At 43.7% G+C, this 72089-nt stretch overlaps 3 long non-coding RNA genes across 3 annotated transcripts; all 3 read left to right on the top strand.

The window, feature by feature from the left end:
* The first annotated feature begins 40015 nt into the window (after positions 1–40015).
* On the top strand, positions 40016–42990 carry LOC127326262 (uncharacterized). The gene is made up of 4 exons (XR_011748685.1): positions 40016–40422; positions 40511–40781; positions 41435–41520; positions 42779–42990. It is a non-coding gene; the product is annotated as an uncharacterized lncRNA (long non-coding RNA).
* An 8277-nt stretch (positions 42991–51267) lies between these two features.
* On the top strand, positions 51268–54711 carry LOC139833295 (uncharacterized). Its single transcript, XR_011748736.1, has 2 exons — positions 51268–51806; positions 53121–54711. It is a non-coding gene; the product is annotated as an uncharacterized lncRNA (long non-coding RNA).
* A 1248-nt stretch (positions 54712–55959) lies between these two features.
* On the top strand, positions 55960–59403 carry LOC127326260 (uncharacterized). Its single transcript, XR_011748686.1, has 2 exons — positions 55960–56498; positions 57813–59403. It is a non-coding gene; the product is annotated as an uncharacterized lncRNA (long non-coding RNA).
* The last annotated feature ends 12686 nt before the right edge of the window (positions 59404–72089 follow it).

Genomic DNA, 72089 nt, shown 5'->3' with positions numbered 1-72089 from the left:
TCATCACCAGCATTGCACCAAGGTCCATGGCGCCGCTTCATGGTTGTCCATCACTTATAGCTACTATAACAACTACTTGAAATAAAGCTATTACATGATGAATAGACACGCAGGTCTTAACAAATTTAAAGACAACCATTAGGCTCCTGTCGGTTTCCATAATACAATAATGAACATCTCATACATAAAATATAATCATCATCACATCATGGCCATATCACATCACCAAACCCTGCAAAAACAAGTTAGACGCCTCTAATTTGGTTTGCATATTTTACGTGGTTTAGGGTTTTCGAGTAAGATCCAATCTACCTACGAACATGAACCACAACGGTGATACTAGTGTTGACAATAGAAAGTGCAAACTGGAATATTCACTATGGTGGGAGAGACAGACACCCGCAAAGCCACTTATGCAATACAAGTTGCATGTCAAGCGTGGAGCAACTCTCATGAGACACGGTCATGTAAAGTTATCCCGTGCCGCTTCATCCCACCATCCCGCAAGATGCAAAGTACACAAACTAAAGCAACAAAAGCATCAACGCCCACAAAACCATTGTGTTCTACTCGTGCAACAGATCTATGCATAGACATGGCTCTGATACCACTGATGGGGTTCGTTGCATAGAAAACAAAAAATTTCCTACCGCAAAGACGAATAAATCCAAGATCTAATCTATGGAACACCCAAGATCTAATCTACAAGATCGAAGCAACGAGATTGATATGAGACTAACCCTCGAAGATTTCCAAAGCCTACGAGATTAGATCTCGTTGTTGGTGTAGACGATCGTCCCCGGTGCTGCAATCTGGCAGCACTTCCGTACTCGGTCACGCGTACGGTGTCGACGAAGCCCCTTCCTCTCCCCGTTCCAGCGGGCAGCGGAGGTGTGGTAGATCTCCACGGAATCCCAGCAGCACGACGGCGTGGTGGTGGTGGTGGAGAAGAATTGATGCAGGGCTTCGCCTAAGCCTGCACAGTGTATGGAGGAGGAAGAGAGGGGGCCGGCTAGGGTTGGATGAGGGGTGCCTTGGCCGGCCACCCCCTCCCCTCTTTATATAGGTGGGGGGTCGGCCTAGGGTTTCCCCTAGGGCCCACCCTTCCCCTTGGCCAGCGCATGGAGGGGGGCAAACCCCTCCCCCAAGTGTTCCCCCTTATCTCCTAATTTAAACCATTTATTTTAGGGGATAGATCTTATCTCTAAGTTTAAACCATTTAAACTAGAGATAGATCTTATCTCTAAGGGGGGCCGGCCTGGGCCCACATGTCATGGTGGGCAGGACCCACTATGCCATGTGGCGCCTATGTGGCCTCTCCCAGGGTGGTGGGGCCACTGGTGACCCTTCTAGAACATTCTAGAAGCTCCGGTCAAAACACCAGAACTTTCCCGAACCCCGGAAAATGACTTCCCATATATGAATCTTATTCTCCGGACTATTCCGGACCTCCTCGTGATGTCCTGGATCCCATCCGAGACTCCGAACAAAAACTTCAGACTCCATCTCATATTCCGAATCTACTTATGCGACATCGAACCTTAAGCGCGTCACCCTACGGTTTGCGAATTTTGCAGACATGGTCGAGACTTCTCTCCGAGCAATAACCAATAGCGGGATCTGGAGATCCATAATGGCTCCCACATATTCAACGATGACTTAGTGATCGATTGAACCATTTACATACGATGTCGATTCCCTTTGTCACACGATATTTTACTTGTCCAAGGTTCGATCATCAGTATCTCCATACCTTGTTCAACCTCGTTACCGACAAGTACTCTTTACTCGTACCGTGGTATGTCATCTCTTATGATCCAATCATATGCTTGCAAGCTAATCAGACGACATTCCACCGAGAGGGCCCAGAGTATATCTATCCGTCATTAGGATGGACAAATCCCACTATTGATCCATATGCTTGAACTCGCACTTTCCGAATACTTAATCCCATTTTTATAACCACCCATTTACGCAATGGCGTTTGATGTAATCAAAGTACCCTTCCGGTGTAAGTGATTTACATCATCTCATGGTCGAAGGACTTAGGCAACTATGTATCGAAAGCTTATAGCAAATTGAACTTAATGACTTGATCTTATGCTATGCTTATTTGGGTGTGTGTCCATTATATCATTCACCTAATGACATAACCTTGTTATTAATAACATCCAATGTTTATGATCACGAAATCATGATCATCCATTAATCAACAAGCTAGTTATACAAGAGGCTTACTAGGGACTCCTTGTTATTTACATAACACACATGTATCAATGTTTCGGTTAATACAATTATAGCATAGGATGTAAACATTTATCATGAACAGTAAGATATAACAATAACTAATTTATTATTGCCTCTTGGGCATATCTCCAACACCCCCCCTCTAAACTTTTTTCTATTTAGACGGCTAGGATCTGCTGATACCCCTTCGTGGGTTGACTTAACATGTGTGTTTGGTTCATGAGCAAACATGTACGGGATGGGATGGGATAAAATATGTTTAATTAACGATTAATAGAAAAATATAAATATGCCATTAACACACCGGTTAATATGTAATTAACGGGTCCTTTTCCCTTTGTGGTGGAGGCCGGACCTAGCGGGCGGCCGCCTACCCTTGCCTAGCAAGGTCACTACCCGCACATACTTAGCGAGGCCGTTTCTTCGACCGGGTGTGGCGCAGACGTAGCAAGCTCGTTGCTCGCCACGCCATGGAGGCCGCCGACGCCGAGCTAGGGAGCCACGTTGAAAATCAAGCCCGCCGCTTACCGCGCCCTGGAGGCCGCCGATGTCGAGCTGGGGAGCCACGCGGAAAAGCAAGCCCACCGCTCGCCGTGACATGGTGGCCGCCGCTGAGCTGGGGAGCCACACATACGACGGTGGCAGGTGTTGGAGTCGCGTCGACGGTCAAGGATTCTCAGGCGGCTAGTGAGATTAGTCATGAAATTCACGGATCATATGGTCCAGCCTTTCTCAGAAATATTCGGCTTTTGGCATGGGATCATCCATATTTTCTGGTCACGAACCAAACGCACGTTTACCACCTGAACGTCGTTCGCCAGGGGGGACACCGGAGCACAGCCCTATGACTAAAACCTCTAGTGGCATAGGTATGCAAAATGTGGGCGATGCAAGGATGACGGAGGCGACCGTTGGTGGCGTGCTGGCGCCGGCCGCCGGCGAGGAGGTGGTGGCTGGGCGTGGCCGCCGTAAGACCCTCGCCCCGGTTGCCCTCGCGAGGATCTCGCCCGCCTCCTTCTCGGAAAGCTCCACATCAGGCCCGTTTGAAGTGCTGGTACAGGATGTGTTGGATTCCTCGTCGGAGTCGTGTGCCTCGGACGTTCCTACGAGTCGGCGATGGAGGTAGTGGGCTTGCCGCTTGCCTACCGCTCTCGGATGGTCTACTGTGCTACGTAGGGGGAGATGGACGGATGAAGAACTCGCGGCAGATTTTTGGTCGGACATCGGCGCCCCTACGACAGCTCAAGCGGTGGTGCTGCGAGCGGTGGCCAGGTCGTGATCACATGCGAAGCAGGTTGTGGTGGTGGCGGCATGCATGGCAGGCGGACCCAATCCGAGCCGTTGGTCGGGCGGGTCACCGTCGGTGTAGCTGCTACTACTGCTTCGACGGCTACTACTGCTTCGAGTGCGAGCTTCGTCAACAATTCTTCCGTGTAGTGTAGGTCCACACTGCCGTGTCTTTGGTTGAACACACAGGCAGGAATTCCGTTCCTTCCAGATCATCCACGTTAGGAGGTATGATATTGTTATCCAGGTTTGCTGCTGGTGTGGTGCCTGGTGGTGTAGTAGGAGTTGAAGCTGCATCTCTAGCCTGTTGCGCAAGGAAAACTCTGGGGCATGGGGAAGGCCGTCAGACATCTCCCTTGGAAGGCAAGCCAAGCAAATGTTTTAGCCTGAGGCGTTGCTTTGGAAGACCAGATCAGGATCTTGTTCTTGTCACCTCGAGCGCAAATTTGCTTCAAACTGGATGCGGTATGTGGATGTCGCTGAGTATGTGCCGTCTGATATCCACTTCCAAGTCACTCTGTCATGGGTGTCGTCGTTTTTTTTTTATTGCGGGTATAGGTGTCGTTGTTGAAGTTCAGGCGTCGTGTGCAGTCCCATGGCTCACACATTTCTCTCAGTACTGATTTGTACATTTAGCGTTTGACATGTAGGCATTGGGGCCCATGCTCCAATGATCCTGAAAGAATCGTAAGATGTGTGCGTCCCGCTGTGCCTCGTCGGGTAGGGTTCTTCTCATTATATATTGGTATACAGTACGATTACAAAGTGTTCTATACGTTATCTATTCTAACACCCTTCCTCAATCTAAACTAATGAAAGATTGAGATTGCGTTTACAATGTTCATAAGGGTAAAGGGAGCGGTTTAGTAAAGATATCAACAACTTGATCTTTCGAAGAGATAAACCGAATCTGAAGTTGCTTTTAAGACACACGCTCAGGAACAAAGTGAAACTCCACTTCAATATGCTTGGTCCTCGCATGAAAAACTAGATTTGATGACAAGTAAGTTACACCGATATTGTCACACCACAAGACTGGAGGTCGATGTTGAGTCACACCAAGCTCACGCAACAAGGACTGGACCCAAACAAGCTCAGCTGTAGCATCAGCAAGAGCTTTATACTCAGACTCCGTACTCGATCTCGAGACAGTAGACTGTTTTCGTGCACTCCGGGCGATCAAGTTTCCTCCATAAAATGATAAGGGGGATCCCAGCAGATCCTCCTAGGTGTTGCCCGATCTTTCACAGCGAGAACCCGGGTAGATAGAATCTCCCAACAACGCGATGAACGCAGCCTGAAGAAGAGGGAACGAATCCAGCAAGCAACGGATCGATGAACGATACGCCTCAAACCTTGAGCTAGATAATCCTTGATGAACACAAGAACCTTCGCAGCGGATATAATAGATAAACGGCAGCGCCGTATCCCCGGAGGGATAATACACGTGAACACGCGCAATGGGGTAAACCCTAAACTTTAGTCTAAACTTGTCTCTCTAAACCTTACCCGTCCCTCCACCTTATATGAGGGGGTGGTGACCGGCCAGCCCCTAGTGGGCCTCTCAACCTTGGTTTGGACAGGCCCAAACCAATAGTAACTCGATCTATTAAAATCCTTAATTGGCCCACATAGGATCATTACATAAACTAACATAATTAAGCTGGTGGAGTCCTGAATTTGGGCTCCACATAGGCCTCCATGCCCGTATCATCCTCCCCCCTTCAAGAAGCGTTGTCCCCAACGCGTGAGGGTCTTCTGGAAAAGGTGACGTGATATGAACACGACACGTCCTCTCCGTCCTCAAGTCTTGCTTGCCTTCCACATCACATCCTCCCTCGCGGCCTGCTTGACTCGATACAGCACTTGGCGCCTCCTTTTTTTTTCTCCACGTGAACTTGGACTTTGGCACCCATACCTTCCTCTTGCGAGGTTTTGATGAACCCTTGTGTCGTTGCACATGACCCTGCACAAGATGTGTAATTCCTGGGCCACATAAATGTCTCACACGTCCATCCTTGCCTCGATGCATCCGCGGTGTCGCGGAAAACTGGACTGTAGTACTCCTAGCACGGTAGTGCCGCTGCCCACTGTCTCCACTGACGCGCTCACCTCCCACTCCTCCCACGCGCATCTGTGCCATATGTACTGACACACCATCAGCACAAACATCATCAGTTTGTATACTGACATCAACACAAACTGGAACTGTAGCACATGCTGCAACATCCACATCAACAACAAGTGTAGCTTCATCCGGCTTGTCACCAACAAGAACTGGCTTGTCATTTACAGGCATGGCTAAAACATCACCAACATCAATGCTCGGAACATCAAGCACCTCTTGCTGCACTTTAGACTTGTGCAACTTCTTCTTACGCACCACTAACTCCACATCGGACTTGATATGATCATCACCCCTAGGCTTCAAAGTCCGCTGTTTGCCACCATGCATAAAAGAATATGTATTTGCTCTCCCAGCATGTGTCACATTACGATCATACTGCCATGGACGCCTAAGTAGCAATCCACACACTTCCAATGGCAGCACATCGCACTCTATCTCAGCAACATAGTCATCAACTGTAAATGGCACACGCACCTTATGAGTAATCTTCAGCATACCACAACTATTCAACCACTCAAGACGCTTAGGTTCAGGAAGACGCCATGTAGACAACCCCAATGCTGCCACCATCGCCTTGCTTATGCCATTAGTACAACTACCACCATCAATCATAAACTTGCAAGCCTTGCCCTTTATATTGCACCGAGTCTGAAACAAACTCCACCGCTGACCCTTGTCAACTGTCTTGCAAGCATCATCTTGTACCTTCTTGAGTTGGACACTACTAGGAAAAAGCTATTCAGTGGCGCACCACTATCCCCCATCAGTGGCGCACTGCTGGTGCGCCACTACTATCACGCCACTGCTAAGTTTTAGTAGTGGCGCACTAGTGGTGCGCCACAACTACCCTAAGTAACAGTGGCGCACTGCGCCGTGCGCCATTGATAGGTACACTGGTGCGCCACTACTACTCCAAAGGGGTGCGCCACTGTTGTTCAGCAGCAGTGCGCCACTACTGTCTGCTGTCGGTGCGCCACTGCTGCCTCCTTGGGTGTGCCACTGTTACGGCGAGCTGGTGCACCATTGCTGCTTGTTTAGGTGCGCCACTGTGGCATCTCAGACGTGCGCCACTGCTGGCAGCTTTGGTGCGCCACTGGTAGTTTCGAAGGTGATCAGAGGGTTGTGCGCCACTGGGTCCAGGCTGGTGCGCCACTGTTACTTGGTGGTCGTGCGCCACTCATGATCCAGTAGTGCGCCACTACTAGTAGTTCGTTTTCATTTTTTGTATTTCTGGCATGTATTTGTACAGGTTGTATAGCACAGTATAACAGCACAGATATAGAATATATAACACATATATACAACAGCACAGTATACCAATACATAGTCCTTCACATTAGCCTCCATGATTCACAAGATTTCAAATATTAGACAAGTGTTACGGTGTTACAAGTCAAATGAGCTAGTGGTTACACAAGGTCGATCATCTAAACTAGCATCACATAGAAGAGAGCTAGAGTCACTACTAGCACCGTCCCGATGAAAGTGGTCTTCATCCGGTTCCTCCTCCGCTCCGTCCTCTCTCCCGCCAGATAGCATGCGTATCTGTCTTCGGCCTCCGCTCTAGTGGTGTACCCTTTGTAGCTGTTACCGCTAAAACGGTGAACCTGTCTCCGACACTCCTCCCAGTCGTTGTAGACTCCGGGAACCTTGCCCTTGTACACGACATACCACGTCATATCTGCGTACATATGCACAAGCCAAAGAAACATTAGTGCACGCTCATAGATGTTTGCAACGAATAAGAGCAAACTCAAAAACGATCCAAGTAGTATGAACTAAAAGGCATGCCTCATACATTGTTGGTCGGAACAAATATGAACATCCCAGGATGGCGTCAGTGAGGCCAGGTAGGATGCACAAGAGATTGATATTTGTGCCATCACACCAGGCTCACTGGCGTCACCCCGGAGTGTACAGTTGACCAAACATTCTAATCATTGGCACTAAAATGGAAGAAAGGCCAATGCAATTAAGAAGTGCCAACTCAAATAAGAGACAAGTAGCTATTATGAACTAAATGGAATGCCTCATATTTTGTTGGTCGGAACAAATATTAACATTTAGAGAAGGGGTAAGTGAAACCAAGTAGGATGCACAAGAGATTGATACTTGTGTCATCGCACCAGGTTCACTAGCCCCTCCCCCAAGTGTACAAGTGACCAAACATTCTAATCATCGGCATTTTAAAATACGAAAGCAAATGGAAGAATGACAAGGGCCTCATACTTTGTCGATCGAAACAAATATGAACATCCCAGGATGGCGTTAGTGAGGCCAGGTAGGATGCACAAGAGATTGGTACTTGTGCCATCACACCAGGCTCACTTGCGTCACCCCGGGGTCCTCTGTTGACCGAACATTCTAATCATCGGCACTAAAATGGAAGAAAGGGCTATGCAATTAAGAAGTGCCAACTCAAATAAGAGACAAGTAGCTATTATGAACTAAATGGAATGCCTCATATTTTGTTGGTCGGAACAAATATGAACATTTAGAGAAGGCGTCAGTGAAACCAAGTAGGATGCACAAGAGATTGATATTTGTGTCATCGCACCAGGTTCACTGGCCCCTCCTCCAAGTGTATAGGTGACCAAACATTCTAATCATCGGCATTCTGAAAAACCAAAGCAAATGGAATGACGATGGCCTCATACATTGTTGGTCGAAACAAATATGAACATCCCGGGATGGCGTCAGTGAGGCCAGGTAGGATGCACAAGAGATTGATATTTGTGCCATCACACCAGGCTCATCAAGGCGTCACCCCGGAGTGTACAGTTGACCAAACATTCTAATCATCGGCATTTTGAGATACCAAAGCAAATGGAATGACAAGGGCCTCATACATTGTTGGTCCAAACAAATATGAACATCCCGGGATGGTGTCAGCGAGGCAAGGTAGGATGCACAAGAGATTGATATTTGGACATAACATCATCATACCTAACATCGTAGCTTTATACAATTTAATATAGAATTCAAACAACACGAAGCAACGAAGATAGAGTTGACAACACTCTAAGTTCTAACTATCGGTGTCCGAGCCGGATTCGCCGGTGTGGGGGTAGTGCACACGGCAGGCGGTGTCGTCGAACACCTTGACGATCATCTCGCCGTCCCCCTCGTACAGGAAGGTGAGCTGGCAGCCGGGCTCGAGGTGGAGGTCACGGGCGAACTTGTCCCACCCCGTGTGCAGGTACATATTGCCCTGCCCGTCGAACAGGACCTCCACGGACCAGCGGCAGAAGTTGCAGCTAGCCTCCCGTAGCTGCAAGTACGCCGGCTCGACGCTGTCGACGAACTCGGCGAACTTGTCCGGTAGCCTCTTGATGCCGAGTGGGTCGTCGTCGATGCGGAGGAGGAACTCGAAGCAGCGTTCCTCATGCGAAGACGAGGAGGATGCAGGTGACGGTGACCGTGGGGCCCTTGCTGCTCCACCGCGGCGGCCCCTTCCCCGGCCCCGGGGGCGCCCAGGACCGCGGCCTCGACCGCCTCGCCGGCCACCGGGACCGGCCATCCTACATGTTTACATTTTTGAACCATATTACGATCCATTCCACTAACAAAATTGGGCATGACCTATGCTAATTTATGTACATATGAGTGCCCCATTTTCGCCGAAACGGAAATGAATCAACATTTCGGCGATAATGGGCAACTCTGTCGATCCCTGCACAAGAATATGTCACCATATACACCAGCTGAGCACCATGGCACATGTACAATTGTTCCTCATATACACCAGCTGAGCACCATGGCACATGCACAAGAATATGACACCATATACACCAGCAGCATCAACAGCAAGCAGCAGCAGCTAGCAGCAGCAGCAACAACAACAGCTAGTAGCAGCTAGTAGCAGCAGCAGCTAGCAGCATGCATCAACAGCAAGCAGCAGCAAGCTAGCAGCAGCTAGCAGCATGCATCAACAGCTAGCAGCAGCAACTAGCTAGCAGCATGCATCAACAACAAGCAGCAGCTAGCATCTAGCAGCATGCTCACCGTGAGTCGCGTGGAGTCACTGAGAGGCGAGGTGTTGCTCCGGGTCGAGGAAGATATGGCAGCGACGGTCAGGTGCTGAAGTTCCAGGGCTGTGAAAGAATGACAATATGGTAAGAAAATGAATGACAATATGGTAAGTTCCAGGGCTGTGAAAGAATGACAATATGGCAGCTACCTGTCTGCAAGTGCGGCGGCGGTCCTCTGCGGCGGCGTCAGCGGTCGAGGGCGGCGCGGCGTGCTTCTCCAGCTGCTGCTCCAAGGTGTGCGTGGAGGTCAGGGCGGCGCGGCGTGCAACAACTAGTGTTGTAAACATCAAAATAAACACTGTGAGCATCAACCCTTCACTCTGATCCCAAATTATATGCATTTGAATGGAAAAATAGTAACAAATCAGTATAAAATGTGAACTTCAAGAACCTAGCAGCAGCAGTAATCAACCTAGCAACCTAGCAGCAGCAGCAAGCAAAAAATACCCAATTTTACAGCCCTAGAGCAGCAGCAAGCAAAATATACCCAATTTTACAGCCCTAGCAGCAGCAGCAAGCAAGCAAATAGCCAAAGCACTAGGCTAAAATGATCAACTATCTAATGCATACATAGTACAATAGAATTTCATTGAAGATAGAGTCGGCAATATCAGATACATAATAGTCAGTAGCTTAAAATCACTAGATATCTACTAGAGCAGCCAAATACAGACCACTAAACCTACTGTCAATATAGTGCCATGCTTCTTCTTCATTACTAATTCTTTTGCAGTTAAATCAGCAGTAGTATGTTAAAATTTCCTAAACCTAAATTTGCTACTACCACCACGATGGTTCAGCATTGATTTGTCCAGCTTTCTCTAATCCTTTTCTCATTAGTTATCTACTACAAGGATGCACCAAAGCAAGCAAGCAAAAACTACTGCAAGGGCAAGCATATGAAACAGCAGGTTTATCTGACGAAACTAAAAATTTGCAACAAAACAAATGTGCAACAAAGAACTACTGCAAGGACAAGCTACATTTGCAACAAGAACATCAAGTTTTCATCCAGTAAGAAAAAACTAACATGGTAGCTAGGATTAATAAAAGAGCAGAGTTGGATGACTACATAAAGGGGAGCACCTAGCTAGCAGCAGCAGCAGGGACATGGCAGCAGCAAGCAATCCAACAACAGCAACTAGAAAGCAGCAGGAAGATACCAGTAGCATGCAATAGCTAGTGTAGCAGCAAGCAACATCTAGGAACCAGAACAACATCAGCAAGCAAGCAACAACATGGTTGAACAACATCATCAAGCAAGCAAAAACTAATCCTTAAGCAACATGATAAACAGTTGTTCTATTCTTGGAGTACTGCCTTTTTGATTGCCAGCTATAACATTTATAATTTTGAATTAATCTGCCTAAGAGAGTTTTGTTCTCTTATTAAACTCTAAACATGGTACCCACAGGTCTACTGAACAATGTGCTACCCAAGGTTCTCTCATTTCTAGCAGCAGCACCTAATAGCAGCAGCACCTAGCAGCAACCTAGCAGCAGAAAGCTAGGAGCAACACAGCAGCCTTTCTAGCAGCAGCAGCAGGGACATGGCAGCACCGGCTCGAGGGGGAGCAGCAGCAGTAGCAAGCAAACTGGTGACTCTTAGCAGTTAACATCGAGGAGGAGGAGGGGCGCGGTGGCTACCTTGGAAGGCGTCAGCGGTCGAGGGCGTGGCGGCGTCAGCGGTCGAGCGGTGGCTCCTACTCGTGCTCTGCGGCGAGATGGGGCAGGAGGTCGCAGACGAGGATGCCGACGAGGTCGCAGATGAGGACGCCCACGTGCTGCTCCTGCTCCGCGGCGAGCTTGAGAGGATCTGCTTGGGGGCGAGACCGTGAGGCGGGTGGGGATCGAGGGGGGAGGCGGCCGCCGGCGGGGAGGTGAATCGAGGGGTACCTGCGCGACGTCGCCGGGGTCTGTGGTCGCCGGGGTCTGCGCGCGTCGCCGGGGTCCGAGGTGAATCGAGGGAGGGGCGGCCACCGGTGGGAGGTGGCGTCGGAGAGGGTGTCGCCGGTGGGAGGTGGCGTCGGAGAGGGCGTCGCCGGTGGGAGGTGAATCGAGATCGAGTGGGGAATGGGGAGGATGGTCGAGACGGGGGATTTTTGTCTAAGTCACAGACCCCCTTAGCAATAGCGCACCTCCAGGGGTGCGCCACTATGAGGCTTAGCAATGGCGCACTTCTAGGGGTGCGCCACTACCAGTATAGGTTTGGGTCAAAACGCAAACAGACCAGGGTTTGACAGAAATCGATTAGTACCGCACTGGCTCTGTCCCTTGGTTGGTTTGCCAAACCTGGCCGGCCAGGTTCGAACCCTGGCGGCCCCATTTTTTTCACTTTTTCATTAAATTGATTTAACACTATAGTACATAGCATAATACACCAAAATAAAAGGCATAAATAATTATAATTATGTAGAATATTTAAAATACTATAGAATCTAGAAAATATCCAAAAATATAAATTATGTAGAATATATGTCTATTTTGATCGGTACAATGTGTAGATTAACAATATGACATCCATTATTCATACAAGAAAATGATACATAATTATCTTTTCACAATCTTCTTGCCCTTCTTTCTCGCGGTTGAATAATTTAGCCCCGGAACTCCTAGACTTCTTCTCTTGAATGGACGGCCTTTAGGTAGGGTGGTCCTGCTTCTTCTTGTTGTGTATGGTTCTTCATCATCGTCGTCGTCATCTTCCATCTTCGGATCGCCGTACTGGTCAAAGTCTAGCTCGTTGGCGGCTCCATCCATTCCGATGATGCTCCTTTTGCCTCTCCTCACGACAACACGGCTGGGCTTTTGCGGGTCGGTAATGAAGAAGCATTGGTCCACTTGGGAAGCTAGTACCCATGGCTCATATTTCGCAGTGACCTTTGCGCCCGCTGTCTTGGATTTGGCTTCGGGTATAACCATGGTGGTGAAATGCCGGTCTTCTTTTATGACGTTCTTGGCCCACCTGACACGGAACATCGGCACATTCTCTCCGGCGTAGCTCAGCTCCCAGATCTCCTCGATCTTTCCGTAGTATCTCTGCTTGACGTCACCGGTGTAGGACTCCATCGTTACCCCGGAGTTCTGATAATCGCTCTTCATGTCCTTTTCCTCGGTGTAGAATGTGTAGCCGTTGATATCGTACGCCTGAAATGTCATCAGGTTGTGTTCGGCGCCCTGTGACAAGGCGAATATGAGTTTTTCTTCCGCAGAAGAATCCTCGTCTATAGGGTACGTCAGCATCTTGTCCTTGAACCACCGCGTGAAGGTTGAGTTGTGCTCTTTGATTATATCTCCGTCTGTCCTCTGTTGGCCCTGATCACTGTACGTCTTTGCGATGAAGGTTTTGTGCTCTACCACCCAAGGATCGACCACGTCTATGTGTTGTAGCGCGACTAGGTTTGCTCTTTCAAAGTCGGCGATTCGACCCTTGAAGTCGACATGCATTTCGCGGCTACCGTCGCGGTGACCCCATCTAGCGAGCTTCCCGAGATGCCTGTTTACGGGCAGGCCAACGGGGTTCTCGATTTCTAGATAACTCGTGCAAAAGGAGATGCACTCTTCGGTCAGAAAGCCCTTGGCTATGCTTCCGTCTGGACGTGCCCTGTTGCGAACGTACCCTTTGATGACACCATTCATCCTTTCGAACGGCATCATGCTGTGCAGGAACATCGGCCCCAGTTGGATGATATCCTCCACGATATGTACCAGCAGATGCACCATAACGTCGAAGAAAGCGGGCGGGAAGTACATCTCAAGCTCGCACAGTATCACCACGATCTCTTCCTGTAGCCTTCTAAGTTGCCTCACGCCAACAGACTTCCGAGAGATGACGTCGAAAAAGTTGCATAGGCCAAAAAGCGTTTCACGGACATGCGCGTCCATGATCCCACGGATTGCAACCGGAAGTATCTACATCATCAGCACATGACAGTCGTGAGACTTCATCCCGCTGAACCTCTGCTTCGCTTTGTCTAGGTACCTGCTTATCTTCCCCGCGTAACCGTAGGGAAGTTTTACTCCTAGGAGACAGTCGAAAAACTGCTCGATCTCCTTCTGACTTAGAGTGAAGCACGCGGGGGGGGGGCAGTAATATTCAATCTTTTTGGCATTTTTGCCCTTGCGACGACTTTGCGTGTCCTCCGCCTCATCATCGTCATCGTCATCATCATCATCATCATTAGGGCGTCCCGCGTGAAGCTCCTCCCTGATCCCAATTGATTGCAAGTCGTACCTTGCTTTCGGCCCATCTTTGGTCTTCTCTGGCATGTTGAGGAGGGTACCAAGCAGACTCTCGCACACGTTCTTCGTGATGTGCATGACATCAAGGTTGTGAGGCACACGGAGGATCTTCCAGTACGGCAAGTCCCAGAAAACAGACCTCGTCTTCCATACCTTAAGCAGCGGCTCTGGCGCCTTTCGCTTCTTTCCTGGCGATGGGCACTCTTTCCAATTTTTCAATAGCTCGTCTATTTGCTCGCCGCTTCTCGTACGTGGCCGTCTTCGGGGTTCGTCTTGACCATCGAACAGATCCTTGCGTTTCCTCCATGCGTCGTCCTCGCGAAGCCACCTTCGATGTCCCATGAACACCGTTTTCGAGGACCCGGGATCTCTATCTAGCTGGCGGTACGTTGTGTCGTCCATGCACCTGACGCATGCATTGAATCCGTGGACCACCTGCCCCGCGACATATCCGTAACCGAGAAAGTCGTGCACCGTCGTGAGCAGTGCGGCTCTCATAGGGAAATATTCTTCCGCGGCGGCGTCCCACGTATTGGCAGGCGTGTCCCATAGCGTGGCTAGCTCCTCTTTCAGAAGCCCCATATACAGATTGATGTCGTTCCCTGGTTGTTTCGGCCCTTCAATTAGCATACTCATTTGAATGTACTTCCTCTTCATGCACAACCAGGGGGGAGGTTGTACATCCACACAAACACGGGCCAGGTGCTATGCGTGCTGCTCTGGCTGCCAAACGGATTGACTCCATCGGTGCTCGTGCCCAGCCTTATGTTCCTAGGATCGTCCCCAAATTCTGGGTACTCGAGGTTCAACGCATTCCACTGGCTAGCATCCGAAGGGTGTCTCAACATCCTGTCCTTTTTCTTTTTGTCTGGATCATCTGCGTCATCTTCTACCTTCCTCATCTCCGCGTGCCAGCGCATTAGCTTTGCTTGCTTAGGATCCGCGAAATACCGCTGCAGACGAGGAGTGATCGGAAAGTACCACACCACCTTCCGAGGAGCTTTCTTCCCCTTCTTGTACCGACTGACGCCGCACACCGGACATATGGTACACGCCGCGTGCTCGTTCCGATAAATGATGCAATCGTTCAAGCACACATGATATTTCACATGCGGTAAATCCAGAGGACACACGATTTTCTTGGCCTCCTCGATACTAGTCGGACACGTGTTACCTTTGGGAAGACGTTCTGCCGAATGACATGTTGTCGTTGAAGGATTTGTCGGTCATTTTGTGCTTTACCTTCATCTCCAGTGCCATGAGCGTTACTTTCAGGCGGGTATCCTCCGGCCTGCATCCTTCATACAATGGAGTAACCGCGTCTACCTCCAGTTGATCCATCTTGGCTTTCTCTCGGGCGGCAGCTCTTGCGTTACTCGTCTGCTTGAGAAGCAGCTCTTGAAGATAAGGGTCCTGCACCCAGTCCATCGACGATGGTCCATCGTCTTCATCTTCATGATCGTCATGATGACCTCCATCTTGATCTTCCTCATCATCAGGTCCAGGATCTCCTACATTGTGATCATGATCATCTCTGCGATCTTCTACATCCTGATCATGCCCGAGATCTTCTACATCCTGATCACCTCCTTCCTTATTTCTTGTTGAAATCCCATGGACAAATTCATAATCATCTTCGTCGCCTTCCCACCGATAGCCATCCATGAAACCACGCATGAGAAGGTGGTCCCGCACCATATCGGCTTTAGGGTCCATAAGGCTCGTCAGCTTGCATCTTCGACACGGACATCTTATCTCCTGTTGGTTATTTCTAATCATCTCGGCTGTCGCGGCTTTCAAAAACCTAGCCACAACGCCTTCGCTCATCATGCGGACCATGGTCGCCTGCGGGTATAGAGAAAATGGATATTTTAGCATACCAAAAGAAAATTTTGGCATGACCTTCCCTAAAAATAGGACATATGTATATGCGAGTATGCCCACTATTCGCCGAAACGGAAATGAATCAACGTTTCGGCAAAATATTGGCAACTCCATCGCATTTCAAATCCCTGCAAACAAACACATGCAACACATGTGTGGATCGGAGGCTTTGCATATACAACACATGTGGAGGCTTCGCATACAACACACATGCACGTGATCGACAAGCTTTTCGCGCATGCGCACAACACATGAGCTTCGCATAACATATGTGCACACACACGTGTGTGTGCAAGACGATCGGAACCGGTCACACACAAAGCATAAAACCAACAAAGTTACCGATACGGCGAGACCTAGAGTGTTGGATGAGGTAAAAAGTTGAGATTGAGTAGGGTATTGAGCTAAGAAAGCTTCACCATTACTTACCTATGAAGAAAATTAAGTTTACCAACTTAATTTTGGTGAATGAAGAGGTGAAAATGAGGTGGGAAGGAGGGGCAACACGACCAGATCCAGATTTGGTGGGAGGTGGTGGTGGAAGAGTGTTTGGGGAAAGTGGGTGGCACATGTGAGTGGAGGGTGAAAAGCAGGAAATGGTCCCCGGGTTAGCGGTGGCGCACCACGCAGCCGTGCGCCACCGCTAGGGTGACATAGCAATGGCGCCTTTGCTAAGTGGTGCGCCACTGCTACGCCTCTCATCTCTAAAGGGGTTACGCCACCCCTAGCAGTGGCGCACCTAATGACATGCGCCATAGGTAACCTATGTAGCAGTGGCGCACCACAGCAGTGCGCCATTGCTAAGCCTATCATCTCTAAACGGGCTCTGGACACCTCCTAGCAGTGGCGCACCTCTACAACGTGCGCCATAGGTAAGGAATGTAGCAGTGGCGCACCCCGGAGACGTGCGCCACTACTAGGTTGGGGGAGGACCTGGCATCCTGTCACCACTTACTTATGGCGCACCAGAATCAAGGTGCGCCACTACTACTTTTGTAACAGTGGCCCACCGTTTTGTGGTGCGCCACTGCTAAGTAGTAGTGGCGCACGGCAGTCATGGTGCGCCACTGATGGCAGTCTTACGGCTAGGCCTTTTCCTAGTAGTGGGATATTCAACCCGCTCAATGGTACATCCTCCTCAACAGTCACAGTAGTGCTCTTGGTATCAGAGCCAGGTTTCCTCTCCTAAAAATATATCACCTCGCCCTTAGTGACTGTCGGTAGTGGAACAATCTCCTGTAGGGACTATGCACTTGCCCACTTCCGGTATTGCATGCACAACTCCGGACGGCTGCTCACTTTCCTCCATATACGGTAACACGAAACCATCACGAAGAAAAGTTTTGAAGTCCTCCCAAGTATAAGCAAACTTGCCTCTATCAATTGCATTACACCAATAAATGTCCAACTCCTCGTCCATACGCCGGTGAGCGAGAACATATGCATCATATCCACTGAACTCCTTATTGTATGTGCGACAACGATTGAAACCCAATTCCATGTTCTTTTCCCAATGTTCATATTCCTCAACTGACACATAATGGTGTAAATACCACTTAAGTTTGGATACGTGACGCTGTACTCCCTTCCGTATGTCAAGGTAATCATTGAAAATGACACTTGATATCTTCTGACGAGAACAACGCATGCCTAACACATCGCCCAGAAACGAAGCAACAACATCAGCACATCAGCTAACATCGCCGGAGACGAAACAACAGCAGCAGCCACAGCTTGCCCGACCCAGCATCCGGTTGGACCGTCCTGGGCGCCGGTTGGCCCGGCCCAGGGCCCGGTCTGACCGGCCTGTGCGCCGGCAGGACCGGCGGACGCCCCTGGACTCGGCTCGGTTGGCACCGGCCTGGGGTCCGGTTTCGACCGGTTGGACCGGCCTAGGGCCCGGTTTGACTGGAGCTGGCACTGGCCCGCCCGGTTCTGCATCCGGTTGGCCGGCCCTGGGGCCGGATCTGGTCACGATTTTGCTTCTTCCTCGCGACGCCAAACCCCTAATTCCGTGATTTTGGCACCTGGAACTGCCATGGATGATTGTAACATCCCAAATTTTTAAAACAAAGAAGGAAATGAATTTCCTTTTTCCAAAAATGTGAACCAACAAAAACTTTTCTGAATATGATGCTATGCATAGTGCTCACCCCCAATACTTGTGGTATTGCCATGATTGCTTGTTTATTACATTGAACATAATTCCAAAACCCTAAACCCTAACCTTCTCCAAAACTAAATAGGATCAAATAAGAAGGAACTAAAATAAAATAAAAAGACATATGTGGGCATATAGCCCTAGTATGCAAATCTTGACTAATGCCCTTCTTACTTTTCTAAATAGTGGTGAACTATTATTAGATCCCACTAAACCCTAAACCTCACCCCTCTTCTCACCATCCATTACAAACAAAATAAAAAGAAATTAAATTAAATAAGAAAGGGGCCTATGTGCCTATGGCTATTTTTGGTAAAACTTCTACCTAGACTTTTCTACCTTGTTTAGATGTTTTGAAAACATCAACAAACCTAACCTAGTACTTACCAACCAAATCAAGTGGAAAACAAAGATAAAATAAACATATGCATAGAGGCATATGTGGCACATAGCCATATTACCAAAACTTGACCTAAGCACCTCTACCTTGCCCAAATGGTTTGAAACCAACACTAAACCTCATCTAACCCTAAATGAACCCTACACCATGCCCTTTGATCAAATAAAAAGAAAAGGAAATAAAAATAGAAATACACATATGAGCCTAAGACTATATTTGAAAAATAGGTCTAAGGCATGATCTACCTTTTCTATATGGTTTGAAAATATTAAGAAATCTTACCTAGTACTCAACCAAGCCAATCCAAGTTGAAACAAAACAAAGTAAAGAAAATTTCAAAATGTCCATAGAAGCATATGAGGAGAAATGGCCAAAAATACAAATTTGAGCAAAAGGGCCACCAAACTTGTTTCCATTGCTTGGATTACTTTCTTATATCCTTTTAAACCTCAACCACATAAATTGGGTCAAGAAAAACCAAATCAAATTGAAAATAAAAGAATTTTCCAATACACATATATGGCTATGTCCAATTTTCGAAATCTTTAACCTAGACCCTTTTGGCTTGCACCATTAGTTGTATTATGTTACTAAACACTTAGTACAACTTTTGGAATCAAATAAACACAAATCAAATCAAATTCAAACTCAAAATTGGCTCACATACAATAATGGTCAAATCTGCCATTTATATTCTGGTCACTACTTTGAGCCCCTGCAATTCAATATTTTCAAACCAAACTTTCTCAACTCTTTGCATGTCATCCAAGAGGACATCAAAATGAACAACTTTTGTAAAGACAACCATGCCAAATTCACTTTGGATAAAAATCTATGCTCATGCAAAGTTAGGACTTTTTAAGATTTGGAACAATCTCACACTTAGCATTTTTGCCAATCTTTGAATTTGAAAATTCCACCACCACCTCTCATTCTCTCTGATCATTTGCAACTCAACTAAACACCCCATTTTCAAAATTGGTAGCCATTTGAACTCAATCAAATTTGGGCAAAAATTGAGGAAATACAAAAAGGGGACAAACAACACTATTTGAAATAGTGTCCTACACCCAACCCTAGTACACTACCTTGACCCTACCTGCTCCCTGGTCCCCTCTACACCCAACCCTTGCACAGTAACCCTAGGAGGAACCCTATGGAGGCAAGGACATGGCCATGTCACCACCATGTCGGCCATGTTCCCCCTCTCTTCTCTCCCTTCATCACCAGCCCTGGCCACCGTGTCCCAGAGCGCCACCTCGCATCCCTACGCCTCCCTAGCCACGCCACTGTCGAGGTGCACGACGACAGCCGCCGGAACGCACGCGTCCAGAACAGCATCACCATGCTGTGGACGTCACACACGCGCGCGCCACGGGCACCCCCAGGTCACGCGTCGCCTCGCCGCAGCACTCCACCCCTGGCCCCCTTTTCGACGCGTTGAGCACCGCCATCATCCCTGCAGCCCGCCAGACACGCGCCCGTGCTCTCGCGCCACTTGTCGCCGACGACCAGCTCGCCGGATTCCCGTGATCTTGCCGCCAGTACCTCGCCCTCTCGCGCGCGTACCCGACCGTCCCCCACCTAGCTAGCTAGCGCCCTAGCACCGCACTGACATCGCCTACCTCGCCCTGTCGTCGCCTACCCCTACCCCTCGCCGGAGACGCCGCTCTGCTGTCGCTCTCGCCGCCCACCTCACGGCCACTCGCACCCTATAAAAGGAGCCACCCCCGCGCCATCCTCTTCACAGCAAACTTGCGCCCCTCTCTCTTCTGATCCTCCTCGACCATCTCTCTCCCTCAATTGCTCACCGGAGCCGCCCAATTGATCACCGGAGCCCGCGGCGGAGTTGAGATCGCCGCCGACGAATCCGAGCACCATCGGCGACGCCACCAGTACCAGGCGACTCCCCTTCGTCGACAACCTCATCTCGCACCATCGCCACCCCTCGCCGGAGCTCCAGCATGCCGCCGACCCCCTACCTCCGCCGCTCCAGCAAGCATCTCCCCCCGACGAAGACGACGCTCCTGCACCGCCCGATCTGCTTCTGATCCAACGGCGCGCATCGCAGCGTACCGATTCGGGTGAGTCACTCGCTGACGAGTGGGGCCTGCTGTCAGCTGGCCCGCGTCGTTAGTTGGGCTGGCCATCCAAAGATTTGAATCTTTCGGCCCGTTTAATTTCCCGCCGGCCCACTTCTCCTTTTCTGTTGAAATAAATTGGCAGAAATTTAAATACTGAACCTGTTTTAGATATTGAATAGTTTCCAATCTACCAAACCAAATTTGATGAATTTTATGTTGTTGGAAAGCTAGTTAAAAGTTCTACAACATGCCACTGGTCCCATCTCAAATTTAGTTGTAGAATTAATCTGATAAAAAGAAGAAGGCAGGGACTTTTCCCTATTCAAATAATTATTAAAATTCAATCAAAATAGATATTTGAGTAATTCCAACTCCAGTAGCTCACATTTGACTTACACTAATTGTTTCTGCAAGAAATTGGTGTGGTCACTTTGAATGATCATGGTCTGGGTTAATTAAAGGACTATAGGGCTATTTCTAGTCAAAGATATTGTCCAAAACTATTAATAAATCATATGGGAGTGTTTCTCTCATTTAAAGCTTGTCATGAACAATTCAAAATGAGGTAGAGACTCTGGTCATTTAGGTCTCATATGAATTGTTTGATGATATTAACTCTTTACCATATTAGGATTAAATTGTATGAGGTGCTTCACCTCATTTAAATCATTTTCTTAAATGATGAGTATGAAGAGGTTGACTTAGTCAACCTAGGTCATATATTATTCCTGAGAGAAATTAAATCTTAATAAGATAATGAGAGGAAATTATTTCTCTAAGTAATTAAAAGTAACACCTTAATTAGTATGAGAGGAAATTATTTTTCTTAAATAAGAAAACAACACCTCTATCCAATTAATAGTAATGGGTGATGCTAGTTTAATTTGTGTAAATTATATGAGGTGTTTCACTTCATTTAAATCTTGTCCCAAGTACCTTCATATGAAGTTTGGACCCCTGGTCAAAAACTCTCACATGAAATACTTGGAGATTTTAAATCATAATAGGCATTATTAAATTGTATGAGGTATTATATCTCATTTAAATTATTTTCTCAAATGATGATGATGAATGGTGGACTTAGGTCAACATGATTTCATGTATGATTGTTTGAGGAAGTTAAATCTTAAGAAGATTCAATGAGAGGAAATTATTTCTCAAAAACTAAATGGAAACTATCATTTACAAATTATAATGAGAGGAAATTATTTTTCTTTAAAATAAAACAAAGTAAATCACCATGCTAATGAGATGTGATGCTAGCATAGGCTTGTGTGAATCTTTGGTGTGTCTAGTCTAGCATGCAAGTTTTGTGTGGTGATTGTATCCTCGTATTCGTTTATAGACGCTAGTACCGAAGGAGACGACGAGAACATCTACGGAGAAGAAGGAGGAACATTTTGATCCATACACCAACCAAGGCAAGATAATACTCTTGCAAAGTGCAAAGCTCACCATGAGCAAGGCATTACCCATTTACTTTATGTTCATGATCCTATTGCCCAGTTTTACTTTACCAGCTTTACTTACTTTTATTTTATCAAAGTACTTTTTGATTCATGATTCACTTGGTTAGTATTGGATTAGTACAAGACTATCAATGTTAGCCTAGAAGCAAAGCAAATTACTTAGCACCCCTCATACTTAGATGCTAGTGCTAAATTAAATTTGACTACTCTAGATGGGAACAGGTGAAATAAAAATGAATTTGAAAACCTTGGAATGATGATTCATTCTATTGAAAGATTTTGAAGGTGAATATGACTGGTGAATGACATGGTGAACTTTACAAAAACTGATGGTTGGGTTCGGATGCGATACCATTCCAATTTACAAGTACCCCCACAATACCTGATTATGGGTAGGGCTTAACTAGAAGTTTATGTATCTTAGTATGGGTTCCCTCTAAACAAGCGTCATCGGGGTTATGCCGAAAGCTGCCTCTACAACAAAAGAAATGATGAGAAATAACGTAAAACGAGGTGAATGTCTGGCCCAAGCCCTGTGCAGTTCCCAGGTTGACAGTTGGTCTTCACTGGGAGGCCAAGCTCATGGGGAGAGGTGCCTATACTAGGATATGTAAGTGAAAGGTTATGGTTGATGATCCGCGTACTGAGTTACGATTATTCAGGGTTATTCCTGACGGATGTAATCAAATGTTGTGGCACAAGTGTGCAACCTCTGCAGAGTGTAGAACTAGTCGAATAGCCGCGTCCACGGTTATGGACGGTTGGAAAGGCCATACTGTTCCGTCATCAGACCATTTTCAAAAATGTGACATATGATTTGTGACTTGAACTTGAAAGGTGAATGGGGAATTTGACTTGAATTACAACAAATGTTGTGGGAATGACACTAATGTTCCCACTTGAGTTAGTTAGCACATGAAAGGTCTTTATTTCAAATACTTGTGAACCAAAATTGGCTTTATGCAAAAGAAACTAGAGCTTAGCACCCCCGTACCAGAAATGTTAGTACTTACATTAGTATTAGTTTGCGAGTACTTTAAAGTACTCACGGCTGTGTCCCTGGCTATTCAAATGGCCAGACTATGAAGAGGAGCAGCAGAATGAAGAGGATGGACAGCAGGACGTCTACGACAACTAGGACTACTCCTGATGTCAAGCGTTGGCCTGTGGACTATAGAGTCCCCTTCTATCTACGCTTCCGCTATGTATTTGTGATGTGTGTTGAAACAATAGTTCAACTATTATTGTAATATTGGATCATGTGATCTATTTGTAAGACGACTATGATATGTAATCAATGATGACTTATGATATTCAACTGTTATGTCTCGCAACAACAATATTCCTGGGATTGCGATGTATGGCATAATAGGCATCTGGACTTAAAAATCCGGGTGTTGACAATGATGGGCAAACTGCACCACAACAGCTCGGAACTTCCTCCAACCCAACCTCCTTCGACCGAGAGCCAATCTCCTCCGATCTAGAGCCAATCTCCTCCAATGCAAACCGATCTAGATGTGATCGATCAACAAAACCTCGCCGTGAGCAACCTAGCAATCTGATACCACATGATAAGGGGATCCCAGCAGATCCTCCTAGGTGTTGCCCGATCTTTCACAGCGAGAATCCGGGTAGATAGAATCTCCCAACAACGCGATGAACGCAGCCTGGAGAAGAGGGAACGAATCCAGCAAGCAACGGATCGATCAACGATACGCCTTAAACCGTGAGCTAGATAATCCTTGATGAACACAAGAACCTTCACAGCGGATATAATAGATAAACGACAGCGCCATACCCCCGGAGGGATGATACACGTGAACACACGCAATGGGGTAAACCCTAAACTTTAGTCTAAACTTGTCTCTCTAAACCCTAGCTGTCCCTCTGATGCGTGTAGTTGACACTCCGTTGGGAACCCCAAGAGGAAGGTGTGATGCGCACAGCGGCAAGTTTCCCTCAGTAAGAAACCAAGGTTTAATCGAACCAGTAGGAGTCAAGAAGCACGTTGAAGGTTGATGGCGGCGGGATGTAGTGCGGCGCAACACCAGAGATTCCGGCGCCAACGTGGAACCTGCACAACACAACCAAAGTACTTTGCCCCAACGAAACAGTGAGGTTGTCAATCTCACCGGCTTGCTGTAACAAAGGATTAGATGTATAGTGTGGATGATGATTGTTTGCAGAAAACAGTAGAACAGTATTGCAGTAGATTGTATTTCAGTATAGAGAATTGGACCGGGGTCCGCAGTTCACTAGAGGTGTCTCTCCCATAAGATAAACAGCATGTTGGGTGAACAAATTACAGTTGGGCAATTGACAAATAAAGAGGGCATGACCATGCACATACATATTATGATGAGTATTGTGAGATTTAATTGGGCATTGCGACAAAGTACATAGACCGCTATCCAGCATGCATCTATGCCTAAAAAGTCCACCTTCAGGTTATCATCCGAACCCCCTCCAGTATTAAGTTGCTAACAACAGACAATTGCATTAAGTATTGCGCGTAATGTAATCAGTGACTACATCCTTGAACATAGCACCAATGTTTTATCCCTAGTGGCAACAGCACATCCATAACCTTAGAGGTTCTTGTCACCCCTCAGTTCACGGAGACATGAACCCACTATCGAGCATAAATACTCCCTCTTGGAGTTACTAGCATCAACTTGGCCAGAGCATCTACTAATAACGGAGAGCATGCAAGATCATAAACAACACATAGACATAACTTTGATAATCAACATAACAAGTATTCTCTATTCATCGGATCCCAACAAACGCAACATATAGAATTACAGATAGATGATCTTGATCATGTTAGGCAGCTCACAAGATCCAACAATGAAGCACAATGGGGAGAAGACAACCATCTAGCTACAGCTATGGACCCATAGTCCAGGGGTAGACTACTCACACATCACTCCGGAGGCGACCATGGCGGCGTAGAGTCCTCCGGGAGATGAATCCCCTCTCCGGCAGGGTGCCGGAGGCGATCTCCTGAATCCCCCGAGATGGGATTGGCGGCGGCGGCGTCTCGCAAGGTTTTCCGTATCGTGGCTCTCGCACCGGGGGTTTCGCGACGGAGGCTTTAAGTAGGCGGAAGGGCAGGTCAGGAAGGGGCACGAGGGGCCCACACCATAGGGCCGCGCGGCCAGGGCAGGGGCCGCGCCGCCCTAGGGTTTGGCCACCTCGTGGCCCCACTTCGTCTCCTCTTCGGTCTTCTGGAAGCTTCGTGGCAAAATAGGAACCTGGGCGTTGATTTCGTCCAATTCCGAGAATATTTCGTTACTAGGATTTCTGAAACCAAAAACAGCAGAAAACAAAGAATCGGCACTTCGGCATCTTGTTAATAGGTTAGTTCCAGAAAATGCACGAATATGACATAAAGTGTGCATAAAACATGTAGATAACATCAATAATGTGGCATGGAACATAAGAAATTATCGATACGTTGGAGACGTATCAGCATCCCCAAGCTTAGTTCTGCTCGTCCCGAGCAGGTAAAACGATAACAAAGATAATTTCTGGAGTGACATGCCATCATAACCTTGATCATACTATTTGTAAAGCATATGTAGCGAATGCAGCGATCAAAACAATGTATATGACATGAGTAAACAAGTGAATCATATAGCAAAGACTTTTCATGAATAGCACTTCAAGACAAGCATCAATAAGTCTTGCATAAGAGTTAACTCATAAAGCAATAATTCAAAGTAAAGGCATTGAAGCAACACAAAGGAAGATTAAGTTTCAGCGGTTGCTTTCAACTTGTAACATGTATATCTCATGGATATTGTCAACATAGAGTAATATAATAAGTGCAATATGCAAATATGTAGGAATCAATGCACAGTTCACACAAGTGTTTGCTTCTTGAGGTGGAGAGAAATAGGTGAACTGACTCAACAATGAAAGTAAAAGAATGGTCCTCCATAGAGGAAAAGCATCGATTGCTATATTTGTGCTAGAGCTTTGATTTTGAAAACATGAAACAATTTTGTCAACGGTAGTAATAAAGCATATGTATCATGTAAATTATATCTTACAAGTTGCAAGCCTCATGCATAGTATACTAATAGTGCCCGCACCTTGTCCTAAGGATCATCGCAATGCACATGTTTTAACCAAGTGTCACAAAGGGGTACCTCTATGCCGCCTGTACAAAGGTCTAAGGAGAAAGCTCGCATTGGATTTCTCGCTATTGATTATTCTCAACTTAGACATCCATACCGGGACAACATAGACAACAGATAATGGACTCCTCTTTTATGCATGAGCATGTAACAACAATTAATAATTTCTCATATGAGATTGAGGATATATGTCCAAAACTGAAACTTCCACCATGGATCATGGCTTTAGTTAGCGGCCCAATGTTCTTCTCTAACAATATGCATGCTTAACCATAAGGTGGTAGATCTCTCTTACTTCAGACAAGACGAACATGCATAGCAACTCACATGATATTCAACAAAGAATAGTTGATGGCGTCCCCAGTGAACATGGTTATCTCACAACAAGCAACTTAATAAGAGATAAAGTGCATAAGTACATATTCAATACCACAATAGTTTTTAAGCTATTTGTCCCATGAGCTATATATTGCAAAGGTGAATGATGGAATTTTAAAGGTAGCACTCAAGCAATTTACTTTGGAATGGCGGAGAAATACCATGTAGTAGGTAGGTATGGTGGACACAAATGGCATAGTGGTTGGCTCAAGTATTTTGGATGCATGAGAAGTATTCCCTCTCGATACAAGGCTTAGGCTAGCAAGGTTATTTGAAACAAACACAAGGATGAACCGGTGCAGCAAAACTCACATAAAAGACACATTGTAAACATTATAAGAATCTACATCGTCTTCCTTGTTGTTCAAAACTCAATACTAGAAATTATCTAGACCTTAGAGAGACCAAATATGCAAACCAAATTTAGCATGCTCTATGTATTTCTTCATTAATGGGTGCAAAGTATATGATGCAAGAGCTTAAACATGAGCACAACAATTGCCAAGTATCACATTACCCAAGACATTTATAGCAATTACTACATGTATCATTTTCCAATTCCAACCATATAACAATTTAACGAAGAAGAAACTTCGCCATGAATACTATGAGTAGAGCCTAAGGACATACTTGTCCATATGCTACAGCGGAGCGTGTCTCTCTCCCATAAAGTGAATGCTAGGATCCATTTTATTCAAACAAAACAAAAACAAAAACAAACCGACGCTCCAAGCAAAGCACATAAGATGTGACGGAATAAAAATATAGTTTCAGGGGAGGAACCTGATAATGTTGTCGATGAAGAAGGGGATGCCTTGGGCATCCCCAAGCTTAGACGCTTGAGTCTTCTTGATATATGCAGGGGTGAACCACCGGGGCATCCCCAAGCTTAGAGCTTTCACTCTCCTTGATCATGTTGCATCATACTCCTCTCTTGATCCTTGAAAACTTCCTCCACACCAAACTCGAAACAACTCATTAGAGGGTTAGTGCACAATAAAAATTAACATGTTCAGAGGTGACACAATCATTTTTAACACTTCTGGACATTGCATAAAGCTACTGGACATTAATGGATCAAAGAAATTCATCCAACATAGCAAAAGAGGCAATGCGAAATAAAAGGCAGAATCTGTCAAAACAGAACAGTTCGTATTGACGAATTTTAAAATGGCACCAGACTTGCTCAAATGAAAATGCTCAAATTGAATGAAAGTTGCGTACATATCTGAGGATCACGCACATAAATTGGCATATTTTTCTGAGCTACCTACAGAGAATTTAGCCCAGATTCGTGACAGCAAAGAAATCTGAAACTGCGCAGTAATCCAAATCTAGTATGAACTTTTCTATCAACGACTTTACTTGGCACAACAAAACACAAAACTAAGATAAGGAGAGGTTGCTACAGTAGTAAACAACTTCCAAGACACAAAATAAAAACAAAGTACTGTAGTAAAAACTATGGGTTGTCTCCCATAAGCGCTTTTCTTTAACGCCTTTCAGCTAGGCGCAGAAAGTGTGCATCAAGTATTATCAAGAGACGGAGTGTCAACATCATAATTTGTTCTAATAATAGAATCATAAGGTAACTTTATTCTCTTTCTAGGGAAGTGTTCCATACCTTTCTTGAGAGGAAATTGATATTTTATATTACCTTCCTTCATATCAATAGTAGCACCAACAGTTCGAAGAAAAGGTCTTCCCAATATGATGGGACAAGATGCATTGCATTCAATATCCAAGACAACAAAATCAACGGGGACAAGGTTATTGTTAACGGTAATGCGAATATTATCAACTCTCCCCAAAGGTTTCTTTCTAGAATGATCAGCAAGATTAACATCCAAATAACAATTTTTCAGCGGTGGCAAGTCAAGCATATTATAAATTTTCTTAGGCATAACGGAAATACTTGCACCAAGATCACATAAGGCATTACAACCAAAATCTTTAACCTTCATCTTAATGATGGGCTCCCAATCATCCTCTAGCTTTCTAGGAATAGAGGCTTCGCGCTCTAGTTTCTCTTCTCTAGCTTTTATGAGAGCATTTGTAATATGTTGCGTGAAAGCCAAATTTATAGCACTAGCATTAGGACTTTTAGCAAGTTTTTGCAAGAACTTTATAACTTCAGAGATGTTGCAATCATCAAAATTCAAACCATTATAATCTAAATCAATGGGATCATCATCCCCAATGTTGGAAAAAATTTCAGCAGCTTTATCACAGGCAGTTTTAGCGCTTTCAGCGGTTTCTCGCTTTGCATTAGAAGTGGAAACATTGCTAACACCAATTCTTTTATTATTAATAGTAGGAGGTGCAGCAACATGTGTAGCATTAGCATTACTAGTGGTGGTAATAGTCCAAACTTTAGCTACATTCTTCTCTTTAGCTAGTTTTTCATTTTCTTCTCTATCCCACCTAGCACGCAGTTCAGCCATTAATCTTATATTCTCATTAATTCTAACTTGGATGGCATTTGCTGTAGTAACAATTTTATTATGATGATTCTCATTAGGCATAACTTTCGATTTCAAAAGATCAACATCAGCAGCAAGACTATCGACTTTAGAAGCAAGTATATCAATTTTCCCAAGCTTTTCTTCAACAGATTTGTTAAAAGCAGTTTGTGTACTAATAAATTCTTTAAGCATGGCTTCAAGTCCAGGGGGTGAATTCCTATTATTGTTGTACGAATTCCCATAAGAATTAGCATAACCGTTACCATTATTATAAGGATATGGCCTATAGTTATTACTAGAATTGTTCCGATAAGCATTGTTGTTGAAATTATTATTTTTAATGAAGTTTACATCAACATGTTCTTCATGAGCAACCAATGAAGCTAACGGAACATTATTAGGATCAACATTAGTCCTATCATTCACAAGCATAGACATAATAGCATCAATCTTATCACTCAAGGAAGAGGTTTCTTCGACAGAATTTACCTTCTTACCTTGTGGAGCTCTTTCCGTGTGCCATTCAGAGTAGTTGATCATCATATTATCAAGAAGCTTTGTTGCTTCACCAAGAGTGATGGACATAAAGGTACCTCCAGCAGCTGAATCCAATAAATTCCGCGAAGAAAAATTTAGTCCTGCATAGAAGGTTTGGATGATCATCCAAGTAGTCAGTCCATGTGTTGGGCAATTTTTAACCAGAGATTTCATTCTTTCCCAAGCTTGAGCAACATGTTCAGTATCTAATTGTTTAAAATTCATTATGCTACTCCTCAAAGATATAATTTTAGCAGGGGGATAATATCTACCAATAAAAGCATCCTTGCATTTAGTCCATGAATCAATACTATTCTTAGGCAGAGATAGCAACCAATCTTTAGCTCTTCCTCTTAATGAGAAAGGGAACAATTTTAATTTTATAATATCACCATATACATCCTTATACTTTTGCATTTCACATAATTCAACAAAATTATTGAGATAGGCAGCAGCATCATCAGAACTAACACCAGAAAATTGCTCTCGCATAACAAGATTCAGTAAAGCAGGTTTAATTTCAAAGAATTCTGCTGTAGTAGCAGGTGGAGCAATAGGCGTGCATAAGAAATCATTATTATTTGTGGTTGTGAAGTCACACAACTTAGTATTTTCAGCGGTAGCCATTTTAGCAACAGTAAATAAAGCAAACTAGATAAAGTAAATGCAAGTAACTAATTTTTTTTGTGTTTTTGATATAGCAAACAAGATAACAAATAAAGTAAAACTAGCAACTAATTTTTTTGTATTTTGATTTAGTGCAGCAAACAAAGTAGTAAATAAAATAAAGCAAGACAAAAACAAAGTAAAGAGATTGGGAAGTGGAGACTCCCCTTGCAGCGTGTCTTGATCTCCCCGGCAACGGCGCCAGAAATTTGCTTGATGCGTGTAGTTGACACGTCCGTTGGGAACCCCAAGAGGAAGGTGTGATGCGCACAGCGGCAAGTTTCCCTCAGTAAGAAACCAAGGTTTAATCGAACCAGTAGGAGTCAAGAAGCACGTTGAAGGTTGATGGCGGCGGGATGTAGTGCGGCGCAACACCAGAGATTCCGGCGCCAACGTGGAACCTGCACAACACAACCAAAGTACTTTGCCCCAACGAAACAATGAGGTTGTCAATCTCACCGGCTTGCTGTAACAAAGGATTAGATGTATAGTGTGGATGATGATTGTTTGCAGAAAACAGTAGAACAGTATTGCAGTAGATTGTATTTCAGTATAGAGAATTGGACCGGGGTCCGCAGTTCACTAGAGGTGTCTCTCCCATAAGATAAACAGCATGTTGGGTGAACAAATTACAGTTGGGCAATTGACAAATAAAGAGGGCATGACCATGCACATACATATTATGATGAGTATTGTGAGATTTAATTGGGCATTACGACAAAGTACATAGACCGCTATCCAGCATGCATCTATGCCTAAAAAGTCCACCTTCAGGTTATCATCCGAACCCCCTCCAGTATTAAGTTGCTAACAACAGACAATTGCATTAAGTATTGCGTGTAATGTAATCAGTGACTACATCCTTGAACATAGCACCAATGTTTTATCCCTAGTGGCAACATCACATCCATAACCTTAGAGGTTCTTGTCACCCCTCCAGATTCACGGAGACATGAACCCACTATCGAGCATAAATACTCCCTCTTGGAGTTACTAGCATCAACTTGGCCAGAGCATCTACTAATAACGGAGAGCATGCAAGATCATAAACAACACATAGACATAACTTTGATAATCAACATAACAAGTATTCTCTATTCATCGGATCCCAACAAACGCAACATATAGAATTACAGATAGATGATCTTGATCATGTTAGGCAGCTCACAAGATCCGACAATGAAGCACAATGGGGAGAAGACAACCATCTAGCTACAGCTATGGACCCATAGTCCAGGGGTAGACTACTCACACATCACTCCGGAGGCGACCATGGCGGCGTAGAGTTCTCCGGGAGATGAATCCCCTCTCCGGCAGGGTGCCGGAGGCGATCTCCTGAATCCCCCGAGATGGGATTGGCGGCGGCGGCGTCTCAGTAAGGTTTTCCGTATCGTGGCTCTCGGTACTGGGGGTTTCGTGACGGAGGCTTTAAGTAGGCGGAAGGGCAGGTCAGGAAGGGGCACGAGGGGCCCACACCATAGGGCCGCGCGCCCAGGGCAGGGGCCGCGCCGCCGTAGGGTTTGGCCACCTCGTGGCCCCACTTCGTCTCCTCTTCGGTCTTCTGGAAGCTTCGTGGCAAAATAGGACCCTGGGCGTTGATTTCGTCCAATTCCGAGAATATTTCGTTACTAGGATTTCTGAAACCAAAAACAACAGAAAACAGCAACTGGCACTTCGGCATCTTGTTAATAGGTTAGTTCCAGAAAATGCACGAATATGACATAAAGTGTGCATAAAACATGTAGATAACATCAATAATGTGGCATGGAACATAAGAAATTATCGATACGTTGGAGACGTATCACCCTCCACCTTATATGAGGGGGTGGTGGCCGGCTAGCCCCTAGTGGGCCTCTCTACCTTGGTTTGGACAGGCCCAAACCAATACTAACTCGATCTATTAAAATCCCTAATTGGCCCACATATGACCATTACATAAACTAAGATAATTAAGCTGGTGGAGTCCTGAATTTGGGCTCCACATAGGCCTCCATGCCCGTATCATAAAATATAGCATATCCCCCCGTGGATCGCCGATCATCCATATTACCAGCCCAGTCAGCATTGGAGAATGCCGAAAGTAGTATGGAAGATGAAGCCCGAAAGTGCAAGCCACAATGAATAGTGACGCACATAACGAAGGATCCGCTTCACAACAGACCAATGAGGTGTAAGAGGCTCATGAAGAAATTGGCAGACCTTGTTAACCACAAAAGGTAAGTCCGGGCGTGTCACTGTGAGATATTGAAGAGCACCAACAATACTGCGGTACTGAGTAGCCTCCTCAGAGGAAAGTGCATCACCATCCGAGCTGCACAGGCGTTCAGAGGATGCCATAGGAGTAGTCACATGAGTACACTTCAACATACCAGCGCATGCAAGAAGCTCCAAAGCATACTTACGTTGTTGAAGAAGAAGATGACTAGCCGAGGGTGATGACACTTTAATACCCAGAAAATATTGGAGAGCACCAAGATCCTTCACAGAGAATTCAGACCGAAGCTGTCCAATCAACCTGGGAATAGCAACCTCACGTGAGCTGAGAACAATGATGTTATCAACATAGACCAACAGGTAAATAGTCACATCCGGGCGGCGAAGAATGAACAAGGACGTATCTGCCACTGACGGGGAGAAGCCCAAGGAGCCAAGAACCAAACTGAGACGAGCATGCCAAGCACAAGGGGCCTGCTTCAGACCATAGAGTGATTTGACAAGTCGGCAATAATGATCCGGCCTGGCAGAATCAATAAAGCCAGGAGGTTGCCTCATGTAAACCTCCTCATCGAGAAAACCATGAAGAAAAGCATTCTGAATGTCAAGCTGACGAAGGTACCATCAGTGAGAGAGAGCCATAGCAAGTAGCAACCGAATGGTAGCGGGCTTCACCACGGGACTGAAGGTCTCATCATAGTCCAGACCATAGCGTTGTTTGTACCCTTTAGCCACTAAACGTGCCTTGTACTTCTCAATAGAGCCATCAGCATGAAGCTTAACCTTAAAAATCCACCGGGAATCAAGCAGATTAACACCAGAAATAGGAGGTACAAGTCGCCAAGTACCATTATCCTGTAGATTAGAGAACTCAACCTCCATAGAATCACACCAATGAGGAAGGTGGAGAGCTTCTTTATAATCCCGAGGTTCCTGAGTATGCTTCGACGCAGAATAAGCTTGAAGAACACAATTCCAAGCAACTGTACCGTCTGTGCACTGTTTAGGTTGTTGAATACCTTGACGCATGTGGTGACCCGGCATACCACTGCATGGTGTAGTATGCAAGTCTGATATAACACCAATGAAACACCATTCCACTAGTATTATATCGCTCAGAGTGGTACAACAGAAACATATGCGGGTCCAAGGTATGTCTATAGAATTACACACAGACTCTGTTACATAAGATCATCACAGCCTCCTACTTTACAATGAGGTAAAACTGCAAATAAACTCCAGAAGAACGACTCGTAGTCTAATCCTATCACGAACTCTACTTGTAGAGTATTTAACTAGCTACAGGGGCTAAGAATAGATTCTAGCTAAATAGGAGCTAAGTTTAGGAAGCTAGTTCATTTCTATTGCTAATCTAGGTTTTATCCTTGTTGGATGTGGTGTTTGACTCTTTTGTCTGGGTCTTGTCCTTTGAAGTAGTTGTGGACTCCTCGGCCTTCGAGTTTCACTGTAGATCCTCCTTCGATGCATCCGTATCTAAGCAGGGAATTTAAGAGTGGGATGAGTACGAGCGTACTCAACAAGTTCATTATAGGAAAGAGGTGTTTAATGCACTAGCTACGACATTAGACCAGAAAGTCTAATACCAATGCAGGTTTTGATAATCATTTCTTCAAAAGGTTGCTTTTATTCAGAATAACTATGTCCGTCAGCCTTCACCGGTTTACTAGAACTTCATGGAGTTCCTTTCCGGCAGCGTTCGCAGTTCCAAAACCCGGAACATGGAGTGACTGGTCACGATTCATTACACTCTGCAGAGGTGTGTTGCTTTACCCATAAGAGATTTTAACCTTGGTGCCAACCGGGCAATTGTTCCCGTCCACACTTCCTTTGGTGTGAGGCCCGGTATAAGGTCATAGCCAATTATATTCCTCCGCTACCTCGCACACCCACCCGTTGTTGCATACCCCGACCCTGGGTCCTCGCCGGTCCTCTTATACCAATTAAGGATGGACCCCGACCACGACGACAGTTTGGGACAAGTTAACCAAACTCCTTCGCCGGTAGCTGCAACCCATCATAGACCACATTACCGTGGGGAATTAGAAGGGGATCCCCACCCTCAAGTTGTTCCGCAAGCCGCAACCGCTATGGTAAGCACTGCATTACCGTGGGGAATTAGAAGGGGCTCCCCACCCTCAAGTTGCTCTGCAAGATACAACTGCTACGGTAAGCGCATCCGTTGATGTACGAGAGGTGGAAATACAATTGACTAGTCCGTCCCACTCCAGATCTTATGGTTAACACGAGTTTTACGGCACAAGAATCACTGGACGACATTTGTTGTTTAGTCCTAGATGGATATAAACCCGTGCAATGGAACCTCCACCATATCAACACATACCATGGTTCCATTGCCCACCACATAGTCATATTCATAGTTATGAAAATAGTATTTTTGATTTTTTATGCAAGATTGATAAGTATAGTACTTTGCAAGTAATTTGGTAAAAATACTCAAATGACATGAGCAAGCGATGAACTTGCCTTTCTTGACTGCAAGATTATGCAAACAAGGTCTTCGATACGCAATAACTCCAAATTCTGAAATAGCATCATCGTCCGGTAAGGACGATGTTTAAAAGATTGGCAAGGATGCAATAATGCATAAGTATGAAATGCAATTGCTCTAAGCGTGACCTAACCCCGATGATTTAGGATTAGTGAGTTGTTATGATTGATTTAGGGTGTGTTGCACTTTTAGATGGTTTGCAAACAAGGTTCTTATTAAGATTGATTACTTGGTATAATAAATAAGTAATGCAATATATCACAATAATAACATTACAATCACACATCAATAAGAATTGGTATAATCCTAACATGTAATGAACTGTCACATCCCGAAATTTTCTAAATTTTGGAATGTGTAATAAAAATAAAATTAATGCTTGATTGTTTGAACTTGATTGAAATTTCACAAAGATTTAAAACTATTGAAGTTATTTAAAAGTAATTTTCAAAATGGAGTTTTCATAAACCTTAGTTTCAAAAGATTTGTTAACAATACTCTATTTCGTTCGGAGGTTTTGAAACTTATAAAATCTTTTATTTAATAACAGAGTTTAAACCCTAAAAGGCAATATAGCCACATAGACATGTATGTCAAATTTTTGATTTCGTAAAATTTATATTTTTGTTCCAAATTTTATCTTATATTAAAGTAATTTTCACGACGAATCCAACGGTATCTTATTTGCATTTTTCTGATTATTTTTGATCCTTCAAAAGTATATTTAAAATTTCTGGAATTAAAAAAAAAGAAAAAAAAAGGTTCGGCCAGGCCGAAAGGCCCACCCGGCCGAAACGGCCCAGCTTGCCCCGGCCCACTCCACCCGGCCCCGTCCCGAGCCTCCCACGCCACCCGGCCACCCCCAGCTCGCCCCGCGCCAGCTACCACCGCCACGGCCAGCGGGCACGCACGCACGCCCGGCCTTTCCTTCCTTCTTTAGTCCCACATCGCCATCTTAAACAAATTTTCCTCAGCCTGTAGTCTATATAAGGACCCCAAAGGGCAACCCCAAAGCATATCAGCGCCCAGCGCCTCCTTTCTTCCCCGCGGCACACGCACGAAGTCTGCCCCGCAAGCGAGGCTGCTGATCTTCCTTGCGCGAGCAGCTGATCGCGACGCAACATATTTAGAATAGTGGTTTTTCCGTTAAGTTTGTAATTAGATCCTCTACAATTTTCATGTACAAAGTTTGTTCATCCGAGCAACTTGTTTGGATAGCTTTTCGTACACCATTAGAACTGTAACCACTTAGGTTTAGTTTTGTAAAATTCATATCTTGATTTCTACAAGTCGGATTTTGACAAACTTTATACCGTTGTAATTAGCAAATCACGTAGATCATGATAGACATTTTGCGTGACAGTTTCGTCCACTTTATTTTCGCGGTATCCCTTTGATCCGCAACATTGTCTCCAAAATAAATCCTACAAACTTATTCTGAGATATTCTTTTGACGATACGCTTGTAATGGAATTCTCTACAACTTCCGTGTAGAAAGTTCTTCCATCCGGAAAACTTCTTAGTGTAGTCCTATAACTGGTTTCGATATAGTTCCTTTAGCCAAAATGATCCTTATGATAATACCCATCTTCCAGAACCAGTTGTATTCTTTATCATGTTCACAGATAATGCATAGCTTGCCCCTGGTTGTCTAGTTCATGTTATTTAAATAACAATTGAGTTATTTGAGTAAAGTGTGACATGTCCTAGTTTAGATTTTTTACATTGCTTTAGTAGGGTGGAGATACTCTACCCCATATCACATGTGATGAACCTTTGTTATCCATTAGTCTTCGTGAACCAAATCCCGATATCATTCACGCCTATACAACCTCATGCCATTCAATCCTTCCACTTAGTTCGAACTATTCAACTTGCAAATGAGTTATTTGAATAGTTCAATATATCATTTATTCATATCCAATGCTAGGTGTGACCTCGTGCTACTCTGATAAGTGTTGTCACACTATGTCAATTGCATAAGTCTTGTTTTACAATACTCCATCCAATAGCACCGCTGTCCAAAATATTTGAATCACTTTGCAAATATTCAAATTTAAATATGAGAATTTGAGTATATGTCCATTATCGATTTCTATAAGCCTTTCTCAACATGATGCTTTTGTGAAGATGAAACTTATGATCACATCCACACACCAATACCACTAGACACTTTACCTTAACCAATATCGTGTTTATTCAAATTCTTTTTCATCCACCCCTTTGAATTAGTTTAAAACTATTCAACTTACAAATGAGTGAATTGAGTAATTGCATATGTCATTGGTCCATACCCAAGCCTATGTGTAATTCATACTATTGAGCAATTGTTGTCACACTTGTTCAATAGTATTGTTGTTGCACTATTTGTCATTTATGTGATTCAATTCACATAACCCGTTTCAAATTCTTTTCATGCTTTTGTAAAGCATAAAGCTTCTTCAATTATATCTTAGATTATCCAATTCTTTCTAATCATGTGACTTTCCGTCCAAACTCTCACAACCATATCCTGCAAGCCAAACCTTAGCACCATAGAGCGTTTTCGATTGTCGTCTTGTTTGATTTTGTTGTTGTTGAATGGTGTGTTTATGTTGTGCTATATGTTATCTTATAGTTCGTGTGAAGAGCGACGTATTTTGATTAAGAGAAGTGAACGCGCTTCGACTACCAAAAAGGCAAGTGACACTCAACTCCTACTTATTTTAATTATGCATTAGTGTTTTTGAAACTAGTATGCATGGTAGGATTTTGATTTCAAAAGTAAAGTATTATGCTATGCTTAGCAAACCCTAGTAGTGTGTAGCTACTCCTGAACCCATTGCTAGGATGCTTTAATTTTTGCTTGCAACATCAAATGACAAATGCTATTTAGTTATTGATTGTGGATGTTTGAAAACTTAAAATTAACAACCCTAATGAAACACCTGGGTGGATTGGTTGATTGGTGGGCGGCTGCTCAGGTCCACGCCCCTAGTTGGCTGAAGTGGTGAATCCCTGAGAGTTCGCATTTGTAGAGTGGTCGCTTTTGACTGCACACCTGGTTTTCACCAGGGGATCGTGTGGGGGTTTACTACCTGTGAGGGGTTTTAAGCTTGTGAGTTCCACTTGTGGTTGGCCACCCAGGATTAAAGAGATTTTCTATGTCGTCCATATTTTAGTTAGCTTCCAGTCCAGCCTTATGGTATTATGGGGTCTGCCGGGATTAAGTAAGTTGTGGGGGTTCAACTTGTGGCTAGACAGCGGGTGGAGGCGACGGCCAAGGGAACGGGTCTAGTTTGTATGGTTGAATTCTTCTTCTGAAAGATCTTGTCTCATTCTTCTCTTGGGAAGGGTGGGTCGTAAGGTGAAAGTGCACAACCTCTCGAGAGTTAAACCTAAGATCTTAGCCGTGTCCCCGGTTAAGGACAATTTGAGCTTCTAGGCAAGGAATGTACGGAAGAATCTCATCACCTTTTTCTGAATGTATTTAAAATTTGTTCAACCTTGTAAAACTCATGGGAGATGTAACCATGAGATTATTCTAAAACCCATGGAGGATTTAACCATGGTGTGATTTTATAATGTCATTCAAATATTTTCAAAATGTTTTGTTTTAAACAAAATATAGGATAAAATTGGCTTTATGCAAATTAGCCTAAGACTCCACTAGCCAAATATCATGTAGATAGTCATGTCTAAAACTGCCACCAAATAAGTGTCATTTGCCAGTACATCATTGTACTGACCTCCATTCGTGGGGCTGCATATTCAAACGTGCAGGATTTTCTGAGGAGAAGTACGTGGTAGGATCTCGAGTCTACATTCCAACATGACTGCCTGTGGCACATGAAGATGATGAAGGCTCATTGCTGATTTACTTTCCGCAGTGTTTATTCTGAGCTTGTCCATGTGACTATGCAATTTGTAAGGTTTTATTGTACCCTCTGGATCAACGATGTAGTAATTTGATACTATTGCAATGATTACTATATTTTGTAATGTGTGTGCTGTCAGTGATCCCGGGAATAGCACTATACACAGGTATCTTGCCTTTATTAAAAGGTAGGGTGCTACATGAACATTTGTTGGTTTTAGCACTTTATGGCATGGTTAATGGTTAATTATCATATACTTCAAAAGAATAACTTTTGAAGAACATGTTCTTTAATAAAGAACAAGTATGATAATATTAGGGTTGTGGAGTTCTATGGTTTACTATGGTTTCATCTAGTTTCTGGAGTAAGTATTAGATGGATCACAACGGAGTTGGATTCATCAATAGCTAGAATATGTAAAAGTTGAGTTAAGTTTAAGCATCTTAAGCAAGTAATTACACATGGGTGTTATCAAGTTTGGTTATATCTTACTGGTGATAGATGGCTATTGTCTACAGGTCCTATTAGGCAGGGTTGATGATTTTTCTTTATTTATCTTAAAATAATAACTTTTGAAGAACATGCTACTTAAGTAATAAGAAGTATATCAATTAGGGTTGAGGTGGTTTGGGTTTTACTATTGGATCCACTTGAATAGGGCATAGTTGGCTCCTGGATACTATGGTTCACAAGTATTTAATACTAATAGGGTTTAGTGGAATATGTTTAGGTAATGCCCAATATTTGGCATAGTTGTGATTGGAGTTCATCACAATGGTGTGATTCTAAATAAGGTTAATAAAGGATGATGGTTTTGTGTAACGGCCCAGGGTAGCACCCTATTAGAATTGCTTGTTCTTTTTCTCTTTATGCATCATCATGCATCATGCATCATATCATCAATGTTTCAAACAAAATAAAATTATTTTATAAACCCTAAAACCAAAATAAATAAACTATTTCATAAACCTAAATATTTTGTTCTATCTATCTCTTCTCTCTGTTTCAAATTCAAAATTTATTTGTTTTGATTTCAAATCATTTACAACACAGTTTTTAAAATAGAAAAAGGATTTTTTTTTTTTTAAAAAAAGAAAACAGCAAACCCTCTCTTCTCCCTGGGCTGCTCTTCCTCTCCCTGGCCCAGATTCCCTCTTCCCTTCCTGGCCCGAGTTAGCCCCGACCCGGCGACCTTGCTGCAGCCCAGCCCACCTGGCCGTACCCCTTCGGTGGAGACGCTCTCGTCTCTGTCGTCTTCCTCCTCCTCACGAAAAGGGCGTGAGGGCAGTGGTCCTCCATCGAGCCAACCACCGCACCAACCTCCCCCATGTGAGCCTCCCCTCTCTCTCGCTTTATCTCTGGCGCCAGCCAACCTCTCCCTCGTCCTCACTTCCTCTCCACGCCTCTCTCGCCTCTTTTCTTTCTTCATCTGCAAGCCAAAACCAAGAGAGGAGAAACCCCACAGCACCCCGCCTCCTCGCCGTCAATTCATCGTCTCCGGCCACCCCGAGCGGTGCCACCACCATCAATCGACGCGCCTCGTCTCTCTGATCCTCCTCGTGCAAGGAATCGAAGAAGGAGGCCCTCAATCGAGCAGGAATTCGCCGTTCCCCTTCCTTGGCCGCCGCGCTATTTCTTCAATTCCGGCGCCGATGGCCCTCCTCCGCCTTCCTCGACCTCGCCGTCATCTTCACGGTAGCGTGGCGCATCTCCTAGACCTCCTCCCCCTCTTTTTGCTCTCTGGTTCGCTCATCTCACCTTGTGCCGGCCTCCTTCTCCGCAGATGGTCGCCGCCGATGAAGCTCCGGCGACCCCCTCGACCAAGCGCCGCCTCTTTCTGGTCCTCGGCAACGAGACGAACGCGGCGCGCTCCCTCTCGCTTGCTGGGGCGCCCTGCAGCGCCCGCCCGTGCGACGCCGAGCCGCAGTCACCGCCTCCTCCTCGCCGCGAGCGGCATCGCCCCCGCATCGAACACCCTGTGGGCGCGCACGGATGCTTCGCCAGCGTGGCGCCCTGGCCCCCACCCGTCATCGACCCTGGTTAGATCCACCTCGGTGAGAAACCTAAGCCAGATCCAGATCCTTTTCCCTTTTGCGCTAAGCCCCCTGCAAGTTCTTAAGATCTAACCCGCGGCCCCTGGCGCGGATGCTTCTCTGCATAACCCCCTGCATGTTTAACAAATGAACCCGGGGTCCTTCCCCTGATCTGTATTTGTTTTCGGGTCCTTCCCAATTAAAATAAAATCTGTTTATCTATTTTAAATACTAAAAACTAATCTGTTAATAACTTTTAATTGCTAACTCGAAATTAAAAGGGTTCTATATGAAAATTGATCAGAAAAATGTGCTGAACATGAATATGCCATCCATTCATCTGTTTGCATCCCGCATCATGTCGTGCGTTGATAGTTGTGCATATCCACCTCACATATATGCGGAGTATTTCGGATTTCCAACTATGGTTTTCCCCGCTCCGTTTAATATTGAAGTAGCTCGCCCCTGCCATGTTTGCTATGCTAATCCACCCTTAAATTTGTCGGTAGAAAATGCAACTCCAACCTTAATTGTTTGTCCGGGGTTCCGACTCCGATTAATGTGGATAAGTTGCATCGCCGCATCATGTTTGCCATGTCATGCATGCAAACCATATCATGAGCATGCTGGTTCTTTATCCGTAGTAGTAAGATTACATACGTTGTGTGTTCCAGCATTTGCTTCTTCTCGGATAGGATCGCGAAGTGGTGATGTGAGATACGACGAGTTCTCCGACAAGTTCTTCTGCAGCTTTTCACAGGCGAGCCCACCCTTTCACCTATTTTACTTTTACATGCTCTTTTGATCTATTGCTATCCTTGTGTTACGATTCTGTTGTGTCACGTGTCCTATCCACCTGTTACCTATATGTTCGAGATACACCTCCTCGCCCTACCTATTGTTTGTTGTTTGCCAGCTTTGCGAGTCGTAGGCGAGTTTAGGGTCTTATTGATATCTCGAGATGTTCGGGATATCTTGTTGGGAGGTTATCACATGCTATATCTTTTGTTGGAGATAATCACACTTTACTTTATTGTTAACAACTAAAATTGTAAGCAGAGGCATCTGTGAGCCCCTTTGCGAAAGCGTCGGAACTTTGACTTGCTAATGTCCCCTAGGACCCGAGTTCTTGTTATCTGTTCCGAGATTGAGCGCTCTACCCGTACGTGGGGGAATGGGACCCCCATCACCCACTACCTTTCCTTGAGTCTGTTTATTGGGAGCCACAACCTTGGTTTCATTTGCTCATATGCACGATGCACGTTTTACTTCCTGTTGCCTTCGGGTGTTTATTTCTGTACTGTACTCATAACGCGGGACTCTTTATCCTTGGCCGGTCGTTAGTGCCCGCCTTGGAAGCCGACGCAAACCTCTGGGTCCGTATCGGAGTACGGCCGAACTTCGTCACGGGTAGCTTAGTTGGGTGGCTCCCATTAAACTTTCTCTTGCATTGGGAACGGTCTTGATGTGAGACTCCACCTGTAGTAAGTGGGTTCGAGCATGCGTATGGTTACATTTGGGCAACCCCTGCAGGGTGTACATCTTATCGATAAGCCGTGTCCGCGGTTATGGACGACTTGGAATTGTATGGCTTGATCATAGAACAATTTACACTATTATCTTGTTGTTAATAATCTGATAATAACTTGATTAGTAATTTAGCATTACTACAACCGATACCTAATAAAACTTGTCCACCGTTGAGTGCCTCTTACATTGCCTCTTCGCAATTGTTGAAGGGGATACGTGTAATCGGCTGGGTTATGTTTGTGTAGTATTTATCTGTTACCTTGTGCGCTCTCTTATCTTCTCTGAGTAGACGGATGTTGTAGCGTGTCTCTATTGGATAGTAGCTTTGCTGCCGCTAAACCCCACATATAGCCGGGTGAAGTTTATACCGCCCACCAGCGAGCATAGCTGGTCTTGTCTCGCAAGTACGTGCCAATGGTACTTACCCTCGCCTTTCTTTCTTTTTGTCTCCTCCCTTTTGCTCGCAACCGATGGCCCGACTTTGACAGGTACGAGATGACGACGTTAGCAAGGTTACCCTTCCGGCTTGGCCTGGGCAGGGTTATGGACGCCACTGGTTATCTTCAGGACTCTTAGTCCAATTTGTATCTTGTCCGTACTCGGACGTATTTGATCTTCTGTATGATTCGGATCTTTGTATTGTATATTTGTATCTTGACTCGTTGGAGTCGTTGTTGTAATATATGTATCTTGTGGGCTCTATTGTAATCCTGTTGTAATGTTACCGCTCGTGTTAATTCCTCTGGCATCACGTGTGTGATTCTTCGCGCACGTCGTGTCGGAGGGCGTCTCTGGATCGATATCGTGCGGATTTTGGCGGGATCGCTGTAATCCTCATGGTACCGGTTCCGGGGCGTCACATTTTGGCAGTAGGAGCTAGGGTTTAGACTTGAGTGATCCTATTTGATCATCTTGGTTGGATGGTATGCATAAATGGAATACTAAATTACTAGTGATAGAGTTTCTACATTTTATGTGGACATGACAATTATTTAGTGGCTAATATGTTTCTATGGATGGAAAGAAAGTATTATGATCACATGTTAGGTCTTAGGTTTTTAGGTTTTTTAGAAGTAAATTAGGGTTCCCATAAAATAATAGAGTTAGGGTTTTAGAGTTAAAACAAATTGGGGTGATCACATAAAATAATGGGATCAAGGTTCTTACTTATAGTAGTATTAGGGTTTCTAAATATGATACAATTCTTAAAATAATAGTTGGTACTAGAGTTAATGTGATTAATTACTTTGAACAAAATTAATAATAGCCTTAGCATGTAATTATTTTAAAAGGTTTAAGAATTAAGACAAATACTAGTTAGGGTTTAGTTTCTTGGAATTAGGGTTTTTATGTTGGTTATTTAACTTATAAATTATTAACTTGTTAAATAAAAAGGTTGGAGTAAATAAATAACTTTTCATTGAAATTTAATATTAGTTATTATTATTATTATTTTATTTGTCTTTTCTTATCACTTTATTTACTTAGAGAAATTTTTCTAAAAATAAAAATTACATCCTAAAAGAATAGGATGGGCAGAGCCCATCAGATTCAGTCGGACCCAGTTTAATGGGCTGGCCCAGTAGTGCCCGACCTGGTCGGTTCAACCCGACCCAACCCAGCTCTCACTCACCCCTCTCTCGCACACGCACACGACCCCCACCTATCTCTCTCTCGCGACCACCAGGCCCCTACGGCGTCGCCGCCCGCCCCCGGCCGCTCCTGGCCCTCGCCGAGGCCGGCGAGTTAGGGTTTTGGTCGGCGTCGCCAAGCTCTACAAGCTCCCCCTGATCGATTTGTTTTCCTCGGCCTAGGTTGCTCGCTCACGACCCTGGAAACCCTAGTGGTCACCGGCGGTTTTACCGCCGCCTGCTGCTGCTCCGGCCGTCGCCGATCTACTCCCCCGACGCTGCTCCCCGGCGTGGCTTCACCATGGACCTACCGACCATCAGCCGTTGCCTCGGCGCCGCCTCCTTTCACGCACGCGTGCCTCACGGCAACCCTAGCCTACGAATGGCTCGGTCGCCGGAGTACTGCCACGCGCCGTTGCGCCTCCCTCTGGTCTTCTGTGTCTCCTCTACACCTCCATGAGCACCTGTACCTCAATCCCTTCAGGTTCCATCTCTACTCCGCTGTGTCCGGCTGTTCTGGTTCATGAAGTGGTGATGTTGGTGTTGGGGTGCTGCTCGTGATGCCTACATTGACGGTGAACTGGTGGTGTGGCGGCTACTTCGTTCTCGACGCCGGTTGGACGGTGCCGTAGGCGCAACCCCGGCATCGACGGCTGCAACTACGCCCCTACTACACTGTGAGCTATTCCTCTTTTTCTTTTTGTGCTCATATCTACTACTATCTGGTTACTACTAGCTTGTGGTTGTACTAGTTCATTCAATTGACTATTGAAAGCTTGTGGTCATGAGGTGATATTGGTGATATATATGAGTGTAATGCTGCCAGATGATCCAGTACCTTGTGCTTGATTCAATGCCTCAATATGAATCATCCCGGCATGTGTTATAGCTTTCTGTGAGGTGTGGTTTGGGGCTGACCATGCTCTGATTTAATTGCTCACTGGCTTGTGCTATGTGTGGCTTAATCTTTAACTTGAGATTGCTGTGATAGTGTGGTACCCTATTTAACTCATATATGAGTGCGGACAATAAGATACAGATATTGTTGCTACAAAAGGACAATTTACTTGATGATTGGCCTGGGAGTTTGATACGTCTCCGACGTATCGATAATTTCTTATGTTCCATGCCACATTATTGATGATATCTACATGTTTTATGCACACTTTATGTCATATTTATGCGTTTTCCGGAACTAACCTATTGACGAGATGCCGAAGGGCCAGTTGTTGTTTTCTGCTGTTTTTGGTTTCAGAAATCCTAGTAAGGAAATATTCTCGGAATCGGACGAAATCAACGCCCAGCATCTTAGAATCCCCGGAAGCATCCAGAACACCCGAGAGTCGCCAGAGGGGGGCCACAGGGGCCCCAGATGATAGGCCGGCGCGGCCCTGGCCGCGCCGCCTTATAGTGTCGGCGCCCCTTCGACCTTCTGACGCCGCCTCTTCGCCTATTTAAGGGTCCTCGACCTAAAACCTCGAGACGAAAAAGCCACGGTACGAGAAACCATCCAGAGCCGCCGCCATCGCGAAGCCAAGATCTGGGGGACAGGAGTCTCTGTTCCGGCACGCCGCCGGGACGGGGAAGTGCCCCCGGAAGGCTTCTCCATCGACACCGCTGCCATCTCCACCGCCATCTCCATCAACGATGCTGTCTCCCATGAGGAGGGAGTAGTTCTCCATCGAGGCTCGGGGCTGTACCGGTAGCTATGTGGTTAATCTCTCTCCTATGTACTTCAATACAATGATCTCATGAGCTGCCTTACATGATTGAGATTCATATGAGTTTTGTATCACAATTCATCTATGTGCTACTCTAGTGATGTTATCAAAGTATTCTATTCCTCCTGCATGGTGTAAAGTGGACAGGGTGTGCATCATGTAGTACTTGGCGTAGTTTATGATCGTGATCTCTTGTAGATTATGAAGTTAACTATTACTATGATGGTATTGATGCGATCTATTCCTCCTTTCATAGTGTGAAGGTTACGGTGTGCATGCTATGTTAGTACTTGGTTTGGTTGTGTTGATCTTTCATGCACTCTAAGGTTATTTAAATATGAACATTGAATTGTGGAGCTTGTTAACTCCGGCATTGAGGGTTCGTGTAATCCTACGCAATGGTGTTCATCATCCAACAAGAGTGTAGAGTATGCATTTATCTATTCTGTTATGTGATCAATGTTGAGAGTGTCTACTAGTGAAAGTATGATCCTTAGGCCTTGTTCCTAAATACTGCTATCGCTGCTTGTTTACTGTTTTACTGCGTTACTACTGCTGCGTTACTACTGCTTGTTTACTGTCCTGGGCAAAGCACTTTTCTGGTGCCGTTGCTACTGCTACTATATATTCATACCACCTGTATTTCACTATCTCTTCGCCGAACTAGTGCACCTATTAGGTGTGTTAGGGACACAAGAGACATCTTGCTTTGTGGTTGCAGGGTTGCATGAGAGGGATATCTTTGACCTCTTCCTCCCTGAGTTCGATAAACCTTGGGTGATCCACTTAAGGGAAAACTTGCTGCTGTTCTACAAACCTCTGCTCTTGGAGGCCCAACACTGTCTACAGGAAAAGGAGGGGGGGCGTAGACATCAAGCTATTTTATGGCGCCGTTGCCGGGGAGGAAAGGTAAAAGGCACTCATACTCCGGTCCCAGGTAATAAGTACTTTTCTGTTGCCGATGTGTGTGTGCTCGAAGCTATTTCCTTTAGATCCTGCAATTGCATCTTTTTGTTTCTTGTTTACACTAGTTAGGCATAATGGACAACAATGAGCTTCTTATTCTATTTCCTGATTTAAGACATGGATGGTTTGATGCGAAAATTAAAAAACCCATGGAACATATTAGTATGAACACTTTGAATACCATTGTTGCTAATGATATAGAAAGTTCTAAGCTTGGGGAAGCTGGCTTTGATGAGCATGATATTTTTAGTCCCCCGGGCATTGAGGAGAAAATTTACTTTGATGATACTTTACCTCCTATTTATGATGATTATAATGATAGTAGTCTTTTGGTTCCACCTGTTATGGAGGATAAATTTGATTATGATTACAATATGCCTCCTATATTTGATGATAGCTACTTTGTTGAATTTGCTCCCACTACAACTAATAAAATTGACTATGCTTATGTGGAGAGTAATAATTTTATGCATGAGACTCATGATAAGAATGCTTTATGTGATAGTTATATTGTTGAGTTTGCTCATGTTGCTACTGAAAGTTATTATGAGAGAGGAAAATATGGTTATAGAAATTCTCATGTTACTAAAATGCCTCTCTATGTGCTGAAATTTTTTAAGCTACACTTGTTTTATCTTTCTATGCTTGTTGCATTATGCTTCTTGAACTTGTTTATTTACAAGATTCCTTTTCATAGGAAGCATGTTAGACTTAAGTGTGTTTTGAATTTGCCTCTTGATGCTCACTTTTGCTTCAAATACTATTTCTTACGAGTGCATCATTAAAATTGCTGAGCCCATCTTAATGGCTATAAAGAAAGAACTTCTTGGGAGATAACCCATGTGTTATTTTGCTACAGTACTTTGTTTTAAATTTGAGTCTTGGAAGTTGTTTACTACTGTAGCAACCTCTCCTTATCTTAGTTTAGTGTTTTGTTGTGCCAAGTAAAGTCGTTGATAGTAAAGTTCATACTAGATTTGGATTACTGCGCAGAAACAGATTTCTTTGCTGTCACGAATCTGGGCAAAATTCTCTGTAGGTAACTCAGAAAATTATGCCAATTTACGTGAGTGATCCTCAGATATGTACGCAACTTTCATTCAATTTGAGCATTTTCATTTGAGCAAGTCTGGTGCCCTTTTAAAATTCGTCTTTACGGACTGGTCTGTTTTGACAGATTCTGCCTTTTATTTCGCATTGCCTCTTTTGCTATGTGGGATGGATTTCTTTGTTCCATTAACTTCCAGTAGCTTTGGGCAATGTCCAGAAGTGTTAAGAATGATTGTGTCACCTCTGAACATGTGAGTTTTGGATTATGCACTAACCCTCTAATGAGTTTGTTTCGAGTTTGGTGTGGAGGAAGTTTTCAAGGGTCAAGAGAGGAGGATGATATATTATGATCAAGGAGAGTGAAAGCTCTAAGCTTGGGGATGCCCCGGTGGTTCACCCCTGCATATATCAAGAAGACTCAAGCGTCTAAGCTTGGGGATGCCCAAGGCATCCCCTTCTTCATCGACAACATTATCAGGTTCCTCCCCTGAAACTATATTTTTATTCGGTCACATCTTATGTACTTTACTTGGAGCATCGGTTTGTTTTTGTTTTGTTTGAATAAATGCTTGTGTGGGAGAGAGACACGCTCTGCTGTTGCATATGGATAAGTATGTCCTTAGTTTCTACTCATAGTATTCATGGCGAAGTTTCTTCTTCGTTAAATTGTTATATGGTTGGAATTGGAAAATGATACATGTAGTAATTGCTATAATGTCTTGGGTAATGTGATACTTGGCAATTGTTGTGCTCATGTTTAAGCTCTTGCATCATATACTTTGCACCTATTAATGAAGAAATACATAGAGCATGCTAAAATTTGGTTTGCATATTTGGTCTCTCTAAAGTCTAGATAATTTCTAGTATTGAGTTTGAACAACAAGGAAGACGGTGTAGAGTCTTATAATGTTTTCAATATGTCTTTTATGTGAGTTTTGCTGCACCGGTTCATCCTTGTGTTTGTTTCAAATAGCCTTGCTAGCCTAAACCTTGTATCGAGAGGGAATACTTCTCATGCATCCAAATACTTGAGCCAACGACTATGCCATTTGTGTCCACCATACCTACCTACTACATGGTATTTCTCCGCCATTCCAAAGTAAATTGCTTGAGTGCTACCTTTAAATTTCCATTCTTCACCTTTACAATATATAGCTCATGGGACAAATAGCTTAAAAACTATTGTGGTATTGAATATGTACTTATGCACTTTATCTCTTATTAAGTTGCTTGTTGTGCGATAACCATGTTCCTGGGGACGCCATCAACTACTCTTTGTTGAATTTCATGTGAGTTGCTATGCATGTTCGTCTTGTCTGAAGTAAGAGCGATCTACCACCTTATGGTTGGAGCATGCATATTGTTAGAGAAGAACATTGGGCCGCTAACTAAAGCCATGATCCATGGTGGAAGTTTCAGTTTTGGACATATATCCTCAATCTCATATGAGAAAAATAATTGTTGCCACATGCTTATGCATAAAAGAGGAGTCCATTATCTGTTGTCTATGTTGTCCCGGTATGGATGTCTAAGTTGAGAATAATCAATAGCGAGAAATCCAATGCGAGCTTTCTCCTTAGACCTTTGTACAGGCGGCATAGAGGTACCCCATTGTGACACTTGGTTAAAACATGTGCATTGCGATGATCCGGTAGTCCAAGCTAATTAGGACAAGGTGCGGGCACTATTAGTATCTATGCATGAGGCTTGCAACTTATAAGATATAATTTACATGATACATATGCTTTATTACTACCGTTGACAAAATTGTTTCTTGTTTTTAAAATCAAAGCTCTAGCACAAATATAGCAATCGATGCTTTCCTCTTTGAAGGACCATTCTTTTACTCTTATTGTTGAGTCAGTTCACCTATTTCTCTCCATCTCAAGAAGCAAACACTTGTGTGAACTGTGCATTGATTCCTACATATTTGCTTATTGCACTTGTTATATTACTCTATGTTGACAATATCCATGAGATATACATGTTACAAGTTGAAAGCAACCGCTGAAACTTAATCTTCCTATGTGTTGCTTCAATGCCTTTACTTTGAATTATTGCTTTATAAGTTAACTTTTATGCAAGACTTATTGATGCTTGTCTTTAAGTACTATTCATGAAAAGTCTTCGCTATATGATTCATTTGTTTTACTCATGTCATTTACATTGTTTTGATCGCTGCATTCATTACATATGCTTACAATAGTATGATCAAGGTTATGATGGCATGTCACTCCAGAAATTATCTTTGTTATCGTTTACCTGCTCGGGACGAGCAGAAACTAAGCTTGGGGATGCTGATACGTCTCCGACGTATCGATAATTTCTTATGTTCCATGCCACATTATTGATGATATCTACATGTTTTATGCACACTTTATGTCATATTTATGCGTTTTCCGGAACTAACCTATTGACGAGATGCCGAAGGGCCAGTTGCTGTTTTCTACTGTTTTTGGTTTCAGAAATCCTAGTAAGGAAATATTCTCGGAATCGGACGAAATCAACACCCAGCATCTTAGAATCCCCGGAAGCATCCAGAACACCCGAGAGTCGCCAGAGGGGGGCCACAGGGGCCCCAGATGATAGGCCGGCACGGCCCAGGCCCTGGCCGTGCCGCCTTATGGTATTGATGCGATCTATTCCTCCTTTCATAGTGTGAAGGTTACGGTGTGCATGCTATGTTAGTACTTGGTTTGGTTGTGTTGATCTTTCATGCACTCTAAGGTTATTTAAATATGAACATTGAATTGTGGAGCTTGTTAACTCCGGCATTGAGGGTTCATGTAATCCTACGCAATGGTGTTCATCATCCAACAAGAGTGTAGAGTATGCATTTATCTATTCTGTTATGTCATCAATGTTGAGAGTGTCCACTAGTGAAAGTATGATCCCTAGGCCTTGTTCCTAAATACTGCTATCGCTGCTTGTTTACTGTTTTACTGCGTTACTACTGATGCGTTACTACTGCTTGTTTACTGTCCTGGGCAAAGCACTTTTCTGGTGTCGTTGCTACTGCTACTATATATTCATACCACCTGTATTTCACTATCTCTTCGCCGAACTAGTGCACCTATTAGGTGTGTTGGGGACACAAGAGACTTCTTGCTTTGTGGTTGCAGGGTTGCATGAGAGGGATATCTTTGACCTCTTCCTCCCTGAGTTCGATAAACCTTGGGTGATCCACTTAAGGGAAAACTTGCTGCTGTTCTACAAACCTCTGCTCTTGGAGGCCCAACACTGTCTACAGGAAAAGGAGGGGGGGCGTAGACATCTGTAACGGCCCCGGGTAGTACCCCTAATTAGATTTGTTTGTTATTTTCTTTTATGCATCGTCATGACATCATGCATCATATCATTCATGTTTTTCAACACAATAAAATTATTTTGTAAACCCTAGCTATTTTGTTTTTCCCTCTCATATGGTTTTATTAAACCTACCCCTTTCTTTTCATTTAATAAAACTCTAAAATAAAACTATATTTTGTTTTGCCAAACTTTTTCCTCCATCTCTTCTTTCTTTCTTTGATTCCTATCTTTCTCCCGTTTATTCTCCTCTGATTTTGCAAAATCCCAGCAAATAGAGAAAAAGGCCAGATGGCTTCCTTCCTATCCTTTTATTTTCCTTCCACTGGCATGGTTCAACCTCTGCTGTGGTTGTCGACTTTCTCAACAGGCAGGAGGTGTGACCTCCACCACCGCACCCACCTGCTCCCTCCTCAAGAAAATTCTCACCTGCTCCCCTCCTCTCTCCCTACCTTTTTCCTTCCAGATCGAGGCTCTCCAAGAACCCTAACCCCCCTTTCCTTCTCTTGTTCCGCCGCCACTACAACTCCCTCCGTTCTTCTCCTCTTCCACAGAAAGCAGAGAGACAGAGCAAAATTCAGATAAAATTCAGTTAAACATCGCCGGGAAATCCTCAAGCTCGTCGTCGCCTAGAGCCGCCGTTAGCCGCGCTGAGCACGTGGATGGAGCCACCGTGGTGTTCTTGTTCTCTACGCTGAAGGTCAGGAGCGGAGGCTGCTCCTGGATGACACCACGGACCTCGCCGTTGCCGTCCTCTTCTACACCGATGGTCACCGCTCGCCTCTACTTCCTCTTCATCGACTCCGCCGTCGCCGTGTCGTTCCGTCTTGGACTTACACCAGGTGAGCGCCACAACCTTTTCCCCTGCTATCCCGCTCGTTTGCATCCAGCAGTTGGCGTCGTGTTCGCGGCCGATGTCATGTTTACCTGGAACACGAGCCGCGCTCGTTCTGTATCTTTTCCGTCCTCGCGTTTGGAGATGTTTCTGTTGGCCGCGATCTTGTTTCAAATCACCAGACGATGCTAGCCCAGATGACCCTGCTATTGGTTCAATTCCTACAGTTTCAGGATCAAATCCCAGTGAAGACACACACCCTTTTCTTTTTTCCTTTCGTTGCATCTGTTCAGTTTCAGTTAACACCTGCTCTTTTTCGTCAGTTAACTGTCCAGCAGCGCCCAGCCGTGCTGTGGTTTCGCTTTGTTCCCTTGCTGTAAATTGTTTGGTCATGAGTAGTTTGCCCGCTGTCTCCATACAACCAGCTGCACCACTTCTACACCTTTTTCAGCTAGATACACACGAGTATAACCAATCGCTCCACCTGCTAGCTTGGCTGCTTACGTAGCTAGCTATTCACCACGTAATTGATTCAGCTGCCTGCCTGCTTGCCTGGCTAGCTATCTATCACGCATCTTTGTCTAGTCAAGTTCCTGTGACACCTCAGTTCAATAACAATCTTTCGTCAGCTCTAGTATCGAGCTGCTGGATCCAACTTCCCAGCAGAACCAGATCCAAATCCCAGGGACAGCAAAATGCCTCTCTTCCGTCGCTGCTCTGCAATTTCAAATAACACCTCGGTTAAAATTCAGTTGACGATTCCTGTAGAAATATCTGTCTTTGTTTCGGTATCTTTTCAAGCCAGCGAACTAGCTCCAGATCTGGGATCAAATATCAGCACCGGAGGATTAAATCCACCCTTCCTGCCTCCAATTATCTTTACTTTGCAAAACTTGTTTATCATATATATTTTGTTCTACAAATCCAATTGCTGCAAGCAATATGTCTACCTTTATCAGAGGAAGGCATAGATTAATAAATTGTCATCCATATACATGTTTGCATATTGCATCATGTAGAATTGTGTTAGTTTGTGCATATCACCTAATATATAAGGGCGGAGTATTTGGGAATTGCAATATATGGTTCCCCGCTCCGTTTAAATTTGAATTAGCTCACCATGCCATGTCTTGCCATGCTAATCAATATTTAAATTGCGCGGTAGGAAATTAACTCGAACTTAATAATTATGTGTCGGGATTTCAATTCCGCTTAAATTGGGTAAGTTGCATTGCACCATATTTGTCATGCCATGCATATCATCTTGAGCATGCTGATTCTTCTCCGTAGTTGTAAGATTTGCATCCGTTGTTTGTTGTAGCATTTGCTTCTTCCCGGATAGGATCACGAAGTGGTGTTGCGAGACATGATGAGTTGTTCGACAAGTTCTTCTGCAACTTTTCACAGGCGAGCCCTCTCTCTTCACCTATTTTACACTCTCCCTCGCATTGCTATCCTTATGTTGCGCTTCTTTATCGAGTCACGTGTCCTATTCCACTTGTTTACCATAATAATCCTATATGTATCATTCCTTACCCATAGCCGTTGCTTGATGTTTGAGCCTTGCGAGTCGTAGGCGTGTTTAGGCTCTGTTGTTTATCTCGATCTGTTATCGGGATATGTTGGGTTGTTGGGAGGTTATCACATGCTATACCAGTTGGTGGAGATACACATGCTTTATTTATTGTTAACAACTAAAATTGTAAGCAGAGGCATCTGTGAGCCCCTTTGCGAAAGCATCGGAACTTTGACTTGCTAATGTCCCCTAGGACCCGAGTTCTTGTTATCTGTTCCGAGGTTGAGCGCTCTACCCATGCGTGGGGACGATTATTGGGACCCCCCCTCACCCATTACCTTTTCTCAAGTTAGTTGAAAAGGGGGCCACAACCTTGGTTTTATTTGGCGCATGCATGTTTACTTCCTGTTGCCTTCGGGTGTTTACTTCCTGTTGCCTTCGGGTGTTTATATTCTGTACTGTACCCCGCGGAACGTTTAGCGAAGCGTGTGGTTTGCACGCCTAGCCGTTAACGCAAACCCTGAGTCCGCTTCGGAGTACGGCCGGACTTCGTTACGGGTAGCTTAGTCGGGTGGCCCCCCTAGACTTTCTTGTTGAACTGGGAACGGTCTTGTTGTGAGACATCCACCTGTCGTAAGTGGGTCGAGCATGCGTATGGTTACATTTGGGCAACCCCTGCAGGGTGTACATCTTATCGATAAGCCGTGTCCGCGGTTATGGACGACTTGGAATTGTATAGCTTGATCATAGAACAACTTACACCTTATACTTGTTGTTAATAATCTGATAATAACTTGCGTAGTAATATAGCATTACTACAACCGATACCTAATAAAACTTGTCCACCGTTGAGTGCCTTTTACATTGCCTCTTCGCAATTGTTGGAGGGGATATGTGTAATCGGCTGGGTTATGTTTGTGTAGTATTTATGTGTTACCTTGTGCGCTCTCTTATCTTATCTGATTAGACGGATGTTGTAGCGTGTCTCTATTGGTTATAGTTTTGCTGCCGCTAAACCTACCATATAGCCCCCGGCGATATATATATTATACTCGCCCGGCGAGCATAGCCATTTCTAGTCTCGCTAAGTACGTGCCGGAGTTCGTTCCTTGGTACTTACTCTCGCCTTTTCCCCTTTCTCTTTTGCTTCCTCTTGTCGGCAACCGATGGCCCGACTTTGACAGGTACAAGATGACGATGTTAGCAAGGTTACCCTTCCGGCTTGGCCTGGGCAGGGTTATGGACGCCACTGGTTATCTTCAGGACTCTTAGTCCAATTTGTATCTTGTCCGTACTCGGACGTATTTGATCTTATGTATGATTTGGATCTTTGTATTGTATATTTGTATCTTGACTCGTTGGAGTCGTTGTTGTAATATATGTATCTTGTGGGCTCTATTGTAATCCTGATGTAATGTTGCCGCTCGTGTTAATTCCTCTGGCATCACGTGTGTGATTCTTCGCGCACGTCGTGTCGGAGGGCGTCTCTGAATCGATATCGTGCGGATTTCGGCTGGATCGCTGGAATCCTCAGGATACCGGTTTGGGGGCGTCACAAGTTGGTATCAGAGCTCAGGTTGACGGTACCCCACTAGTCCAGCCTGTAGGATAGCCTTGCCAATGGTCGTTCAGTTTAGCGTGTCAAACCTATGTTCTAAAAATTCGTTGGATAGATCTGATTAGCTCTGATTTTTCTCCTTATCTAAATTCTTTCTCATCTTACCTTTGCGAGTTTTGGATCTTCTCTTATCTGTTTCTCTGAGTCTTAGGTTCCGACGTCGGTTGGACGATCTCTGCCTTAACCTAATATGACCGATCTCTGAAGACTTTCTGACAGAAGAACATCACCGGCGGCTAACCTTCGTCTTCTCCATTGATGTCATCTATGCCTCTCTGATCTTTCTACAATTCTTTGTTCATCGGCTCCGTCGAATCTTCGCTAACAATGCTTGACGATGTCGTCAATCAGAATTCTGGGAGCTATTAGACGACTCTCCTATTCATGTGCAGAGTAATACTTTGAGTGCGGGATGGAGACATGACCATACCGACTACTCTTATTATTCGCTCTTGTTACTTGAACTGGTGGGTCTGTGTGACTGTTACTCCTTCCTTTGTTTCTCCGGAGTCATCATCGTCATCGGAACAACGACTTCTTGTTGGTGGTGTCGACCACCCAAGCTGGAGCAAGACTCATTGTTAGTGGTGTCGAGGAGATCGACACGTCGCCTGAAGACCCGATAGTTCACCTCTCTCCCCCGTACCTTGAGGTGGGATCTCGGGGCGCGATCCCTTGTTAGTGGTGTCGATTGTAACGGCCCCGGGTAGTACCCCTAATTAGATTTGTTTGTTATTTTCTTTTATGCATCGTCATGACATCATGCATCATATCATTCATGTTTTTCAACACAATAAAATTATTTTGTAAACCCTAGCTATTTTGTTTTTCCCTCTCATATGGTTTTATTAAACCTACCCCTTTCTTTTCATTTAATAAAACTCTAAAATAAAACTATATTTTGTTTTGCCAAACTTTTTCCTCCATCTCTTCTTTCTTTCTTTGATTCCTATCTTTCTCCCGTTTATTCTCCTCTGATTTTGCAAAATCCCAGCAAATAGAGAAAAAGGCCAGATGGCTTCCTTCCTATCCTTTTATTTTCCTTCCACTGGCATGGTTCAACCTCTGCTGTGGTTGTCGACTTTCTCAACAGGCAGGAGGTGTGACCTCCACCACCGCACCCACCTGCTCCCTCCTCAAGAAAATTCTCACCTGCTCCCCTCCTCTCTCCCTACCTTTTTCCTTCCAGATCGAGGCTCTCCAAGAACCCTAACCCCCCTTTCCTTCTCTTGTTCCGCCGCCACTACAACTCCCTCCGTTCTTCTCCTCTTCCACAGAAAGCAGAGAGACAGAGCAAAATTCAGATAAAATTCAGTTAAACATCGCCGGGAAATCCTCAAGCTCGTCGTCGCCTAGAGCCGCCGTTAGCCGCGCTGAGCACGTGGATGGAGCCACCGTGGTGTTCTTGTTCTCTACGCTGAAGGTCAGGAGCGGAGGCTGCTCCTGGATGACACCACGGACCTCGCCGTTGCCGTCCTCTTCTACACCGATGGTCACCGCTCGCCTCTACTTCCTCTTCATCGACTCCGCCGTCGCCGTGTCGTTCCGTCTTGGACTTACACCAGGTGAGCGCCACAACCTTTTCCCCTGCTATCCCGCTCGTTTGCATCCAGCAGTTGGCGTCGTGTTCGCGGCCGATGTCATGTTTACCTGGAACACGAGCCGCGCTCGTTCTGTATCTTTTCCGTCCTCGCGTTTGGAGATGTTTCTGTTGGCCGCGATCTTGTTTCAAATCACCAGACGATGCTAGCCCGCATGACCCTGCTATTGGTTCAATTCCTACAGTTTCAGGATCAAATCCCAGTGAAGACACACACCCTTTTCTTTTTTCCTTTCGTTGCATCTGTTCAGTTTCAGTTAACACCTGCTCTTTTTCGTCAGTTAACTGTCCAGCAGCGCCCAGCCGTGCTGTGGTTTCGCTTTGTTCCCTTGCTGTAAATTGTTTGGTCATGAGTAGTTTGCCCGCTGTCTCCATACAACCAGCTGCACCACTTCTACACCTTTTTCAGCTAGATACACACGAGTATAACCAATCGCTCCACCTGCTAGCTTGGCTGCTTACGTAGCTAGCTATTCACCACGTAATTGATTCAGCTGCCTGCCTGCTTGCCTGGCTAGCTATCTATCACGCATCTTTGTCTAGTCAAGTTTCTGTGACACCTCAGTTCAATAACAATCTTTCGTCAGCTCTAGTATCGAGCTGCTGGATCCAACTTCCCAGCAGAACCAGATCCAAATCCCAGGGACAGCAAAATGCCTCTCTTCCGTCGCTGCTCTGCAATTTCAAATAACACCTCGGTTAAAATTCAGTTGACGATTCCTGTAGAAATATCTGTCTTTGTTTCGGTATCTTTTCAAGCCAGCGAACTAGCTCCAGATCTGGGATCAAATATCAGCACCGGAGGATTAAATCCACCCTTCCTGCCTCCAATTATCTTTACTTTGCAAAACTTGTTTATCATATATATTTTGTTCTACAAATCCAATTGCTGCAAGCAATATGTCTACCTTTATCAGAGGAAGGCATAGATTAATAAATTGTCATCCATATACATGTTTGCATATTGCATCATGTAGAATTGTGTTAGTTTGTGCATATCACCTAATATATAAGGGCGGAGTATTTGGGAATTGCAATATATGGTTCCCCGCTCCGTTTAAATTTGAATTAGCTCACCATGCCATGTCTTGCCATGCTAATCAATATTTAAATTGCGCGGTAGGAAATTAACTCGAACTTAATAATTATGTGTCGGGATTTCAATTCCGCTTAAATTGGGTAAGTTGCATTGCACCATATTTGTCATGCCATGCATATCATCTTGAGCATGCTGATTCTTCTCCGTAGTTGTAAGATTTGCATCCGTTGTTTGTTGTAGCATTTGCTTCTTCCCGGATAGGATCACGAAGTGGTGTTGCGAGACATGATGAGTTGTTCGACAAGTTCTTCTGCAACTTTTCACAGGCGAGCCCTCTCTCTTCACCTATTTTACACTCTCCCTCGCATTGCTATCCTTATGTTGCGCTTCTTTATCGAGTCACGTGTCCTATTCCACTTGTTTACCATAATAATCCTATATGTATCATTCCTTACCCATAGCCGTTGCTTGATGTTTGAGCCTTGCGAGTCGTAGGCGTGTTTAGGCTCTGTTGTTTATCTCGATCTGTTATCGGGATATGTTGGGTTGTTGGGAGGTTATCACATGCTATACCAGTTGGTGGAGATACACATGCTTTATTTATTGTTAACAACTAAAATTGTAAGCAGAGGCATCTGTGAGCCCCTTTGCGAAAGCATCGGAACTTTGACTTGCTAATGTCCCCTAGGACCCGAGTTCTTGTTATCTGTTCCGAGATTGAGCGCTCTACCCATGCGTGGGGACGATTATTGGGACCCCCCCTCACCCATTACCTTTTCTCAAGTTAGTTGAAAAGGGGGCCACAACCTTGGTTTTATTTGGCGCATGCATGTTTACTTCCTGTTGCCTTCGGGTGTTTACTTCCTGTTGCCTTCGGGTGTTTATATTCTGTACTGTACCCCGCGGAACGTTTAGCGAAGCGTGTGGTTTGCACGCCTAGCCGTTAACGCAAACCCTGAGTCCGCTTCGGAGTACGGCCGGACTTCGTTACGGGTAGCTTAGTCGGGTGGCCCCCCTAGACTTTCTTGTTGAACTGGGAACGGTCTTGTTGTGAGACATCCACCTGTCGTAAGTGGGTCGAGCATGCGTATGGTTACATTTGGGCAACCCCTGCAGGGTGTACATCTTATCGATAAGCCGTGTCCGCGGTTATGGACGACTTGGAATTGTATAGCTTGATCATAGAACAACTTACACCTTATACTTGTTGTTAATAATCTGATAATAACTTGCGTAGTAATATAGCATTACTACAACCGATACCTAATAAAACTTGTCCACCGTTGAGTGCCTTTTACATTGCCTCTTCGCAATTGTTGGAGGGGATATGTGTAATCGGCTGGGTTATGTTTGTGTAGTATTTATGTGTTACCTTGTGCGCTCTCTTATCTTATCTGATTAGACGGATGTTGTAGCGTGTCTCTATTGGTTATAGTTTTGCTGCCGCTAAACCTACCATATAGCCCCCGGCGATATATATATTATACTCGCCCGGCGAGCATAGCCATTTCTAGTCTCGCTAAGTACGTGCCGGAGTTCGTTCCTTGGTACTTACTCTCGCCTTTTCCCCTTTCTCTTTTGCTTCCTCTTGTCGGCAACCGATGGCCCGACTTTGACAGGTACAAGATGACGATGTTAGCAAGGTTACCCTTCCGGCTTGGCCTGGGCAGGGTTATGGACGCCACTGGTTATCTTCAGGACTCTTAGTCCAATTTGTATCTTGTCCGTACTCGGACGTATTTGATCTTATGTATGATTTGGATCTTTGTATTGTATATTTGTATCTTGACTCGTTGGAGTCGTTGTTGTAATATATGTATCTTGTGGGCTCTATTGTAATCCTGATGTAATGTTGCCGCTCGTGTTAATTCCTCTGGCATCACGTGTGTGATTCTTCGCGCACGTCGTGTCGGAGGGCGTCTCTGAATCGATATCGTGCGGATTTCGGCTGGATCGCTGGAATCCTCAGGATACCGGTTTGGGGGCGTCACAACATCAGAGTTGGATTTTGAGCTCATATGCATGCTTACAGTGCTATGTTGCGATTATGGTACTACTTGGTTGGCCTGGGATTGTTTTCCTGGACCCTAAGTAGATTTCTGTAATATGTTGATTATTACTGTTTGCTTATGATAATGGCTAAAGCATATGTATATATGATCCTGGACAGAATTGTGTTGTAGTGCACAAGGGATGCTTTTGTAGATTCTGGAATATGATCTGGTTGCTCAATAGTAACCAAGAGATGATTTTTTCAATGTTGGATTTTACAGTTGGATCTTGCTGTCCCCTATTTTTAGATATAACTGATAAGAACAGATCCAATGTTGGATCCTCTTGACCCTGCCTATGATGCAAAGGCTGAGGCAAAATCTTGGATAAGAACAGATGCTTTTATGTGGCTTTGTATTTCTCAGTGATGATATTGGCATAGCACTTCTATGCCAGATCTGAGAGGAAAAGATCCTTCCAATCCCCCTAGATAAAAATCTAGTGGAAGGATAGATGGATTTGCTGGCTTTGCATATTACCCTTTATTTCTCCCCTGTTGTATGCAAAAACTAAGAACAAAACTTGTATTGCTGATGGATTTCTACCTGCTGATCTGGTAGCTTGGTCTTGTGGATTTTGAAAATACTTTCCTTCTTGTGGTTAGCCTGCTCCTCCCAGCTTCTGTTATATCCTTATGATCTTGATACTATTTTCCTGGTTTATTACCTGAGGATGATCTGGTGGTCTATGATTGTGGTATGCTTTGGTTAAGCCTGAGCCAAATGGTTCGGCTAGCTGTGATGCCCTTGCCTTTATATTACTGGGCTACTGTCTGTGGTGTTGACAGCACACAGCTGCTTGTGTTGTGTGAGCTGCATGCGTGTGTGTTCCCCTTTCTAGTGCACGAGGACAAGTTTGCTTTCCCTTACTCCTTGTGCAACTCATAACTATTTGATCTTATCCTGGGTTGGCTGTTCCTTGCCTCCAAGTACACTGCACGGCTATCTTGTAGTTATCTTAGACTGAATTTTATTTGTGACTGCCAACTGTATTGTGCCTACTGATCTATTGGCATTTAAGCTTTGCATTATTCCTGTGAGCCTTAATCTCCGATCTAGACTGGCTTTATTAATTAAGCCTTTGCTTAATTAACAAGTGGCTCCAAATAATTAGCTAGAATCATATTGACCATTCCATGTCAAAGATGATTCATTTGAATTAATTTGTGGGATTTAATGGACTCTAACTAGATTAGAGGGAAAAACATTGCTGCCTTGTTGCCTATAGTAATGGATCATTTCATTGTTGCTCTTTGTCCCTGGTTGCCTACTTGATTTATTCCCTCATGATCCGACTGACCCATCTGTCCCTTTACATGATCCATTTGTTCATGATGTTGCCTAAGAAAGAATTCCCTCTAATCACCATTTGGGGATCAAGACTAGTTCTTGACTCCCATTAGCTAGCTTCCAAAACTAAAATGTCTCCCAAAATGCGGAGACAAACATTTTAACCTTAACACAACAATTCTTTGTCTATTGTTTATTTTTTTCTTATTGCAGGAAAAGAAGAATAAGAAATGTTGAGAAGATATAGATTAGATTTAGAATTTCTTTTAGTTCCATTTTGTAATCTCATATTTCTTATGTAACTTGTAATATTTCAATAAGGGTTGTACTAATACTTATGTGAATTCTTATTAGTAATATTTGATTCTTATTTATATTTGTAATATTATTTTATTCATTTATAAAGACATTGTATTATTGTGTGAATATCAATAAAGAATTTTGTTTCCTTGTTGTATAATATCCTTATTCTTGAATTACTTGTCTATATAAACCTTGTAATATTGGATGATGTAATTAAATGTTAAATACTTTATTTATTTTTGAGTTTTATATTTTGTTTGATTAAACATGTTGTATGTTATATAATGGTCTAGAATTCAAATTCCAATTCCAATTTCAATTTGAATTCTTATCACTCATATTTAAATTGAATTCCAATTGTGTTCCCTTAAATCAAATAGTTCAACAAAGGTCATGTCGAAGTTTATTGCACTCACGTCGAGTACTAACTCAATTCCACCGACGTAAGAGAAACCTCGATCACCTTGATGGGTTTAAGCAAAGATCACAGTGAAGTTTATAGCGCTTAACTTGATGAGCTACTTCAATTCTGCCAAGGTCAAGTGAAACTTCAGTTACTATGACTGTTTTACTTTAAAGCGCGAAAATTCCCCGGATTTTCTATGCATGAATGCAATGCACACATCTATTTCCTCTATTTTTGTAACCCCAAATCCTGGGATATTACAGTCTCTACCCCTTAAACTAAACTTCGTCCTCGAAGTTTGATCTCTCTCACGTTTCGGAATGTGGATCTGACTTGTGCAGACTACATCTTTTCTCGAATTCCATGGTGATCTCACTGGATATAATTGAGTATACCCCTTGTCCAGATTCTTCCTGGAATCCATTAGTGTCTATCTGTGAACCATGGCTTCTTACTTTAATTCCATGATTTCTTTCAATACTATACTCTTGTTTCCTTTCTCATTGAAGATTCAATGATTAAGACTTCTTCCGGTACTGATAGTCCTAACTGAAGACTAATTGGATAACATACCCTTAATTGGTAAAAATAGGTCTTTGTTTTTCCCTTACTATCAAAACTGCAATAATGGTACTTAGTAAGGTACTAACCAAGGAAATGGTCTTGAGTATTTATTTCCCTAAGAATGGATTAGACTCATTTAGTCTATCCAATCATGGATTATAGTTGACACCTCTAACAATTTTGGTTCCTTTAGGTTCCATGAAAGTAATCATTCTACTAGTCTTTGATTTTGGTAAGGTCTAATGATATGTCTCAAACGTATCTATAATTTCTTATGTTCCATGCTAGTTTTATGACAATACCTACATGTTTTGTTCACACTTTATGTCATTATTATGCATTTTACGGAACTAACCTATTGACGAGATGCCGAAGTGTCAGTTCCTGTTTTCTGCTGTTTTTGGTTTCAGAAATCCTAGTAAGGAAATATTCTCGGAATCGGACGAAATCAATGCCCAGCATCCTATTTTCCACGAAGCTTCCAGAACACCCGAGAGCCAGCAGAGGAGGGCCACAGGGCCACCAGATGATAGGGCGGCGCGGCCAGGGCCTGGGCCGCGCCCCCTATTGTGTCACCGCCTCGTCAGCCTTCCGACTCCGCCTCTTCGCCTATTTAAAGCTCCCTGACCTAAATCTTCGAGACGGAGAAACCACGGTACGAGAAACCTTCCAGAGCCGCCGCCATCGCGAAGCCAAGATCTGGGGGATAGGAGTCTCTGTTCCGGCACGCCGCCGGGACGGGGAAGTACCCCCGGAAGGCTTCTCCATCGACACCACCGCCATCTTCATCAACGCTGCTGTCTCCCATGAGGAGGGAGTAGTTCTCCCTCGAGGCTAAGGGCTGTACCGGTAGCTATGTGGTTAATCTCTCTCCCATGTACTTCAATACAATGATCTCATGAGCTACCTTACATGATTGAGATTCATATGAGCTTTGTATCACTATTAGTCTATGTGCTACTCTTGTGATGTTATTAAAGTAGTCTATTCCTCCTTCACGGTGTAATGGTGACAGTGTGTGCATCGTGTAGTACTTGGCGTAGGTTATGATCATAATCTCTTGTAGGTTATGGAGTTAATTATTACTATGATAGTATTGATGTGATTCATTCCCCCTTCATAGTGTAAAGGTGACAGTGTGTATGCTATGTTAGTACTCGGTTTAAATTGCAAAGATCTATTATGCTCTAAAGGTTACTTAAATATGAATGCCGAATGTTGTGGCGCTTGTTAAACTCCAGCATTGAGGTGCTCTTGTAGCCCTACACAACGAATGGTGTTCATTATCAAACAAGAGTATATGTAGCACAAAGGAAGAGAACTTATTTATTTATGTGATCAATGTTGAGAGTGTCCACTAGTGAAAGTATGATCCCTAGGCCTTGTTTCCAAACATCGAATCATCGCTTATTTACTGTTTTACTGCATCTTTACTTCCTGCAATATTACTACCATCAACTGCACGCCAGCAAGCACTTTTCTGGCGCCGTTACTACTGCTCATATTCATTCATACCACTTGTATTTCACTATCTCTTCGCCGAACTAGTGCTCCTATACATCTGACAAGTGTATTAGGTGTGTTGGGGACACAAGAGACTTCTTGTATCGTGATTGCAGGGTTGCTTGAGAGGGATATCTTTGACCTCTTCCTCCCTGAGTTCGATAAACCTTGGGTGATCCACTTAAGGGAAACTTGCTGCTATTCTACAAACCTCTGCTCTTGGAGGCCCAACACTGTCTACAAGAATAGAAGCACCCGTAGACATCAAGCACTTTTCTGGCGCCGTTGCCGGGGAGGAAAGGTAAAAGGCACTCATACTTCGGTCCCAGGTAACTAAGTACTTTTCTGTTGCCATTGTGTGTGTGCTCGAAGCTATTTCCTTTAGATCCTGCAATTGCATCTTTTTGTCTCTTGTTTTACACTAGTAAGGCTTAATGGAAGACAACAATAAAATGAGAGATCTTTATGAACTTTATCTTGAATTAGGACATGATGTGTTTGAAGAGAAAATTAAAAAACCCATGGAACTTATGCATGCTAATGGGAATGTTATTAGTATGAATGCTTTGAACACCATTGTTGCTAATGCTATGGAAGAATTTAAGCTTGGGGAGGTCGGTTTTGATGAAAATGATCTCTTTAGCCCTCCGGGTATTGAGGAGAAAGTTTATGTTGATTATGATATGCCTCCCATATATGATGATTATAATGATAGTGGTCTTTTGGTGCCGCCTACTATGGAGAGTAAATTTGATTATGATTATACTATGCCTCCTACACTTGATGAGAATAATAATGATAGCTACTTTGTTGAATTTGCTCCCACTACAACTAATAAAATTGATTATGCTTATGTGGAGAGTAATGATACTTTTATGCATGTGAATAAGAATGCTTTATGTGATACTTATATTGTTGAGTTTGTTCATGATGCCTCTGAAAGTTATTATGAGAGAGGAAAATATGGTTGTAGAAATTTTCATGTTACTAAAACACCTCTCTATATGCTGAAATTTTTGAAGTTACACTGGTTTTATCTTCCTATGCTTGTTACTTTGCTCTTCATGAACTTGTTTATTTACAAGATTCGTATGCATAGGAAGCATGTTAGGCTTAAATTTGTTTTGAATTTGCTTTTTGATGCTCTCTTTTGCTTCAACTCTCATCCTTGTGCGAGCATCGTTAAAATTGCTGAGCCCATCTTAATGGCTATAAAGAAAGAACTTCTTGGGAGATAACCCATGTGTTTATTTTGCTACTGTTTTATTGTGTCTCGGAAGTTGTTTACTACTGTAGCAACCTCTCATTATCTTTATTTTATTGCATTGTTGTGCCAAGTAAAGTCTTTGATAGTAATGTTGATACTAGATTTGGATTATTGCGCAGAAACAGATTTCTGTCTGTCACGAATTTGGGCAGGGTTCTCTGTAGGTAACTCAGAAAAATCTGCCAATTTACGTGCGTAATCCTCAGATATGTACGCAACTTTCATTCAATTTGAGCATTTTTATCTGAGCAAGTCCAGTGCCTCTAAAAAATTCATCTTTACGGACTGTTCTGTTTTGACATATTCTGCCTTTTATTTCGCATTGCCTCTTTTGCTGTGTTGGATGGATTTCTTTGTTCCATTGACTTGCAGTAGCTTTGTGCAATGTCCAGAAGTGTTAAGAATGATTGTGTCACCTCTGAACATGTGAAATTTTGATTATGCACTAACCCTCTAATGAGTTGTTTCGAGTTTGGTGTGGAGGAAGGTTTCAAGGGTCAAGAGAGGAGGATGATATATGATTAAGAAGAGTGAAAAGTCTAAGCTTGGGGATGCCCCCGTGGTTCATCCCTGCATATTTCAAGAAGACTCAAGCATCTAAGCTTGGGGATGCCCAAGGCATCCCCTTCTTCATCAACAATTTATCAGGTTTCTTCTCTTGAAACTATATTTTTATTCGGTCACATCATATGTTCTTTACTTGGAGCGTCTGTGTGCTTTTATTTTCATTTTGTTATCTTAGTTCTCTGAATAAATTCATGCTTGTGTGGGAGAGAGACACGCTCCGCTTTTGCGTATGAACACATGTGTTCTTAGCTTTATCTTTAATGTTCATGGCGGAGTTGAAACTGCTTCGTTAATTTCTATTTGGTTGGAAACAGAAAATGCTTCATGTGGTAATTGGTATAATGTCTTGAATAATTTGATACTTGGCAATTGTTGTGCTCATATAGATCATGTTTAAGCTCTTGCATCATGTACTTTGTACCCATTAATGAAGAACTACATAGAGCTTGTTAAAATTTGGTTTGCATGATTGGTCTCTCTGAGTCTAGATATTTTCTGGTTAAGGTGTTTGAACAACAAGGAAGACGATGTAAAGTCTTATAATGCTTACAATATGTTCATATGTGAGTCTTGCTGCACCATTTTATACTTGAGTTTGCTTCAAACAACCTTGCTAGCCTAGCCTTGTATTGAGAGGAATTCTTCTCGTGCATCCAAATCCTTGAGCCAAAAACTATGCCATTTGTGTCCACCATACCTACCTACTACATGGTATTTCTCTGCCATTCCAAGCAAATACTTCATGTGCTACCTTTAAACAATTCAAAAGCTATTATCTCTTATTTGTGTCAATGTTTTATAGCTCATGAGGAAGTATGTGGTGTTTTATCTTTCGATCTTGTCATTTACTTTTGACAGACTTTCACAATGGACTAGTGGCATATCCGCTTATCCAATAATTTTGCAAAAAGAGCTGGCAATGGGGTTCCCAGCCCCAATTAATTACAACTTGCATTAATAATTCTCTTCACATGTTTTGCTCTGATTCATCAGTAAGCAACTTAATTTTGCAAATAGACACTCCTTCATGGTATGTGAATGTTGGAAGGCACCCGAGGATTCGGTTAGCCGTGGCTTGTGTAAGCAAAAGGTTGGGAGGAGTGTCATCCATAAATAATAAAACTAAAGTACATGTGTAAACAAAAGAGAAGAGGGATGATCTACCTTGCTGGTAGAGATAACGTCCTTCATGGGAGCCGCTCTTGAAAGTCTGGTTGATGAGGTAGTTAGAGTACCCGCTACCATTCGTTGACAACAACAAACACCTCTCAAAACTTTACTTTTATGCTCTCTATATGATTTCAAAACTTGAAAAGCTCTAGCACATGATTTAATCCCTGCTTCCCTCTGCGAAAGGCCATTCTTCTACTTTATGTTGAGTCAGTTTACCTACTTCTTTCTATCTTAGAAGCAAACACTTGTGTCAACTGTGTGCATTGATTCTTACATGTTTACCTATTGCACTTGTTATATTGCTTTATGCTGACAATTATCCATGAGATATATATGTTGAAGTTGAAAGCAACTGCTGAAACTTAATCATCCTTTGTGTTGCTTCAATACCTTCTACTTTGAATCTATTGCTTTATGAGTTAACTCTTATGCAAGACTTATTGATGCTTGTCTTGAAAGTACTATTCATGAAAAGTCTTTGCTATATGATTCAGTTGTTTACTCATTGTCTTCATCATTGCTTTGAATCGCTGCATTCATCTCATATGCTTTACAATAATGTTGATCTAGATTATGTTGGTAGCATGTCACTTAAGAAATTATCATTGTTATCGTTTACCTACTTGAGGGCGAGTAGGAACTAAGCTTGGGGATGCTTGATACGTCTCAAACGTATCTATAATTTCTTATGTTCTATGCTAGTTTTATGACAATACCTACATGTTTTGTTCACACTTTATGTCATTATTATGCATTTTCCGGAACTAACCTATTGACGAGATGCCGAAGTGCCAGTTCCTGTTTTCTGCTGTTTTTGGTTTCAGAAATCCTAGTAAGGAAATATTCTCGGAATCGGACGAAATCAATGCCCAACATCCTATTTTTCCACGAAGCTTCCAGAACACCCGAGAGCCAGCAGAGGAGGGCCACAGGGCCACCAGATGATAGGGCGGCGCGGCCAGGGCCTGGGCCGCGCCCCCCTATTGTGTCACCGCCTCGTCAGCCTTCCGACTCCGCCTCTTCGCCTATTTAAAGCTCCCTGACCTAAATCTTCGAGACGGAAAAGCCACGGTACGAGAAACCTTCCAGAGCCGCCGCCATCGCGAAGCCAAGATCTGGGGGACAGGAGTCTCTGTTCCGGCACTCCGCCGGGACGGGGAAGTGCCCCTGGAAGGCTTCTCCATCGACACCACCGCCATCTTCATCAACGCTGTTGTCTCCCATGAGGAGGGAGTAGTTCTCCCTCGAGGCTAAGGGCTGTACCGGTAGCTATGTGGTTAATCTCTCTCCCATGTACTTCAATACAATGATCTCATGAGCTGCCTTACATGATTGAGATTCATAAGAGCTTTGTATCACTATTAGTCTATGTGCTACTCTTGTGATGTTATTGAAGTAGTCTATTCCTCCTTCACGGTGTAATGGTGACAGTGTGTGCATCGTGTAGTACTTGGCGTAGGTTATGATCATAATCTCTTGTAGGTTATGGAGTTAATTATTACTATGATAGTATTGATGTGATTCATTCCCCCTTCATAGTGTAAAGGTGACAGTGTGTATGCTATGTTAGTACTCGGTTTAAATTGCAAAGATCTCTTATGCTCTAAAGGTTACTTAAATATGAATGCCGAATGTTGTGGCGCTTGTTAACTCCGGCATTGAGGTGCTCTTGTAGCCCTACACAACGAATGGTGTTCATTATCAAACAAGAGTATATGTAGCACAAAGGAAGAGAACTTATTTATTTATGTGATCAATGTTGAGAGTGTCCACTAGTGAAAGTATGATCCCTAGGCCTTGTTTCCAAACACCGAATCATCGCTTATTTACTGTTTTACTGCATCTTTACTTCCTGCAATATTACTACCATCCACTGCACGCCAGCAAGCACTTTTCTGGCGCCGTTACTACTGCTCATATTCATTCATACCACTTGTATTTCACTATCTCTTCGCCGAACTAGTGCACCTATACATCTGACAAGTGTATTAGGTGTGTTGGGGACACAAGAGACTTCTTGTATCGTGATTGCAGGGTTGCTTGAGAGGGATACCTTTGACCTCTTCCTCCCTGAGTTCGATAAACCTTGGGTGATCTACTTAAGGGAAACTTGCTGCTGTTCTACAAACCTCTGCTCTTGGAGGCCCAACACTGTCTACAAGAATAGAAGCACCCGTAGACATCATCTAACTCCTTCGGTCTTTAGCCTATTTGAGCTTTATTTGGTCTCCGATATTTCCTTCATCCAACTTCTTTATCCTTGATTCACTTGAGCTTCCGTACTTTTGAGTAACTATTACTCACTTGCTCAAGTGATAATCCAATTTATTACTTCCTCGAGGTATGAACCTCGGCTTCTCGTCTGACATCCTTCTGAAAGTAGTGTTCGATAATCTTATGAAAATAAGATTGAACTTCCTCTCAGTTCAGACCTTCTTCTTCTATTTTTCTCAAAGTATTGAGTCATTGTACATCCAACTCAATCTTTACTCTACCCCTTGGAGTTTTCTTATAGTCTTCAACTCCTTTTCTTCCAACCATTGGACTTATGGTTAGAATATTGGTCTAGGTCTAGTTTATCGGTTCTACTCTTCTAAGGTCTTGCGAAGAATCTTTGTGGTGTATCCACTCAATTGTGGACATCCGACATGAATCCTTCGTCTGAAGGTTTATCGGTCATAGTTATATGGCTGGCAAAATTTTATTTGTTCACAACTTCTTGGTACGAATAATCCAATTATGGACTAGTTGATACCAATTGTGGCTATTTGTTATCTACAAGCGTACTCTATTATAGGTTTTGACCAATTGGTCGGGACATCATCTACTTTATCTCGCAGTATTGATCCTATACCAACTGTGGTCTTCCGATACCAACTGTGGTCTTCTTATATATACTATGGTTTCATAGGTCATCTTCCTTCCTTCAGGGTTTATTTTGAAAGAAAACCACTAGCTGACAGCCTCACACTATGAATATAGTATCCTAAGTGATTTTCCATGCATTCCCTCTTCTGTATTGACTATGGATCCGCTTCACCATAATCATCAAATTTCTCACCTTCATGCTTCTTATGTACTAAAGTACTCCTCTGTTTAGGTTAAGCATGAGTTTTGGTTGGTACCTCTTTCTGAACTTTGTGGTTGCTTCCCACAACTTTGTTTCCTTTTTCTGATGAACCTTCATCTTGTCTTCAGAATCTTCCAGAATTCGTCACTTCCTTACACGTTTACCATTACCCTCTAGATCTATAACATCAAGTAAGAACTTGATATTGCAACATGCATTTGCATATCAAAGTCAAACTTCATGTATGGATCTAGTCAAACAATGAAAATCCAATAAAATCCAAGAAGATTCAGCTTTGTGTTTACAATACACACCATCATAAGCCTGAATATAATAGTTGAGTAAAACATCTCTAAACATCAGGCTCTGATGTGTAGTATATAACACCACATAAGATAGGTTTATATTGTGATACTTAGCACGAATATTTGGCATTCTACTATTTGTCTTGACATTTACCTGAATTGCACAATTGCAATGGGATAAACTTGAAACAAAGTGGTCTAGGATAGTTAAGGTTGACCTAAAGTTCTTTGGAAGTATTAGCTTAACTTCTATTTTGTTGAGAATTATCTCCCATGATATCTTTTTGGTTCTAACATGGCTACTCTAAACACATAACTATTGGAATATAATTCCTATACTTCCAAGTGTTTCTATCATAAGACTATGGTCATGATGTGCTTGACACACTTCCCATGGTTTTGGAACACAAATCTTGCACTATTATTGAACACCTGACTTCTTATTGTTCTCCTCCTAAATGTTTATGATGTTCTATTCCATCACATAATGATTCTCAGGTGAATCTTATATGATTACTATCCCTACCATAGAATTAGACATATATTATTCCTATCACTCTTCCTTTCCTCCCATGATTGACTCATCATGGTTTATACTACCTCATATAATTTATATTCATCCCTTACTATCAGTTGTTTTACAAGTTTGGATAATTTACTTACCCATTACTTGTCTTGGTATACACCTTCTAGTAGGATATCTTCCTAATATACTTATCTTTATCACTTGCTATCGTTCCTATTACAGGTCTGATAATTCTTACTTCGCCACATCAAGTGTTGGTACACATCTTCCAATAGGATATCTTCCTTATGGTTGTATCCTCTCTTTGGACTACCATGTATTGTATACCAACTGTGATCTACTCATCTATTGTTTTAAGACTATAATGATATGCTACAAACTTGGGATTAGCTAACTAACTTTACTTAGGAATTATAGGTAAGAAAGTTGACTTAAGTGTGTCAGGATTATTCTCAAGTGAATATCCATCTCAAGTCATAAGAATTATTTGGTTTAACTAAGACAACTTCCTATAGACACTACCAATCCTATAGGTCTCCTTTAAAGGGTTTTAATCCTAAGGTCAAAGCATTTGCTCTGATACCAACTGTGGTGACCCGGCATACCACTGCATGGTGCAGTATGCAAGTCTGATATAACACCAATGAAACACCATTCCACTAGTATTATATCGCTCAGAGTGGTACAACAGAAACATATGCGGGTCCAAGGTATGTCTATAGAATTACACACAGACTCTGTTACATAAGATCATCACAGCCTCCTACTTTACAATGAGGTAAAACTGCAAATAAACTCCAGAAGAACGACTCGTAGTCTAATCCTATCACGAACTCTACTTGTAGAGTATTTAACTAGCTACAGGGGCTAAGAATAGATTCTAGCTAAATAGGAGCTAAGTTTAGGAAGCTAGTTCATTTATATTGCTAATCTAGGTTTTATCGTTGTTGGATGTGGTGTTTGACTCTTTTGTCTGGGTCTTGTCCTTTGAAGTAGTTGTGGACTCCTCGGCCTTCGAGTTTCACTGTAGATCCTCCTTCGATGCATCCGGATCTAAGCAGGGGATTTAAGAGTGGGATGAGTACGAGCGTACTCAACAAGTTCATTATAGAAAAGAGGTGTTTAATGCACTAGCTACGGCATTAGACCAGAAAGTCTAATACCAATGCAGGTTTTGATAATCATTTCTTCAAAAGGTTGCTTTTATTCAGAAGAACTATGTCCGTCAGCCTTCACCGGTTTACTAGAACTTCATGGAGTTCCTTTCCGGCAGCGTTCGCAGTTCCAAAACCCGGAACAGGGAGTGATTGGTCACGATTCATTACACTCTGCAGAGGTGTGTTGCTTTACCCATAAGAGATCTTAACCTTGGTGCCAACCGGGCAATTGTTCCCGTCCACACTTCCTTTGGTGTGAGGCCCGGTATAAGGTCATAGCCAATTATATTCCTCCGCTACCTCGCACACCCACCCGTTGTTGCATACCCCGACCC

Source organism: Lolium perenne, chromosome 7 (genome assembly GCF_019359855.2).
Source record: "Lolium perenne isolate Kyuss_39 chromosome 7, Kyuss_2.0, whole genome shotgun sequence".
Classification (NCBI taxonomy): domain Eukaryota; kingdom Viridiplantae; phylum Streptophyta; class Magnoliopsida; order Poales; family Poaceae; genus Lolium; species Lolium perenne.
Note: the sequence above shows the minus strand (reverse complement) of the source record. Positions and strands in the feature narration are given on the sequence as shown.